This window comes from Pollachius pollachius, assembly GCF_949987615.1.
Source record: "Pollachius pollachius genome assembly, chromosome: 12".
NCBI classification, from domain to species: Eukaryota; Metazoa; Chordata; class Actinopteri; order Gadiformes; family Gadidae; genus Pollachius; species Pollachius pollachius.
In genome coordinates this window covers 16,852,206-16,922,664 of record NC_136945.1, presented here as the reverse complement: position 1 = coordinate 16,922,664, position 70,459 = coordinate 16,852,206, and the positions used below count along the sequence as shown (strand labels likewise).

Here is a 70,459-nt window from a genome sequence, read left to right as displayed (position 1 = left end):
TACTGTATGTCTCTTACACCTTCCCTTCCCCTCCTTATCCCTCTCTCCATGCCTGTTCTCCTCTCTCTCCCCTCCCCTTCTCTCTCTCTATTCCCTCCCTGTCTCTCGCCCCCTGGCCCTCTCTCTTTCCCTTTCCATCCCACTCTCTCTCCTTCTCTCTCTTTCTTCCCTTCCCATCTCTCTCCCCTTCTCCCCCTTTCTCATCCTTCTTTCTTTCTCACTCTCTTGCCCTCTCTCTTTTTCTTTCCCTCCTACTCTCTCCGGGCCCTTCTCTCTCTCCCTCTCTCTCCCTCTCTCTCTGTTCCTCCCAGTATGATAGGCCTGTGACTACCCAGCAGTGTGTGAGGAAGGAGCAGCCGTTTGGAAAGGCCTTGTTAGTGGGTGACAGCGCCTCCTTTGTGAGGCTGTTGTGCTTTTCGGGGAGAAGCTGGAAATCAACCCCACGCAGTTTCTCCCTCTCCCGCCTGGCCTACTGCTGTACGTCTTCAAGTGGCCTCACAGGGGGTTTCAGTTGTGCAGACATCTCTCTCTCTCTCTCTCTCTCTCTCTCTCTCTCTCTCGCTCAATCATTCTATCCCTCTCTTTTCCTTTCTCTTTCACTCTCTCTTGCCTTTTCCCTTTTCTCTTTCTCTTGCTCTCTCTCTCACACTCACTCTCTCATTCTCTTTCTCTTTCTCTCTTGCTCGTTCTCTCTTTTCTCTTTCATTGCTCTTGCTCTCACACTCGCTCTCACAATCCCTATTGCTCTCTCTCTCTCTTGCTCTCTGTCTCTTGCTCTCTCACTCGCTCTCTTATGTTCCTCTTGCTTCCTGCTCCTATCTGATCTGGCTCCTGTGCTCCGCCCTCCATTTTTCTCTGCCCTTATTATTCAGATCCAAAATGAGCCTTCTCAGCATTTAAGACCCCCCCCCCCCCTCCCCCCCCCCCCATAGTTATCCTAAAAAAGCAGATAACTATGAATTCTGTAAATTCATACTATTATGCAGCATTTTTAATGTGCATTGAGGGTGATTTATCTTTAAGCCACAATAATGATTCCCTTAGATATCCTCTTTTTTTAACATTCAGAGAGATTATTCCAGTTCACTGAATATTCCTCCTCACACGGTAACAATGTATACAAACTACAGTGTACAGCCCTTCCTATCTCAAACTTTTCTACAATGACACACTTTTTGCACTTGTCATCATGTAACACTTTTTGGTTGTTGACAAGTAGTCATCCTCTTAAGATAGTGTCTGTACAGCTAGTGTCTGGTAACAACACTGAATATCAATACTTAGAAAAGTTTGTTCATCTTTTCTGTTAGTCATTAATATAGATGAAATACAAGCCATAATGCCGAGACGGATGTGAACATTGGCCTTATCGATCGAGGAGGCCTTTGATGTTTCCTGATCAAAGTGTGAAAACACATTAATTGGAGGTGAGTGGTAGAGTCCGATCACAGTGAATGTAAATCAATAGAGGAACTGAGTGTTTCTGGAACAGGGATTACACAGTTGGTTTGCTGCTGCCCATTAGACCCCCCTCATAAAGACATTTAAATATACTCTTCCCACACTCACACTCCAGCAATCCCACTGTAAAAAGTACCATCACAAGTACTCATAAGTACTTGCTAGCTTTGCTGCTATTTCAGACCACTAGCTACATTGGCTACATATTAGCTGTAACATGATGTGCTGTAGAGTGTACATGCAGCAACCGAGGCCACAACTGCTTTCTCTCTTGCTTTCTTACTTTTATTCATGCATTATTTCCATCATTAAATAACTCCTTCTTTCTTGCTGTCTCTCTTTCTCCATTTATTTTCTCAATTTGTCTGATCTTGTTTTCCTGATTACTTGTTTTTTCTGCTTCGGGTCTGTTTATCTCTCCCACCCTGCCCGCGACCTAAGGTCCAGTGCATTCATCAACCTCTCCATCCCCAAAGTCTGCACCGTCTTCGGACGCAGTGCCTTCCGGTTCGCTGCAGCCTTTGAGTGGAACACCGTACGAAACACACTTAAACTCTCTACCTTCACCTCTCTCCGTCTTCAAACAAAATCTGCAACAAATCAAAGTTGACTCCTGCACTTGCTAAATAGGCCTTCTTGTCATGCCCTACTGACTGTTGTATTGTATTGTATTGTATTGTTCTAAGTGTAATTTATATAACCTTGTTTTCACTTTTAGCACTCCCCTACCACTTCCCCTTAAAGAGCTTCTAGCTCTTTTCTGGCTGCACTTGAAAACAAGAATTTTGTTCTTAATTTGCTTGCCTTGGTAAATAAAGGTTAATAAATAAATAAAGCTCCAGTGACCACCGTGTTGCCAAGGGCATGGCCTGCTGGTTGGGTGTAGAAATAAAGTCCTGTATTGATGGAGGCGTTGGGTTTCCAGGCTGGGCAGCCCCACTGTCTCACCTGCCAATCCCTGCTCCCCCTAGCCCATGTCTGAATTTAACAAATCTGTAACTGGACCAAGCTCACTTAGGCTCTTCATATGCTCGCCTGTGAGATTGATTCATTGGTCTGTATTTCCCAGCACATTGCGGCGGAAATATGATTGTATCCAGCCGAGTAAACCTGCAAATAAATAGTACTGCCTTTTGGCGTGTGCTCCCAAAGTTAATGGCAATCTGGTCGTTCACTTAAGAGAAACCATTTGGAATATAACAGTAAGCTAACTGCCTATAAGGTTAAATATCTAGAAACAAAGAGTGTGAAGAAGACGATCAGCTACCTGTGTCCCTTTAGGCTGAACTTCTAGTGGTCACATAGTAACGTAGTCTCATGTGTTTGCATTTCAGTTGCATTCTGAGACCGGAGTGATGATTAACGTGACCCAATAGGGTTTGTTTGTGGGTTTGGTTTAGTTTCAGCACTGATAGAATCAAATGTTTGATCGTATTCACTGTTGTATTTAAACCAGCAGCCATTCTGCATCCATCTTTAATTCATGATACCCTACAGTTTTTCCATTTGATTGTTTGTTGTGTAATCTGCAAAATTCTTCTGAGCACAACTTAGAAAACGTAAGTGCCTCCACTGTGTTGATGTGCATTACCTAATTGGCAAGGGAGGGAGGGAGAGAGAGAGAGAGAGAGAGAAGGCATAGATGCAGAGAGAGGCAGAGAGAGGCAGAAAGAGGCAGTGAGAGAGAGAGAGAGAGAGAGAGACAGAGAGCGAGAGAGAGAGAGAGAGAGAGAGACAGAGAGAGAGAGAGGGAGAAGGAGAGGGAAAGAGAGAGAAGGAGAGAGAGAGAGACAAGGAGATAGAGAGACAGAGAGAGAGAGAGAGGGAGAAGGAGAGGGAAAGAGAGAGAAGGAGAGAGAGAGAGAGAGAAGGAGATAGAGAGACAGAGAGAGAGAGAGAGGGAGAAGGAGAGGGAAAGAGAGAGAAGGAGAGAGAGAGAGAGAGAGACAGAGAGCGAGAGAGAGAGAGAGAGAGAGAGTGAGAGACTTCCTGTAAATAATCCAACTCAGACTTGTGTTTCCTTCGGCTGCTCTCTACCCACCGATCAGATGGTCACTGATAAGCGCCTGATGCCTTCTCAATTAGCGAGTAGCCCACACAAGCTGAGACATCTCGTGTGACATTGTACACTGTACACATGCATACACACAGAACCAAAACCACGGCGTAAAATAACTTCAGACGTACACTCGCTAATCCCACCCAGATGGCCCAAACACCCGACCCCTCGACACCCTCCGCATCGCCCCTGAGGTAATCCTCGGTACCTTCACACCGACGATGCATCTTGGTGAACGCGGTGCTCGGCACAGATGCTGACATTTGAAGAGGTGATGGGTCAGGCCGGAGAGGCAGAAGAGTACTTTACAGCAGACCCTAATTAATTATTTAGACGAGCCTGTCAGCCCAGAGAGGAATCATCCCTCAACCAGAGGTACAGTGCGAGGGTGAGTGGTGTCGTCGGGGGGGGTCAGTGCCGCCGGCCCCAGTAAAGTAAAACTAAAGTTTCCAGAGCCGTAGACAGTGGTACCTGAAGCCCTCATGTGCTGTAACCACTCCCGGAGCTAAGGCTGCACGCAGTGATGGTCTTCTTTCACCCGATGAGCACCACCTGACTCAGCTGGTGGAGTTTGGAGCTGCTGACCCTCAAATCCCCCAAGGACAGGGACACTGGGCAATTAAAATGTATCTGTAACACTTTACAGTAAGGGTATATTTATTCACCATGAAGTAAGAACAGCTAATGCAGCAATAAGCATTGTTTAATAGTGTTAGCTATGTAATGAGGGGTTAGGGTTAGGGTTAGTGGATTGGGTAATAATGTAAAAATGAATACCTTAGTGAACATAAACACCATTACCATTGATAGAATGATTACATGAGTAAATGATTAGGAGAGAATTTTTTATCTGTTACTTAACTGATAGTTAATGCTTATTACTTATTAACTAATGGTATTAGTGGTGAATTAGTGCACCCTTGTTGTAAATGATTACCAATGTATCAAATGATTTGTGGAAAATCCTCCAAACGAATCGTTCACCGAATCACTGAAAACCATCATCGCTTTTTCTAAATCATTCACAAAGAAAATGCATGACATTTATCAACAAACCCCAAGGTCATTACAGTATTCTGAATTCCTGCTCCTGAGGAGTCTCCTGAGTCAAAGTGTGACATGTTGTTTAACCTAGTTGTCACCAGATGTTGACAGAAAGACAAAAGGCGCGACTCTCCTCCAGCTCACATCTCCGACATGCATTCAGTATTCGTGACTAAATACGACAGAACGAGAGCGCTTGTAACGAGAACTGCACGCGAAACGGCCTTGGATGTGTTAGGGTAACTGTTATACGAACTGCAAAGTTGATCACTAAACGCTGTATCACCGTGATCCGTGCCCTATACAGTAATGCAGGGGAGCATCCCCACCGTTCGTCCATTAGCAACGCATTACGCAAACACGCTCTTATGGAACAATGTTTCCGAGTCCTCCCCGCGGTGCTCAGCAGCGTCAGCAGGCTCATGATGTAACAGCGGGGAAACAGGCTGATGGAGAGAGTCGCAGACGTGCTGCTCTCTCCACAGCTAATTAGAGGGCTGATGTATACGGCCACGCCTTCCTCGGCGCTCAGAGCTGACCCGCCGCCAACAGAAAATAACTGCATGCATATTTAAACACACAGGATGGACGGTGTGGGAAGCCCAAGGAAGAGGACTCTGAGGAGGAACTACCCGTTGCAGACATGGTAACCTAGTTAGGGTGGACTTTGCCACTAATTATTGATGTCGTCCCATCATGTAAGAGGAAGGCACATAGAGTATATAGGGGAAGACGTAACCAATGAGAGAATCTAAAGAACCGCTTTATGCACAATCCCTGCAGATATCAGGTCACCACTACTCCTTTTAAAAAATGGCCCCATGGGGTTTACAGTCCGGCTAATTTAGAATGACACGGCTGACAGGCTACCTGGTGACGGTGGCCGAGGCTGTCAGCCTCTCGGAACAGTAACTACCGGAAACCGATACCGAACCTAACACCCCTGAGCACAGCACGAACGAGTAGTCAACCACAGGGTTGAGTTCACACCGTGCGTCTCCTTCACCAGGCTGCAGGCGGCGGAGCATCCTGTCTGCCTGCCTAGACAGCTCAGGTAAACCGGGCCTCGGGTGACACCAGCCCTGGGCATCGCAGCCTACTGTATCCCAATGCACCGCAGTAAATGAGGATCCCTTTTGGAAAGTTGAGTTCCGGGGTTTGTGAATAGGAAGCACGGAGAGCGGTGGGAGGAACCCACGGGCGCCATGATGGGATTCCCTTTTGTGGACTCAACTAGGTCAATAAACAGTGCCACCTGCACGCCTCTCCACACGTTTACCAGTGGAATACCCAGAACCCCAGTATCTGAGAAGTATTCATTAGGCCCTAAGAAAAATCGAAATCAATACGTGGATTTCGTTTCAGCCATAGGTTTGGGTTACTCTACAGTAAGTGGGAGGAGTGCGGTCACAGTTCAAAGGTCACGATTCCACCTGATCCAGCTGGGAGCGGATGAAGAAGACGGATCCTAGCCTAGGACCCCTTTGGGTCAACGCCTCTCAGGTTTTCTCACGATCCCGCTGCCCGCCGCTGTGGGAACAAAGCGTTTACGCTCCAGAGGTGCTCGGCGTTCCAAAGGCAGTGCTCCGATGCGGATAAAGCGCTGGGAGTTCAATCCGATACCCTGATCAATGTTGTGCACACCTACTCTCTTCACGCCGTAAGCACCAAACTACGTCCACACAGGGGAGAAAGTAAACATTCAAAATGAATACCTTTTGGTTGACTTTACTTTTCAATTCTTGGGGTTTGTGTAGATTCGACAGCTGAGCCACAAGGAAAAAACAACTTTGGCTATGAGTTATGAAAATAACACTAGCTAATGCAGCGGTGATCCTCCTTGGGGTTTTGCTCTATCGTTAATGATCCCCACACTCTGAGCGAGTGACGGTGTGTGTGTGGCAGAAGATGGATGGTGAATACTAAGCACAGGGGCGGCTGGCCCTAATGAGAGCAGCGGCCCCTTGGGAGTGAGCACTGCGGTGTGACAGACCACATACCTGAGAGAGGCAGCGGCAAACGCTCTCCTGGGAGACCGCTATAAATAAATACACTGACTCGGGCGCTTAGGCAGACACATGAACACATGTGACGATGATCACGATGATGATGATGTTGATTGTGGGTCTCAACGTGTTTGTGTTTGACACGAGTCACACGTTAATCTTTTTCCTTCCTTGTGATCACAATTAGCTTTTTTTTTGGTTTACTGTGGCTATTTTTGGAACTTCTGGCGTCCGGTTAGATACAGCAGCACGTGCTTGTGATGCTTGTGAATGGGTTCTCTGTGAGAAACCTCGGTTAACATCAAAATGCATGGGATTTAACTGGTTTCTTAAAATAATTGCGTCAGAATCGCAAGGACAAGAATTGTGCATTTGACAAAGAGAGGCGTGTTTGGATCCGTTTTGAAATAGTGACGATGTGTTGCATTTATTTTTATTTGCATATATCAATCTGTATGTAGATACTGCTTCATAACATCAGACACCACATATATCAAACAACATAACGACGGCCTTTGAATGCACAATACGTTTTGCGTAAAAGCAATTTACATTCATATTATCATCTATTTTCAAATGTGCAATCTTAATTTGCATTTAATCTTTGCACTACAGATCCGAAGCTTATAATGCACGGTACTCTTGCCAACCAATAGCAACAGTTTATTTGTTTAACAAGTGTCAACACAAGATGAACAAATATATAAATATAGATATAGATAGATAGATAGATAGATAGATAGATAGATAGATAGATGGATAGATGGATAGATGGATAGATAGATAGATAGATAGATAGATAGATAGATAGATAGATAGATAGATAGATAGATAGATAGATAGATGGATGGATGGATGGATGGATGGATGGATGGATGGATGGATAGATAGATAGATAGATAGATAGATAGATAGATAGATAGATAGATAGATAGATAAGGAGCTTGACACTGGACCATCTGATAACCAGAGAGAGGGGTCAAGGATCTCCTCCTTGTGGACTTTGCATATATTAAGATTGATTACAACGTAGGCATGGCCTTTGCCAAGAACGAACCCTCATTCATTTGCTGTAATTACAATCGCCCCCTGCGCCTTGGGTAACGGCCTCTTGTTCTAAGTGAGTCTTCGTGGAACTAAGCACACCTTGAGATTAGAGTGATCCAATTTTGCCAACAACGCTCAGAAAAGCCCTGGGGAGAAGCTAAAGCTGCTACGCCTCCTCACGTAAGAATATCCGATGCCACCGTTTGCGCTCCAACCACCAAGATCGGAGGGTGATTTTTCATTAGATGGTACTCTGCGCTATTCCTACATCATAATAATGATAACTGGGAGCTTAAGAAGCTCTGCCCCAGCGAACGGCACACTCTCACTTCAGCCAATAGGAGCATTGGGACTGAATTGCCTGTGGCGTGTCGAGGGAGTGAGCCGTGTTGCTTTCAGGCGCCGTCCGGTACGTCTCCATGCGGCGGTCCTGAGGGGCCACCCCCCTGTTCACCTCCCCGTTGAGCCGGAGCACTGTGGTCTTCTTTCCTTCTGAGTCTTTACATTGAACCCAGCTGCCCCCTTCCATCTGGCTCCCTGGATGCACCTTGGCCCAGTATGCGCCCGACCCGAGCTGTGCTACAGGCTGTGTTGTTCAGCGTGGAATATTTGAAGGACTTTGTTGAAGGACCGCTAAATAGGCCAACCGGCGAGCGCGGACGTGTGCCAGAGCCAGCAGAGGTGAGAGGAGAGGGAAGGAGATGAGAGGAAAGGGGAGGAGAGGAGGATAGGATAGAGGAGAGGGGGGAGAGGAGAGGAGAGGCTAGAGGAGAAGGAAGGAGATGAGGGGAAAGGAGAGGGGAGGAGAGGAGGATAGGATAGAGGAGAGGGGGGGAGAGGAGAGGAGAGGCTAGAGGAGAAGGAAGGAGATGAGGGGAAAGGAGAGGGGAGGAGAGGAGGATAGGGGAGAGGGGGGAGAGGAGAGGAGACGGGGGGGGGGGGTGGTGTGGTGCTAGGGTTATTCAAGTCAAAGCTTTCTTATTGGGATATCTCTTTATCACAACTCACACTCTGAGAGGCTTGACAGTGCAGCACCCACATTGGACAGATAGTGGGAGGTTGGAAGTAAGTAATCATGGGGTGATGGGAGAACTGTCCAATGGAATCACAGTTTAGAGATGACTCCGCAGCTAATTACAATAATGCCTCCACAAATGGTATGAAACTTCTTAGATTATATTATTTATATTATATTATAATATAAACAGTTAAACGGCATTCGGAAAAGACGAAAGCTATTGGAAGTTTATGTTATGAACATGGCCTTAACTTTCCCTGCCTTTGTCCCATGCTTCAGTGCTACTTGAGTTCAACTTTATTGTCACGTGTTAACGATACAATAAAATACATGCTTTGACCCGCCATGACCTAACACAAAGGCCATATCTACATAGACGTTGTACACAATGCACTCCTATCTTTATATTATATACACAATATACAGGACACGATACATGAGCTATTATAATACTGCAATGTGGTGCATATGACTGCGTCAGCCATGCAGCGACCTGACTGTCTCTGGGTCGGGCTGGGTGTGATTTGATTCTCTGCTAACCTTCTTTGGACAGACAGAGTGAAAACAGAACAGGAGCGGGGCGGCTGGCGTCCTTAATGACATTATGGGCTTTATTTTTTGAAGCATGCAGTGTACATGCAGTGTAAATGTTATGAAGCTGTTGAAGTTCTGTTCCAAATGATTTCTTTCCGGCTGTCTTTACAGTCCCCTTTGTAGTAGACTGCAGCCCTGAACCGCACAGTGATCCGGCCTTCCAGAACACTCTCAATGGCACTGCAATAAGTTCACAAGAGCCTTGGCACTCATAGCAAAGCTCCTGAGACGCCTCGTAATGCAGAGCCTGTGCTGTGCCTTGTTGAAGATATAATTTGTGTTCAGACAAGATGTGAGGTTGTCTGAGACGTGGATGTACCAAGAAGTCTGGAATCAACAACAATTTCAAAAGATGACCCATTACTGGAAATAAGAATGGGATTTTCGAAAAAGTTTCTGAAAAAAGTTCTAAGTGACAATTATAATTTTTTTATTAGTGACATTTAGAGAGAGGATGTTCTCATGGCCCTGTATGGATTCATCTTCGACTTCCCTCCTGTAGGCCCTCTCCTGACGATCGCCCATAAGTCCCTGTGGTCTTCTGTAAATGTTATGATGCTGTTGTAATATTTGGCAGCACAGTCATGAGTAAACAGACTGTACAATAGGGGACTGAGAGAGCAGCCCTGGGGTGCACCGGTCCTTATGAAGAACTTATGAAGAGTATGTTTTACCTACTCTCATAGTCTGGGGCCTGCCTATATGAAAGCAAATAGCCAATTACAAATAGAGTTGCCTAGATCAAGACTGTTGACTGCTTTCATAAAATATCGACTGTATTCCTCCTCTCCATCATCTTCCCTTTCATTTCAATTAAACTATCGACCAATGTTGAGGTGAGGTTTGTGTGGTGTATATAGTCCAGGTTGTTTGGTCCCATTGCCTCAGCACTTGTCTGTGTGTGTGTGTGTCTGTGTGTGTGTGTTTGTGTGCATGTGTGTGTGTGTGTGTGTGTGTGTGTGTGTGTGCATGTGTGTTTGTGTATGTGGGGGTGTGGGCATGTGTGTGTGGTTGTGTTGGCATGTGTGTGTTTGGGCTTGTGTGTAGGTGCGTACGTGTGTGTGTGTGTATGTTTGTTTGTGTGTGTGTGTGTGTGTGCGAACAGGAGCTCTGTCCTCTGTAAACCGAGCAGTGATGTAAATTGAAAGGGTTAAAGATCTGTAGGGAACCTGACCCCCCTGCCTCTACATTAACTAGTTGGTGGTTTCAGAGGTGATCCTCAGGGCAGCATTCATTTGGTTGTAGGCAACTAAAGAGGTGCAGCAAAGGATCTAGCCTCAGCACCAGTGTTAGTCAAGGATTACAGATTGAGTGATTGCCTAATTTCTTGATTCATTCAGTGACTGTTGAAGGGTTTGACAGTGATTGTTTCATGCATTCATTGAAAGTGATCTAGTCTGTGCATTTAGTGTCTTCTATAGGTTTCAGATTTCAACCAAGGTAACTTTCCCTTATTTATATAGCCCTTTATATAGCACCAACCAACCAACCACAAACTTGTTTCCTGTTTCTTATGAAGCTAATCTACCAATAATAATCGACTTGGAGAAGGGATTTGAATGAGTGTATCTCTACAGTGTATTTCTAGTCACCAGTGAACACTGTGTTGATTAAGAACCTTTACCTTTTTCACAGCACTAGCCGGACTTTAGCTTAAGGCCTGTTTTGGAGACTATGTGGCCAGTGACAAGGATTTCTCATTTTCCTGAACGGACGAAGGCTTTGAGGACATGAACCGGGATAAGACTGCTCATTAGGCTCCTCTTCATCAAGCGTCTGTCTAGATCAAACCCTTGTATTAGGAGGAAAGCTATTCCACGGACACTTTGGCTTTGAGTGAATAACAGCGACAGCAGCTTGGCGGATTTGTCCCTTTAATCTTAGCCTTGATCTTCCTCTCTCGCTCTCTTCCTCTCACTTTCTCACTCTCTCCCTTACTCTCTATCACTCTGTTGTTGTCAGAGTCACGAAGTTCATGATGCAGAAACCAGGAATTGCTTTAGTTGAATAATAATAATGTCATTTAATATTGAGTTGAACTACAGTTTAATCGTTTAATAGTTTAATTTCCCTTGGTCCATGTAGGTAGGATACATGGTCATAAAGATATCTTTAAAAATAACCAAGATGTATAAAGGAATAACATAAGTGAGCTTTGGGACTAGACAGTCTATAAAAATAAGTCGAACAACATTATAACATATGTACAAACTGGATACGTTGGCCAAAGAACAGCCGCACTAAGCACTCATGCAGATATAGAACCATCCTCCAGAGTGGTCTTCAAAGTCCAGATATAGTAAAGACATATATACAAATATAGATTCCACTATGGGCTCGATTGTAGCTCACTACCAGCCAGGGACATATGTGATGTCTTATTCATAAGCACAGGGAATTTACCATTGTTTCTCACACACACAAGGAAGAAAAGGGGAGGGATATTTTACAGATCAGACTATCCCCTGCTAGAGCCGGCAGGGACCCAGAGTCCTGCCGGAGTGCCTTCCAGCAGGGCAGCTGGTTGCTGCGAGTTGCTTTGAGGGTGTACTCTAAACTCTCACAGAGGAGGAGTGTAGGAGTCACATTTCTAATAGTTTAGTCTTTGTGTAGCATTTGTGTAGCAATTGTGTAGCATCTACAGTAGCTGCTATCATTGCTTTACACGGGGAATGGGTTAGCCTAGCGATTGTAATACTTGCACTTGGTTCTATGAACATCTTTACTGTACCGACAGCGATATATTGTTTCACTTCTTATGACAAATGTACTTATTGTAACAAATGCACTTATTGTTAAGTCGCTTTGGATAAAAGTGTCTGCTAAATGCCCTAAATGTAAATGTAAATGTAGTCTCTTGGTGGTAATGTGTGTTTGTCTCTCAGCCGAAGGGTGCTGGATTCAAACCCTCATGTCCGAGGCCTTGTCAGAAGTCGCCCTTGAGCAAGAGCCTTAAACCCTCCCTGCTCTTTCATGATAGTGTGCATTCAAAAAGTCTCACAGTAAGTGAACGTTTTTGGGGTCAAAGCATCTTGCTAAATCACATACTTATTGAGTGAGCGGGTAATACACTTCAAACAGAGCGATAACAGAAAGGGCACACCAAAGCACACTTTGTGTGCGTGAGTGTGTCATGTGTCGGCAAGCCTGCTTTGGTTGCGTGTGTGTGTTTGTCTTCTCATATTGACTCCTGTGCAGCACCTTCAGAAGGGGGATGGGGAAGGTGGTCAAATGAAATTGTCCCCCTGATTGATTGAGTCAATAAGGAGAGGCTTTGTGGTGGCGGTTAAGCACGTTTACAAGAGACCAGCTCAGCCGCGATCAATAGGAGGGACTGTGTGTGTGTGTGTGTGTGTGTGTGTGTGTGTGTGTGTGTGTGTGTTTGTGCGTGTGTTTGATCAGGAGGTTGATTATAGGTTCTGACAAATAACTGATAGATCCTGCGGCTGTGAGGGTCGAACCAGGTGGCGACCACCGTCGACCAACGGCACCGCTGGATGTGTCGTAGGCGATAGAGGTCTCGATTACGGAGCCATCAGGGCAGCATCGGTCCACCTCGGTACTACGACTACTACTCAGGAGTAACTGACAAATTGCAGAGGAAGAAGCGTGGGCGTATGAGCAGCGAGTGAGCCTGTCTCCCCATGTATGGCAGCGTTCGCTGCCATACATGGGGAGTCAGGCTCACTCGCTGCTCATCCGCCCTTTATTCCCCTCTCATCCTCGCTCGTTTCCTTGGGCACGCGGGCCGGATGATCGGACAGCTTTTACCAGTGGGGGAGGTGGGTGGGTGTGGGCATGTGCTGCGTGACATCGCGAGTGTTTAATACGCAAGTGGGTCGGGGTTCAGATGCAGACACAGCTTTAACACATATTATTAGTGTGACTTTGTCTTCTATGCCGACCATGCCTTATCACTTATCCCCCCCCCCCCCACACACACACTTCCTCCTGTTTATCCTCTTCTTCATCCTAATCTTCCTCCTCCTCCTCCTCCTCCTTCTGCTCCAGCTTTTCCCCCTCTTCCTCTTCTTGTTGCTCCTCCTCTCCCCCTTCCCCTTTTCCCTTGCTCCTTCCCGTTCCTCCTTTTTTACTCCTCCTCCCCTCCGTTTCCCCTCTGTCCCTTCCTTCTCCTCCTTTTCAATCTCCTTCCCCTCCCCCCTCCTCCCGTTTCACCTCCGCCCCTTCATTCTCCTCCTCCTCCTCCTCCTCTTTTTACTCCCTCCCCTCCTCCTCCACCTCCTCCTCCTCCTACCACCTCCCCGCCTGTGCCTGAGACTGTCTGCTCTGTCCTCCGCCTCCTCCATCAGAGCACGGCTCCTGGCTTCTCTTGGATGGCATCCATGATGTACACACATCATTTAGGGCTTTGTTCCACTCGCAAATCACCGCGGCTGTCCTCTCTCTGTATACAGGCAGGAGACTGCTGGGCCATTCTGGGCTAACGACGTGTAACATGCTTCATTAACCGCTGACCACCCCGCTCTCGCCAGGCGGCAACACTGGGCTGCCATCGCCGTTCGCTGTTTAATGAACTGCCATTGGTTTATGCTTACAGTCAGCCCCTCACCGGCTGGGTGTTTACAACCATGCACGCATGGCACACCTTGTGCTTGCATGTATGGAATTTACTTATGAGGAGGATATGCAAAATCGCTTTGTTTAACTTTTGATGCACTGCGTATTTGTTTCATTAGTCAACCCTGCTATTGTTCGGTGCTCATTGTGCGATTTTCCTGCGAAATACGTTTGGTACCTAGAATGGAATTTTTAGAGAAGGAATGCGGCCCACAGATTAAAACATGATTCATCAAACATTGGTCTCCGTATCTGTTCTGTCAAACAAGCCCAAAGAGCAGCGTACGTCTGCCAAAGCATGTTATTTCTGCCTCAATTTGACAACCTACAAACTAGTTGTTTTCAGCCTTATGTAATCTCTCTTTAAGCCCTTGTGGTTCAAACATTCCTCCCTTGTTTCCATTGTGTGTAAACAGCAACGCTTTCATTGAGAACGTGACAATCCTTATGTTTGGAAGGGACAAATAAATATTTATGTGCGTGCGTGAGTTCTTGCGTGCGTGTGTTTGAGTCACCCCAATGGTTCTTGGGTATATCTCTTGCATGAAAAAAAAACATTGTGTGAGCCCACACATCTCTGGATCAATGAGCCTGTGTCCAGTACATGCGCAAATCCTATAATCCCAAACCCCGACTAGAAGACACACAGCCCGCATGCATGCGCTTTCCTTGCCATTGTTTGCCTTGTTGTCATACAACATGCTTTGACAACCAGCCTCAAAGCACATCCAGTGCTCTCACAGCACTGTACCGGCCAACAGCGTAACAACAACACACACACACACACACACACACACACACACACACACACACACACACACATCCCGTTAGGTTTATGGCGGATGGGGATGACAGCCAGCCGTCCTAATGCCACCCGTAACGAAGGGCTTGGCTTGTTGTGTATCGACCAACTGTGTGCACAGCCAGTGTTCACAACCAAAAGGTGAATCCCTTTAAAGTGTTGCCGCTCCTAAACGTATGAGTTAAACCTCTGTAGTGGCCTTTTGTCTGTGGTTGTAAATCTGTCAGGCCTCACCCTGAGAAGGAGGAGAAGGAATGCATCTAATGGACGGAGGCTTACCTGAAGCGCCGCAATTCTATTATATTACATATTCTATTCTATTCTATATTATATGATATATTATGCATATATATATGTTATATTATATTATTCAATTACATCATCTAGACATTTGGCCTCAAATGTCACTGAGGTGTGGCCAAGTGGTTGTTTGGCTGTGGAATTGCCTCTTAGCCTTTTATAGCCGCAATTATAGCACATAAACAAACTAAACAGTCATACAGGGAGAACACATTTCCCCTCTTCCACTCAAAAGCTCTCTGTGTCCATCGGTCCGCCACCTGACAGACGGACGGGGCTGGGTGATTGCCTCTCTCTGAATGTTTCAGGGACATCGCCTGAGTGCTGCTGACCATCACACAGTAAAGATCCCACGAGTCCTGCTGCAGCTTTAGGAACACAGTGGAGGTCAGCTATCAGCGAGGTGCTCACTGTGGCTCCTCATCATCAGAGGGCAGACACACGGACAAGCAGACAGACATGCAGAGCGACAGACAGACAGACATGCAGACAGAGGACAAGAAGACACAGAGGAAGACGTTTGCAAGGGCCACATGTTGGTTTCCAGTCCAACACTGCATGCATATTGAATATCTATTATTACATTACGTGACTGATGGTAAAGCCCTGACAACAGTGAAAAGTGTAACTGCACTGACTTTATTGTGACGATGTCTGTATGCGTTTTTGGCGGGGACATTATCCCATGAAGACCAGTCCCCTGAATGTTCTGATGATCGAGGAAGATGGAACCACCGTGAAAGTGCCGCAGCAGATCCTGCGGTTGTGAGGGTCAAACCAGGTGCGGACCACAGTCGACTAACAGCCCACATCGATGTGTCGTAGATAGAGGTCTCTGTTATGGAGCCATCAGGGCAGCATCGGTCCACCTCGGTACTATAACTACTGCTCAGGGGCTCTGCTGTGTCAGAGGAGAAATCTCAGAGTGCCGAAAAGTGGTTTCATCGCGCCCTTTTGCCCCAACGCTTTTCACACAGGCACTTTTCTCCACATCAAGTGGACGAAGTCCAGCAGAGAGGCGTGGGGTCATATGGGCGCAATGTGAGACCACTTTGATACGCAATCCTCCCCGCGCTTAACACATCGACGAGTCCTGCTCTCATGAATCTCCCGAACCAGAGAGAACAAAGTTTGAGACGCGAGTCGCCCGACCCGATGTGCTCATTGAAGCCGACCGGAGGATATTGTCTACGTTTGCCATGAGGGGAAACACAGCGCTCCTAGTGGCTGGACGCAACTGCTTAGCTACCTAGCTCGACGATAAAGTAAACATGTGAAAGAAAGCACATGATTGATGGTGAACCGCAAGGCCTGAGCAGGGGAATGGCTGAACTGTACTGTGCGCTGCCAGAACTCCACCTCTCTGTGTTGATATCCTGGTGAACGGGTGATGGGTTGCTATAGCGACAGTGAATGAGGGAAGGGGGGCGGGGGGGGGGGGATACTTGGGTAATTTTAGTTCCGATGCTTTCACAGTTTCACAGGTGCACATGAGAGGGTGGGACTGTGACAGACTGTCGTCTGTCTCACAGCTCTAATTATAGCACTTTTGAAAAGAAGCCGAGCAGAGACTATGCTAGGAGTTCATCTGAGTGTAGCTGTCCTCACAGGCTCGAAATGTGGCCAAGAATACCTAAAAACATGATATAATAACGGCACGCGCAACAAAGTATATAACCTAGAACTGTGTAGCTTACATCATCTGGCGTGGAGGTAACAGTGTATGGGTTAGCTGGTCATACATATTCACTCACTGTATTGTAAGACACTGGATAAAAGCGTCCACCGAATGGCGTGAATTGTAGGTATATTTCTAGCTCTAGTTGTACCAGATCTGATTGTACCAGCCCCTTCCAAAGCTTCAGGTTGGATGTTTGAATTCGTAATCCCTTCGGTGGCATTGAAAGGAGGAGACAAACTTAAATGGATCCTAGCATTCAAAATGATGGTTACGCAGGTAGGGTCGTGACCCTGTTGTGTGTTGGGGGGGGGGGGCTGTGGGAGTGTCCTCTCCTGTTCCAGAGGGTGGCCCCGAAGCGAGCGCCCCGGGCTAACCCTCTCTACGTGAGGATGACATCCAACCGTGTCCCGGGAGTCGAGTGACACGGCCTCAATGGTAAACACTGTCGTGACCGGGAGAGCGAGCTTGGCTGCCAGAGGGAGCGAGAGAGAGAGAGAGAGAGAGAGAGAGCGAGAGAGGGGGGGGGGGGGGGGGGGGGGGGTGGAGAGAGAGAGAGAGAGGGAGAGAGAGATAGAGAGAGAGAGAGAGAGAGAGAGAGAGAGAGAGAGAGAGAGAGAGAAAGAGAGAGAGAGAGTGAAAGAGAGAGAGAGACAGAGAGACAGAGAGACTGAGAGACTGAGAGTCTGAGAGACTGAGAGAGAGACAGAGAGCAGGAGAGAGACGCATTAGTAAACCTTAATTATCTGTCGGTGGACACCAGATAGGTAAAGGCATCTTCTCTGTTTTCTGCAACCGCAGGTATCAAGATTCAGGCCAAGGTTTTAGACACATGTAGACTAAACATGGCTGGACAAGTGAACAGGGCTCTGTTCCAGAATGTGAGGAGAAAAAATGTTAGTTCGATTTTATTTGTGTGTGGGCCATGAAATGTAAACAGATGTAAACTAGGCATAATCCCCAACTGATGATTTAGCCAAAAGAAAGAATGATGGAAGACACAAAATAAACACATAAGACAAACTGCAGGAAGATGTTTCTCATGCCATCTCTATTCAGACAATCAATCGTACAGATTCTCCAACCAAAAGTCTACCTGTTTTTATAATCAAAGTGGTTGAAGGTAAGATTCGGGAGTTCTAAAAGAGAGAACGGAAAAGAGCAGAAGGGAGCAAGATTTAGAAATGAAACAACCAAAAAACACCCCCTCCCTCTCTGCTCCCTCCCTCCCTACATATCTCTAACATAGCAGTGTTGCATTTCATGCACCTGGGACTAACTGGAAAGGGATATACCCTGAACCAATCAGGGAAGAGATGGCCCTGTTGGTCAGAAATAAGAGGGGGCGGCCTAAAATCTAAATTTGCTCATACCGAGGCCTGTGCATTCATCGAGAAACAGATATTCTCACTGCACAATTCACTCAATAGTAGCTGAACGGATTGCTGTGCCATTTCTAACAAATGACCCTCAAGGAATAGCTCACCTACAACCCCTTTAAATGTAGCCTTTGAGCCCTTCATTAGAGAAAGGTGGCAGGATGTTTTGGTTGACTTGTTATTCAACGGCAATAAGTGGGCCCGTAGCGCCGTGTACACAGTATGCTGCGTGTGAAAGCAGAGGGTACAGCAAGCCAACCGGTTCAGCCTTGTTCCACACAAACACCCACAGACCCTCCTGAGGATCAGAGACGACGGGCTTTATTACATTAGTGAGGATCCACCACGCATTCTGTCTGCTTCCTCCATCGCCTGGAGGAGGAAAGTCCTCTCTGCAGCCTACTGAGGGGTTTCCATGGCAGGCTGCCTGCCTCTTCTCACTCTCCTACACGAGGGCTGACACACTGGGAAGAGACGGCACACACACTCACATCACGCTCCAATAAGAGTTACATTCAGCTGTGGGCTGAACTCGTTTCTCCTAGTATATTGTTGGTCGGGTCGGTTGAGGCCTCTGAAGACAAGATGCTTGAATGTGTATTTTTCTACACGGAGACGGACAACGGATATGTTAGGACACTGGATGACCTGAATGAACTCCAAAATAAAGCTGGTGGCTAAAGCTGGGCCAAAAGGGTCCTCCCACTCACATATGGTAGCAGGGCTGATGGCAGAGGCAGGGTACCCAGATGTTTTTTTTACAAGGACTTGGCATGCAGGGAGACTGTAATGACATGTGTAGAAACTCTCTCGCTCTCTCTCTGTTTCTGGGTCGGTTGCTCACACTCTCTCTTACATACACAGATACAAACCCTACAGTATATCTATTTACATATCTATATATACATATATATATATATATATATATATATATATATATATATTGTCATATATGTTCTCTTTCCCCTATCTGTCTTATCCCTTCATATGCAAGGTTTGTTTTATATATACCTTTCACATTTTCTTCCCACATTATCCCAGCGAAGTAGCGATGAGCTGGGTCTGTCGGAGAAGTTGAAACTGAACTGCACCCACTGATCAACTACAAAAGCGTGAATACACCAGCGCTAGGGCCGACTGCATAACAACCCTGCCAAGGTCTCGCCTCTGAGAATCAACAACTGGCAATAGAGCTTTAGAAACCATTAAAACATCCACATTGCATCGCACAATTAGTGTGTCTTTTAAGTGCTGCGATGCACTGCCCGCGCCCATCATTAATGACTTGTGTAAGGGAAAATAAGATGGGACTATTATGCAGACTTAATGTGCCACACGCAGACATCCAGACATATGCGTACAGTAAACACACACACACACACACACACACACACACACACACACACACACACACACACTCCCCTTTTCCCACCCACAGAGGAAACTCTGTGGTTGCGTGAGCCGGGCAATCCATCACCTTGTCTCTTGCCAAAGCAGAGAGGCGCTGGGGCTGATTTGGAGGTCAGGAATAGCCCTGCAGTCCGGTCGGAGGGCTCTGACACGGGACAGAAATGGATGCAGCGCAAGGTGAAACTCTGCAGACGAGTTGGAAATAGCGCCGCCACTGTGTCATGAACACAGCTTTTTTCAAACAACAATAGAGGCCTGCATGAATAAACGATGATGCAAGGCAGCTGATACGTTTCACCCTTATATGAATATATTTCCAGGTCTTTTCGTCAGGAAAGTGTGTTGGCTGTAGAGTATGTGTGTGTGCTGCAGACTGCAGTGAGCCACACAGTGGGTCTATTATGTCACAGTTTGGTGCGGCGTGCCTCCGCTGGGTACCTGCTGTCCCGGCAGATCCCCCCCCCCCCCCCCCCCCCCCCCCCCACCTCCTTCTCTTCTTGACTATATTTTCCACTGCAAAAACCCCAAACACAGCTTCCTGTCTGTGTCTGTCCAGCCTTGGTGCCGCTGCTGCACCCACCCCCTCTGTCCTCCCTCTCTCCGGATGCCTTCTGGCAACACGCAGAGCGCTTCACGATAAGTTAGGACGAACACGGTGAGAGAGAGTATAGGCCTCAGGGTACACCACGGAAGTCTGAACCACCACCTTCCAGAAGAGCTGATGTTCCCTCGGGAGGAAGGGCTTATGGTCGCTATACGGCTCCCGTCTGTTGTCTAATTGCGTTCTTCTCTTCTCCATCGGGTGAACTTCACAGAAGTGTGCTATTAATAGTCCCATTGCAGTACATAAGAGAGCGACAGGCCCCACGAATCGCTCCGATGAAGAAGGCCGGTTGTTAGAGCTTTATGGAAAAACTAGGAAATCACGAGCACAACTATTGGGACGAGTTTTTCAGACAAACTTTAAAATCACGAATAATGAAGAAGACTTGGGAAGAAGTGGGATACAAAGACGCCATTTTCAGACGTGTCGGGCGCACAAGTGGAACCGGAGTTAACAATGTGCCACACGGATGAACAAACTTGCCCGAGTGAGTGGGCTCTTTAAGGAAGGCAGAGGAAAAGTTACCACAGATGCTGGCTTGAAAACGAAAACATGATCACAAACTTGACCGGGTGCCAATTTATCTGTCACGCCGTGTTCTCACCCAGCCCTTGTAAGAGCCATTTGTCATGTCTCAGGTCAGAGCCCTGACTCCTCGTTTACAAATCTCTTCTCTTCCATCCTCTCCTTGGGAAGTGTCTTTTTCTTTTTTCACTGAAATGTTCTCTCACTCTGAATTATTCAGCAGCTCCATCTTGCCATCTCACACCTAATAGATCCATCTGTAGGTGTCCTTCAGCCGGTTGTGCTGCCATTAAGCAGTACTGCTCACTGCTCTTTGTGATGTGCAGCGTTTTTCCCTCCTCTGAAACCGTGTTGTAGTGTCGTTATGAGTCACCTCATCCTAGAATCGTTTTTGTAACCATGGGGGGGGGGGGTTAGCTAAATGCTCTTAAAATGTTGTGTGTTGCTGGTGAGGATGTTGACGGGAGTGTTATTGGAGGCAATTACTGCGCCATGTCCAGAATTGATTAGAAAATCATAAACAGTCAGTGTCAATCATGTGGACCATCCCAAATTGCCCATTTAGTGAAAAAAACTAAATATATCCAAATGAATAACCATAACCATGACCATCAGCACCACCATCCTTAAAGCAAGAGGCAAAGGATCCTATAACAAAAGGAAAAAACATGTTGCAACACTCTTTTTTATCGGGAACATGGGAGTCCACACACGGTAAATTACAAGCCTCAATTTCGTTATTATTTCAACATGCCTCTTATTATTCAGTAGGCAGCAGAATTCACCTTGGACAAAAACTAGGTTACTCTTTTGGCAGTTCAGGCTTACAGGTGCTGCTGCACACACACACACACACACACACACACACACACACACACACACACACACACACACACACACGCACACACACATGCACACACATCCCTTTTCCAGGACATAGGGATAACATGTACTTCCGAAGGGTATTAAATATTCACTTTCCTGCCTCCTGGGCTCCAGGTTCGGTAGGCTGGGGGCTAATTAGGCGAAATGTGTGTTTGTGTGTGTGTGTGTGTTTGTGTGTGCGTGCGTGCGTGTGTGTGTCTTTATGTATGCAGGGCTGCAAATGTGTGTGTGGGTGCATGCTTGCATGTGTGCATGGCTAGAATTCTTAGAGTAGGAAGCTTGTAACTTTTCTTTAATTCAATTTCTATTTTCTCTCATAAGGTACTTTTTCATGGACTCTCAGAGTGCTGCATGGACGGTTGAGTTATAGAGTGAGAGACAGTGAGGAGAACCACAGGACATTATGGACAGAAACCCTATACTGCTACACAACACATATACTATTATTACCCTACGATCGACAGCATTACCGATCCAATCAGACGATCAAAGCTCTGTTATGAATCTCTGTAGCATTCACGCCTCTACGAAGGCACGCTGAAAATACGTGTCCTGTTCCCTATCACCTTCTCCCTGTTCTCCTATCCTTTTCCTTTCTCTCCTCCTCTCCATCCCATAACTCTCCTCTACTCACTTTCCTCTCCTTCCCTCTCTCCCCTATCCTCTGGTGGTGATTGTGGGGGAGTGGGGGGAGGTATTCCTGGAGAGGAGACTCTCGGGGGAGGAGCCACGGTCATGGTTCCGCTCTTTCAATCAAATCACACCTGGTGTCCCCACCAGCACTGTCCTCATTAACTCTTACCCAGCTTGACGTCCGTGTCACAGTGCATTAGTCATGATCCGGTTCACACTGAAGGAGTCAAAGCTCAGGAGCCTATGGTTTCCAGCTCCGTTGGCATATGAGTCGACCTCCATTGCTTTTTTAACGGTAACTTCCACTGCTCACTAACACCACAAACTCTTGATTGCACATCGGGGTCATGCTTTCACTTTGAAATTGACGTTTTGGGCTTGCGTCTCAGTGGTGCGGTTATCCTCTTCGGCTGTGGTGTGGTTCTAATGGGTTGTCTTTGAGAGTGCATCCGTCACCCCTGCCTCTGGAGATGGACTTTTGACAGTCCCTTTTAGCCCTCCTGCCCCTGAGCTGAACCAGTTATATCATCTCCGAAAACACCCAATCTCGTTTACTACCATCCTTCCTGTAACCTACTTCACACTCCAAACAGCCCTGCCCCCCCACTGGCTTGTCCCTCCCTCGAGGCCAAGGTAGGGCCTCCGTGAGCCAGTTGCCTGTCCGGATCAATTAAGGTCCGGGTCCTCACACTCTCTATTTGCCAGGGACCTTGTACTGGATTTCATGCTGGTTTGGAGAGAGGGGTAGCACGGCTGGCAGTCCCCCCGCTACACACTGGTTGTTACACACCAACCCACACTGTTGTGCGTAGCACATGACGCCATCAATGGCCAGCAGATTGGCAGTTGTCATCCAGCAATGTTCACTGTAGCTTCGCAAGTGTTTTATTATAGGACTTCCATTTATCATAGGACCTCAGAATGTGTGTATGAGTGGGTGGTTAAATAAGTGATGGGTGAGTGTGTGTGCATGCCTGGGTGTGTGCCTGTGTGTATGTGTGTGTGTAGGGAGGGGGGAGGTTACAGTCTGCTTCTCTGCTTATCATCACCTGCCTCCCTATAATTAACAGGAACAGATTCTTCATCCTTCTGGCATTATAAGAAAAATCTATTTTTTAATCCAAGTATATCCACTTTTTGTGTTTCAGATCCTGGCCATCATCTCCATCCTCTTCATCATCCTATCCACCATCGCCTTGTCTCTGAACACCCTCCCGGAGCTCCAGGAAACCGATGAGTTTGGCCAGGTCATCGACAACCCCCAGCTGGCCCACGTGGAGGCGGCGTGCATCGCCTGGTTCACCATGGAGTACCTGCTCCGCTTCCTCTCCTCGCCCAGCAAGTGGAAGTTCTTCAAGGGCCCGCTGAACGTCATCGACCTGCTGGCCATCCTGCCCTACTACGTCACCCTCTTCCTGACCGAGTCCAACAAGAGCGTGCTGCAGTTCCAGAATGTCCGGCGAGTGGTGCAGATCTTCCGCATCATGCGGATCCTGCGCATCCTGAAGTTGGCCCGGCACTCCACTGGCTTGCAGTCTCTGGGCTTCACCCTGAGGAGGAGCTACAACGAGCTGGGTCTGCTCATCCTCTTCCTGGCCATGGGCATCATGATTTTCTCCAGTCTCGTCTTCTTCGCCGAGAAGGATGAGGACGACACCAAGTTCAAAAGCATTCCGGCGTCTTTCTGGTGGGCCACCATCACTATGACCACCGTCGGTTACGGAGACATCTACCCCAAAACTCTCCTGGGGAAGATAGTGGGGGGTCTGTGTTGTATAGCAGGAGTACTGGTGATAGCCCTGCCCATTCCTATCATTGTAAATAACTTCTCAGAGTTTTATAAGGAACAGAAGAGGCAAGAGAAGGCCATCAAAAGGAGAGAGGCCTTGGAGAGAGCCAAGAGAAATGGCAGCATTGTCTCTATGAACATAAAAGAGGCTCTAGCCCAGAGCATGGAACTCATGGATGTAACGGTGGAGGACACAGGCAAGAAGATCCAGGAGAACCACGTATCTCTGAGCCACCAGAAAGAGACATCCAAGCCAACCCACTTGGATGCCAGCCTGGCCAGGACCCTGGAGACAAGCTTCCAGGAGAAAGCCAGGCCCTCCAGCCCACAGCGTCTAGATGCCCAGAAACTGGAGGAGATGTACAACAGCATGGCCAAGGGCCAGCCTCGGCCGGGCCCGGACAGCAACGACAAAGGGCTGTTGTCTAGGGTCCCGCACCACAGGACTGAGATGGAGATGGGCAGCATCCCCGCCGCAGCCAAGGGCAGACCAGCGGACCCTGTGATGGACATGAAGAGCATGTCCAGCGTAGACAGCTTCATCACCTGCGCCACGGACTTCCCGGAGAGCTCCCACTTTTCCCAGAGCCCCGTCGGACGGGTCAGCGCCCACCCCGGCCTGGAGACCACCATGGAGAACGAACTCCAGGTGTCCCAAGGCGCGGCGGTTCGGCGACACACGCCGGCCGCCGAGCGCGGCGCCCTCTCCTCAAAGGGCCGCTCTCTCAGAGCCAACCACAAAGGCCGGGAGGCGGGCACTCCGGCGTCCCCCTCGGCGGGGCTGGGCGGGGTGGGCGGGGGGGCTCTGTCGGACGGCTCCTCGGCGCGGAGCCCGGAGGTCTCCGTCTACGCCGCCGCCAGCAGCCGCACGCCCAGCAAGAGCCCCGAGAACCTGCCGAGGCTGGCGCCGCCACCGCCGTTGCCGCCGCCGTCCGCCGGCGTCTTCACGTTCCACGACGCCTCCATCAACCTGTTCATCGACGCCGACACCGACGACGAGGACCACCACCACCACCACACCGGCGGCGGCGGCGGCGGCCAGGGAACCGGAGCCCCCCATAGACTGAGCCCTAGGTTCGGCTTTCAGTCCAGCTGCCAGTGGAGGGGGGGCCACCAGGAGGGACCTCAGAGGAGGCTGTTGGGCCAACGTATGGCCCACGTGGAGGGGCTCCCGGGGGGACGCAGAGAGAGGCACGTGGCGGGGGAGCTAGAGTCACTTCAGGGGGAGAGGAGGATCTCCAACGCCTCCAAAGACAATTGAGGCAGGAGAGGACAGGGACGTGGGAGAAGCGTGAACAGTCTAAATAAAGCACAATGGGAAATAGGACCGAGGAATTACGACTCCCACTCAGACGTTTGGACTCACGAGGAAGGTCTGTTTGGGTTGTTTGTGGCTCTGCGCACAAACCTCAGACGAAGTCTACTGTATGTATTGTACAGACATACACGGAAGACTATATTAGAATACCCTGCACAACACAATAAAGGAATAAACAATTACCATTCTTTTTTTCAAACTGCTGGGAGCTTCTCTAGGATGTGTTTGGATCCCTGAAGAACAACAACAGGGTTGAAACCTAAAAGTGCAGACTAGGGGAAGATATTGTCTCCAGAAATAACAATATTTTTATGTAAATTCCGCTTACACCATGCCGTAGCTACGACAACTGGCATGTGTTGATATACTATACATTATCTATAGTTTTCCTTCTAATACTTCCTCAAAACTGGCCTAAGGATATTTATTCACTTACATATTTAATTAATTTAATTTTATTTGTTTGCGTGTGTGTGAGTGCGTGCATGGGTGTGAATGTGTGTGCGTTTGTGCGTGTACATGCGTGCGAGTGTGTGTGTGTGTGTGTGTGTGTGTGTGTGTGTGTGTGTGTGTGTGTGTGTGTGTGTGTGTGCACAAACAATGGACCATACCTAAAGTTCAGGCTTGTATTCATAGCTATGGCGTTGCTCTCTCCGCCCTCTAAATCCATAGGCATACTCTTTCCTCATGTTGAACTCCATATGGATACTAATATACGCTTAGAAAGAAATGACACTGTGAGCCTGTTTCCATGTGTTGTGTTCCCGTTCCGTGCACTAACATCAGAGGAAACTAGAATATGAGTATGTCGGCTAATGTACACATAAAGCTATTTGTTTTGAATCATTTCTTATTTTGTCCGTTTCCAACTTGCTTTTGTGAAGCTCAAATTGTGCGGATTCTCTATGGGTTCAAAATGCACGCTTGCGGTGGTGAAATGAGGAGGTTCCTCGACTGTGTGTGTTGTCATCACATCCCTCTCCTGTCAGGGGCCTCTCAAGTTCCTGTAGCCCACTGATGGACCATGGGCTTCATATGAAATTACGACAATTTCAATTCCTCCCATTGGAAACACAGGCTCTGAATTAAAACCACTTTTTTCTTTCCTCTGTTGAGTTTCCTGTACTGCATGAGTATTAATATTGTACATGCATCATTTTGGAAGGAAAACAAATCTAACAAATATATTACTACACTAGTTAACGGAAAGATCAAAATGTGCAATTATATTTTTAACATATTTTCTAAAGAAGTGAGTCCTAGCTCAATATATTATGCTAATCTTATAGTTTTGCATTTTCTTATTTTTTTTTATTTCTAATAGTGTAGCCTATAAAAAAGGATCTGATGAGCATCTTATATTGTTGGCTACTGGCCACTTTCAAATATAGAAACCAATGTGAGGGAACCAAATGTTTTATAGATTAATTTATATATTAAATAATATGTTTAGTAAGGATTACTTATACACTCATATAAAACTGCTGAGATGTTTAAATCTACATGATATGGTTCTCCCTCCTATAAAGCAATCCGTGTGGATGGATTAATCAGCGGAACATGTCTTGATGGGAAACCAATTAGCACCAGAACAAGGAGTCATTTTTAGCATCGACTACATTTAAAAACAGACCGAGAGACGTTTCACTAAGGTTTTCTGTAGACAGTGTGAGCTGGGTTGAGCCGTGGTGCACAGCGATCGGTGAACAGAAAACATTGTGCTATTTGTTTACACCTCTTCAACCACTAATTAAATTAGAAACAAGCTGTGGCTCACAGCAGGGGGGCCCGCTCCCCACACACCAAACATAGCCTTCGGGAAGAGTTCACGTCCAATATCAAACACAGTCGCCTAAGCTACCTCCTAGCACCATGTGTGTGTGTGTTTGTGTTTGTCTGCAAGCTAAATAAGCACATTCTCCAGGGTGACAGCCCCATATTTATGGACCATATGCGGTTCTGCATAGTGGTCATCTGGTCCTGCTCTTGTGACTTTTATGTTGTTGTTTTGCTTTTTTTTTCATGCACAAATTCGACAGTCCACCTATTTCCAGTTCTATATTTGTTAACCTTGAACAATAAAGGAAAAGCGAAAAGCTGTTTGTACCGCTGCCATCGTTCCACGTGTCACGAGGTGGACGCTCTGCGTGCCTTTTCTCCTAACACACACCTGCCCCACACCCCGAGTCTGGCCCTGGGGTTTCTGTTCAATCGATGACTGATGGAAAGGAAACGATGCCCGTAGCAAGTGAATAGAGCGGACCCGACGAACATTTATTCCATTTGAGAGCTCCTCTCTTGCATATTCGCACATGAGGCATTCACATGAAACATACCAGGGCCAACAACAAACAAACCGACCTGTGTAGACTGACACGGGGCACAATACAGTTTCCATGGTGACCGTTGAGATGCATGACTCAAATTGGCAACTAGAAAGTGCGACGATGTCAGGAGATAGAAATGGCCTCACGCTTGGACCTGTTTCCAAGGCAATTAAAAGCGTACATTCTTCCTTACATTCAATCAGAAAGTAACTTTCTCCTTTGATGCTACCATTCTTAGTTATTTCAAGGACAAAGTGTTGTAGATACAGGAACGTAACGAGAATTAAATCCCCCCCCCCCTCCCCCTGTTGTCAAGAGAGCTGCAAGCTATAATTATTATTAGAAATATTGAAATATTATTTCACTGCAGCAAGTATTCTTCCTCATCTCATCTCCTTCACCGAGCCAACATCGTAACACAAAGGTATGGACAGAGTCATACAAGACCAGTCTGTGAATAATTTAGTCAACTTAGTCACCAACATCTTTATTTTAGCGACATGGGCCGGCCCTCACTCATATTTTCCTGACAGATGGAAGAGTCTTGTTGTATCTGCCACTCTGTAAAAAAGCATTGTATTTCTTTCCAGTCGTCACCCTTTCGTCTGATATATAAAGAACACAAAGATAATTCTTTTCTTGTACCATTGGCTTCTCGCGGTCTATGAATAGCAGGGGCGGCCATGCAGAGGACACGTGAGAAGAAGGCTCTACCCTAGACATGCCTTTGTCAGATGCTGTCGCAGCGACCCACAAACGTCCCGGAGCCCCTCTGGGAAGCTACGGGACATCCAGTTCACTGGAAATTGTTGGCATGTTTGGGAAATTACTGCCAGGTGTGTTTGGTGTGTGTGTGTCAAACCAAGGGGAGTGGAGGTGTGTGTGTGTGTGTGTGTGTGTGTGTGTGTGTGTGTGTGTGTGTGTGTGTGTGTGTGTGTGTGTTTGTGAGAGTTTGTGTGTGTGTGTGTGTGTGTGCCTGTCCCATTGCGTAAGGCAGTTAACTACAATTGCTTTCTAATTGAGGTATTCATTTTTAATGTGGGCCTTTGTGCTTTGGACCCCTCCCATATAATTCCAGGGAACGATTTAATTCATTACGAATACTACTTTTTATTGTAGCATACAGATTTCCGGATTGTTGTCGACTCTTGTGCTTTCCTGATGTTCAATGCATGTAGCGCTACTAAAAAGCAAAGATGTGTTCTCCCATTACTGCCTGATAAAAAGCCATTCATTTAAAATCTGTACGATTTATTTTGTAAAATATAAGATTGCTTGATGCAAAAACATAAACAGATAATAAAGTCGACGCCACAGCCTGTGAACAAAATTACCGAGGCAACAGCGCTATCTAGTGGTACTCGATAATCGATACTGTGCTTGAAGCAGCGAAAATTGAATAATGCAATGCCACATGGGTAGGCCTATATGTTAACTAACCACATGGTAAAAACACGTGTAATGATACTGGATTAATCCAACTAATTGAGGCTAATAATAATATTACAAAGAGAGTAGGTCAAATGCTCAGATCCTTTTCAATCTACATTGTTGTTATTAGGTCGTTTAAAGGTGCACATGCATATTTGTTTTGTTTGAAACGTACTGTAATACACATCATTGCATAATAATTTTAATGCTACATGGATCTAAAAAATTCTGGTTCATTGGTTTGTTCGATTGTTTTTTGTTATTTCTAAGTGCTCAAATCACATAGCAAAAAATGAGCAGTGCCAACATTATCATAAGCAGTGGCCTTCCTGCGGCAACGTCAGTCACGTTCAGGTCGGGAAGAAGCAGAAAGGCATGACGAAGCCAATTTCAAGACTGCTATCGATGTGTTACAAAGGTGAAGATTTAAGACATCTAGGCCTATGTCTGACTGCACGAGTTTACACATACACACTCCACAGGGAGCTAAATATTCAAAATATCCTGGCTTTGTGGACCCGTGCCTGACCTTAAGGGTAGGCTAAGCCTCTTTATATCATATCAGGAAAACCTTTCTAGTCACGTTATGTGTGGCGAGTGAAGTGATTGCAATTCCATAGTGATTCTGTAAGCCTATTAGCCGTTAAGTTATTAGTTATTCAGACTTACATGGTCCTTTTATCATTATATAAAAATAAAAAGAACGTTATCTTCAAATCATTACTGAAAAAGTAATAACAACAAGAATGACGGAAAGAATTAATTAATAATAGCCTCTATATTTTTCTTCATACATGTTTAATTCCATACACTTATTTTGTACGAATATTAAAACATATTGATGGCTGGCAATAATATGCTGTCATTATAAAGTCACTGTAATAATATTTTGCGTGACGTGATGTCCTAATCCTTTTCAGTGTAGCCTAGTGACTGTTATGAACAATTAATACGCACGAGTTCAACCCTCTGGTAATCTGCCCAATACGTCTTTCCATTGGCGGGTCACCGTCCATCTAATCCCGCAAACACATGTTACATAAAACAGCTATCCAATCCAGAGTCGCGTTTATAAAAGCAGCTGATGATGGCCCAGGCTTGGCACTCTGCCATTGATGCTTTCGTGTTGCACGAGACCTTGTACTCGCATGATGTTTTTTTTACTGGACCTACTATGGATGCTGATTGAATTGTCCTACTCCATCGTGAGTGCCGTACTGCAGACCTTTCTCCGGCCGAGGTTGAAGTGCATCGACGGGGAGCTGTGCCTCATCACGGGTGCCGGGGGCGCGCTGGGTCGACTGTTCGCTCTGGAGTTTGCCAAAGAGGGCGCCAACCTCGTGCTCTGGGACTGCAACCAGGCCGCAAATGAGCAGACGGCCGCGCTGGCGCGGGAAAAGGGAGTCAAAGTATACACGCACACTGTTGATCTTTCCCGCCGTCAGGACATTTATGAGGCCGCGGAGAAAGTGAGGCTCGATGTTGGCGATGTCACGATATTGGTGAACAACGCCGGGGTCGTGGCGGGACGGCGGCTGCTCGAGTGCCCCGATGAACTTTTGGAGAGGACTCTGCTGGTGAACTGTCACGCTCTCTTTTGGGTAAGAGGACGACCTCGGATTTTATATGCACTTCTACATAAAACATAATATGCTGCTGATACCTTGATCGTGTGCTTAAGGGTGTGGCTAGGAACACGTGATGGTACAACGTAAGAAATTGAGAATTGTGAGTTATGCAACCGAGAGTTTGTGTACTTATTTGAGGGAGAGAGAGACAGAGACAGAGAGACACACACAGTGAGAGAGGTGAGTGAGAGAGAGACGCACATACTGAGAGTGAGACAGTTAGGGATGTGAGACGTGCTGGCGGGGGGAGGTGATTCCTTAAAGTCATGGTTATTTCCCCTTATAACAGATGACGAAGGCCTTCCTGCCTCAGATGAAAGCCCAGAACCACGGCCACATCGTAACCATCGCCAGTGCCCTTGGCCTGTTCAGCACTGCGTGTGTAGAGGTAAGACGATATCCGCACACTTATCCACAGAACTGGATAATATGAGGACAGGGCCAAATTAATAAACAACATCCCAAAATAGGAATACAAATTCATCTTCTTATGCTTTTTTTTCTCAGGACTACTGTGCCAGCAAATTTGGCGCCGTTGGGTTCACAGAGTCCCTGGCCCACGATCTCCATACGGAAAACCTGAATGGCATCAAAACCACCCTGGTCTGCCCATACATTGTAGACACAGGCATGTTCGAGGGCTGCGAGATCAGGTACACACATTTTTTTTTAAAGGTCCCATGACATGCCACCAGGTGTGAGTGTGATTAGCCGTTACGAGCGTGATGTCGGAAGAGGCAGGTTTTCATGACGGCTTGTAACGGCTAATCACACTCACACCTGGTGGTATATGTCCCCTTTAATTGAATATAGTGACATGTCTCGGAAACAACTTAACACAGATTCTGCCCAACTCCTCACAGGAAAGAGCTGCGGGGTCTGATCCCCCCACTGGACCCCCTCTACACCGTGAAGCAGTCCATGAACGCCATCCTGGCCGAGCAGCAGATGATATGCATTCCTCGCCTTATGTACATTCCATTGCTGACACGAGCGTAAGTACGACCGAGGTGGCTTTCTCACTCCCCCAAGCCGCGAGAGAACGTAAGCCGAAACGTGCAGTTACAAACTGTAAACTGCCCCAACTGGATTCAAGGACAGCTTACAACCAGCCACTGGCACGGCACTCTGACCCTGTGTTGTCGTTTTGTGGGGCAGTGTGCAAGCAGCACCCTTACACAACTCATAACACAGACATTGCAAAAAGCCTTACAAGGTGTACCAAGGAGACACCAGGGATTAGCACTTATTGTAAGCACTTATTGTATTTCGTACTTATTTGTAGCACTTAGTTGTGTAGCATCTTTTCCTAGCCATCTTGTTGTACGAGGGGAATGAGTTACCCTAGTGATTGTTAGTGCTTTGCACTTGGTTCTATGAACATCCTTACTGTACGGACCACGATATTTCACCTTCTGACAAATGTACTTATTGCAAGTCACTTTGGATAAAAGCGTCTGCTAAAGACCCTAAATGATTAGGATTATGCTATGCCAATAATTACAATCGTGTATAGTCCCAAACAGGTATACTCAGTCATGCTTAAGTCTTTTCATCCTTGTCTCTAGGCTGTTACCTTGGGAAGCCAATGTTGCCACGTACCGCTTCATGGGAGGGGACAGATGCATGATGCCCTTCATCAAGAACATGGAAATGAAAGCAGCCAAAGACCAGGTCGAAACCGCCTAGTGGCTTTCTGTTGAAGTCGCTCCAGCTACCGGAACGCCGTATACAAGAAACTAAATAGAAAGTGAAAGTCAAGTGTGTTTACATGAGAAATGTATGAATATTTCTGACAAAAAAACTGGATGTTTTAAATGATTTAATGTACTCGTCCCACCGAATACCTTTATTATAAACGGATACAATAACCATATTGGGAACAAGTTATTTTCCTACGTATAGAGACCAAATGTTTAAAGTGCTGGGATTTTCAGTAATAGATAAGCTGTACGTATTAAATACAAAAGAGTCGAAAGGCCAGGCTCTATACAAGTGCTTCTCTTTAATCACAATAACAGACAGTGCCAAAATGACGGACAAACACACAAATCTACAAGGGACATGCAGAAAAGAGGTGAGAAATTATATTTATGGAGATTTGAGTCTTCCAAAGTGTAAAGCAATCCAATGAAATCTGACAGGACACTCTTCAAATGGTTGTTTAAGAATACTGAATCAAACCTTTTAGATGATCTTGAACACACTTTATATATCAAAACATGGTACGAAAAATACCATGAATTAACTCTGCTCTGCAATTTCCACAGCACGCGCAGGCCCAACCAAACCAGAAAATTAATTTCCTGTTTTTTTTTTGCACTCCATTTTTTTTTAAAAGCTCATTAAAAAAAGACAAGAGGGAACATTGACCTCCAACAAGCCACACCCCAATAAATCCATACCATGTCAAACTCCACCAGTGTAGTACGAGGGGCCTTTAGTTGAAACGAGCCTTGGAGCCGTCTGCTCTGTGCGCAGTGTGTTCTGGTTTAGCCAACAAGCTGTGGTTCTAAACCAGCTGCACCGACGCTGCCAGCAGGTATCCCTGCAGGAACTGAAGGGCGTCTGCGTTCAGGCTGCTGCTCAGCATGGAGGGGACCTGGGAGAGAGGAGCGAGAGGTCAACACTCCAACCAGCCATCAGCCACCACCCCATCGTTTAACAGGGTCGTGGACTCCATCCTACCGGGTCTGAAACCGGGGTTTCCCCACAGAGAATTTGTTAGTTAAGGTGGTTTGCCTTCAGACCGGGGGAGGCTGCTGTCTGACCAGGAGGGGTCAGACAGCATTTTTATTATAAATAAAAATTATTTTTTATTTATTATTTTTGGGGGAGGTATGTTGCTTAGGCGGCCGCCTAAGCAGTAACGAGCTGTGGGAAACCCTGTGAAACCATACCCGGCCGGGGCAGGCGGTGGACAGCTTGTGGAGGGACTGGGCCAGCAGGATCTTGGGGTTGCCCATGGAGTCTCCGATGGGGTCGTGCTCCTTCTTGCCGGCGAAGGCCAGCTGGGAGAAGGCCGTCTGGTAGCCCGGGGTGTCCTCGATGTCGATGAAGTGCTCGTCGTCAGGCGTGCTGTCATCCTCCGGCAGCTCGAAGAACCCGATCAGGGCCTGGAGCAGAGGGGTCCTGGGGGGAAAGAACCGCAGACACACCGGTGACTAGGGCGGAACGATTAACCAAAGTCAAACCCACACGTAATAGAACACGATTGGTAAATCACAGCACAGTCTGCAATTAAATAAAAAAATTTTTTTTTTTGTTACCGTCACTGACTTGAGATCAGTAACAGTAAAGATAAGTATGATTCGTATTTATTTTTCTTTTATGATTCAATAATTAAATAACGATAGTATAATATCAAATCATGCATCAATTCATCTCTACACATAGGCCTGGCCTTAAGGAAAGCAGTTTATAGGTTGACTGCTTTTAATGTTGTGTTGGTCATACTATAGAATGATGTATTGCTTGTTTAGTGAATAATACAGAACATAAGGAACTTTAAAAAGAAAAGTCGCAATCGCAATATTGGTCGAAATAATCGCAATTTGATTATTTCCCCAAAACGTTCAGCCCTACCAGTGACTCACGGACCACGCTGGCTCCATGTCTCCAAGACCAGCTTAGCGAATCTTCCATTGTCCATATTATCCACGACGATATCATATTCTATCATCTTGTTTATGTAGGATGTATATGCTGTGTGTGACATCTTCAAGCTACTGTGACTTTGAATATCCCCTGGGGATCAATAAAGTATCCATCCATCTCTATCTATTTCCCGGTAGAAGTCGGCTAAATGCGGTTTGTGATGGTGTAGCCTTGACTACGTTACTTTGCAGCGTGCCGGGCGGTGTTTTGTTGGGTCCGTTTCTAACCAGAGCTTGGTGTATTCCGTGTCCATCATGGCGGGACATTCCGTGAGGATTTTTGTGATGCCCACGGCACAGATCTTCTTCTCCACTGGGCCAGACACCTTCTGTACGTCTGGAATGATGATCTTCTCCAGGACCATGCCAAACATCCTGAGACACAACAACAGGGTCAACCTCACACACCAATATAAAGTCGTTCTTTACGACATCCACATTAGGTTTATACTTTGCAGCATCGGTCCGTCTGTACTCACTTTGGCTGGATGCTGTCAAAGATCTCCTGCAGGGCGATAGCTCCGTATTTGACACCGAAGAGGTTGATAAACACCAAGAAACCTGGACAAGAGAATACAGGAACAGTCAAGCAGCACTCCATCACAGATTACCACCATGTTTCCAACTGCATTGAATAGTCCAAAATCTACACGGTATTGCTGACAGCAAAGTAGACTATTGTTTTTTTTTTAAATTACAATATGTAAAGGTTTATGGTCTGCTCTGCTATTTTACAAAAATCTAAAATATTTAAACAGGAGTTTCGGAAATTACTGCTTTCCTGATTTCTCAAGCCAGTTGATCAAAATTAATAGCCATAGCTTTGCATAACTTTTGTCGGGTTTATGCAAAAAAAACAACTTAAAGAAACGTTAGATGTGAGTGACCCTTCTAGTCATTGAATTGAGCATGAACACAGCTACAGTCTTACTTTTGATGAACTTGGTGGTTTTGGAGCTCTGTAGCCTTTGGAAGAGCAGAATAAAGATCTGTTTCCTGTATTGCATGATTGATTCTCTGACAAAAACAAAGGGACAAAATAAAAAGAAAGTTAGGGTCTCGTCATCACAATTGATTACATCAAGCCAAGCCTTCCAGCCATTCACCCTCTCACAATCCACTGATGGGGTTTTCTGGGGACGACTCACGGGGGCATGTGCTCGATGATGCTGTTGAGGAGGTAGAAGCCCTGGTGGTCGTTGGCCTTGGAGGCAATAAGCTTCTGGAAGACTCCGAGCAGTCCGGGCTAAAGGGACAGGGAGTGTTGCCATTCAATTCAATTTAAAGTGTTTATTGCCATATGCACAATAAGAAACATGTTCTCAGTCATACAATGAAATTCCTCCTTTGTTTTCCACAGACTGAATGCCAAGAAAGAAACATAAATAAAATAAATAAAAATATGCAATATACGATACACAAATAAAATAGAAAAAAGCTGCAACAGTATAGAATATACAATTTACAAGATAAATAGAAGAGCAGCAACTAGATGAAATAATACATTTAAGTTAAAATAAATGTTATGTTATGACCCAAACACCAAAATCAATCAAATCAGTCAAAGTTAAGAATAACCGATCATAAAATGTGAACCAACCAAGACATGAGTGGACCATCCGTTACGAGCTCGACCTACTATTTTATCGGCAGCAGAGCTGGCGATGGTGGGGGCGCCCTTCTGGAGGTAGGCCTGGAGAAGGCGAACCAGAGGGGGGATGTTCCCAGCTCGCTCCCACAGCGCGGGCTGCAGCAGGTGGGGGAACAGAGCCATGTAGGAGGAGGGGATTGAGTCTGAGTGGATCTCCAGGAGGAGGGACATCACCTGGAACACGTACGGAACAAATTCTGCGCGAGAGGGGACGGAAGAGACATCAATGCGACATTAATGCAGAAACTCAATAGTCTTGTTATAGGTGGAGCCCTGTCCATCAAAACAAGACATGCTTTACACCAGACAAAGGGTATCTTGGGTTGGGTTCCTAACATTCCGTTATTCATCGGATATCTGACATTTTTGATAGACAAGGAGATTAAAGCTAGGGTGGGTAATGTTTTTACTGTAATATTTGGCAAAACTGTCATAATAGCCAGTCAGCTATATGTAGGTGAAGTGCTCTGAGAATATCTGCCCATTACTTTGCTCTTCCCTGCCTGTGTGCCGCCCCCAAAAATTGCCACCGCTCATGTACACTTTGACCAATCACAGCGAGGCTCTGATTCTCCGTTCTTATTGGCTGTGGGACTGTCCGTTCACCTTGGCAACGACGTTGGTGCGTCCCTGCGTGAGCGTTCACGAGCCTTGCAGTCTGACAGTTTTGCACTACTACAGCGACAACAAATGAATAGCAATGTCTTCATCAACGCCCCCTAAATTTCCCATTCCCCGGATACCAACAACTAACACCGCTAAGACAGCGAAAAAAAGAGGAAAGACACTTGTTGAAAGGACAGCTACTAAAAGGGAGGCGGAGAGAGCTCGAAATAAAACCACAGTAAACATTGGCGTGGCTTATGAGCGATGGAGAGTTACGTGACCTGAGAAACTTAAAATCGGATGCTGAGATAGCTACATTTCTTATAGACGGGTAAGGAATAGTGATATCTCTCCATGGTATATTGTGAAGAATATGTAAAGTGTAGGCTGGCATGTTTTTTTACTAGGCAGAGCCACGATAACTGTTACATTACGGTTCTGTAATGTAACCGTTTCAATACGGTTCCGTAGGATGTCTTGCATCGGCCCATGGTTCTTTTCCGGTCCGTTTTATGTGTCAGTTATGGTCACACTAACCTGTCGGAATAACACAGAGATTGTGCTCACACGTCGCCTAGGCCTCAACGCAACTGTGGATAATGTCCGAGTCACGTTTGTGTAAAAGCTGACACAAATGCCAAGATAAGCACAGCGAGGGAAGTGTAGCATATGATATTCCATGTATTGTTATAACGTTGCTGCAAGCTAGCAGCAGCCTTGCACTAATGTTTAATTACCTCGGAATCTGACATGGTGTTTCGTCTTCCTATCAATGTAACTGAATTCACATGAACGCGCATAACTGCCGTTCGGAGGGAGGAGCTACAGCAGGTAGGGCGTGGCAGGGAGGGACCAGAGAGAACACAACGGAATCTCCACGGCTGTTTTCTCCAAAATTACCCCCCCCCTAGCTTTAACTGAAGTTGAGGTTACCAATGTCATTGGTTACCAGTAACCAATGAGTCATTGGTAACTGGTAATCAAAAGCGTCATTGCCAATGACGCTTTTGATAGACTCATTCAACAGAAGTTGAATGAGTCATTGGTAACATCAACTTCAGTTAGCCTCCTTGTCTATCAAAAGCGTCATTGCCAATGACGCTTAACGCGGGACAAAAACTAAACAAAGAAAGGCTAGTTCAGATGACCCACCCTGGACATCGTTCTGAAGGATCTCCGTGAACACGGGGAAAAGGGCCTCCTCAAAGCTGCCCACGGTGCTGGGGTTGGCCTTGCAGGTGATCCTGATGGAGAGGCACAGGGACTCAAACAGGTAGTGGTTGAAGTGGGGCTTGCTGGGGTTCTGAAGGCAGGAGGAAAGCAAAAACAAAAACTTTCGACTAGACAATCATGCAATCATTGATCCTTTTATAAAGAACTGTTTTATGTATTTTGTATGATTTTTACACTGTAATGTTTTTGATGCTCTGTATTGTTTAGCATACGTTTTATTATCCTTTGAACTCCCTGCCCAGGGACCACAGATGCAAATTAGCTATTCAGCTAACACTAGTATAGAGCCTGTTCTGTACATGGTCCCTGTTGACTCAACCAATAAACGAAACAAAACTAAACTATTGGAAGCGTCGGTGTGGATTACCTTGCTGACTAAGAGGAGTTTTTGTGTGAGCTGATCGATCAGGGTAGGGATATAGGGGACGATGGCGTCTTGCAGGAGGGAGAAGCTGCGCATGATGGCTTTGAAAATAAACCAAAGGGAAAAGTATGAGTTAAACACACAACAGACGGGGGTATTTGATAGGATTCATCCGTAGGTTTAGCACGTCCCTGTACTACCTTTCATGATGTATTCATTCTCTGAAGAGCCGGGCACCGAGAGGGCCTTGAACAGATTGTTGAGCAGCTGTGATGTGAATGGAGCCATCTCTCCGGGTGTGATGCTGCAAGACAAGGAGGGAGCTTCAGCCAAGAGATCTTAGAGCCATCACACACACACACACACACACACACACACACACACATATATATATATACACACACACACACATACATATATATACACACATACACACAAAAAAAAAAAAATTGCAGAGGTCTGGCCATTCTGACAATCAGGGAAGTGGGTTTAACTACAACAGAACCTCTACCTAACTACCTTCACGAGTGACATTGGTAATAAAGAGACCCACATTAAAATGTCCCGAATGGAAGCACCAGGTGAGCCGTTGGTGCTTACAGGGTGGTGTTGTTGGGGCCCCTCATGGTGAACAGCCGCTCCAGGGCGTGGGCGGCGTACGTGTGCTCCACCGCACTCTCGGCCTCCAGGTGAGCCATGAGCAGAGGAACCGCCTGGAGGAGCTGATCCTTGGGGAGCTGGGATGACGTGAACACGAGGACACACCGGTCATTCCACTTGTAGGGTTGAGCGCAGGGTGAATCGTTGTGGATGTAGGGGGATTATACCTGGCTTCTGAAGATCATGACGTATTTGATAGCGTCTGCTTTCAGCACCGGGAACTCATTTACTAGAATAGAAAAGGGAACAATGTGGTTGTTACCTTGCTCGTAAAAAGTTCTTCCTCGCTTTGTGTGACTTGGCTGCTGATTCTTCCACTAGACTTTGAGTGTACTCTTACCATTTGGTGATTTTAGGTCTGTGATGATGTGGTTGACAAAGAATTCTGTAAGATTCACCAGCTCATTGGCTTGTGTAATTCCATGCTGAAACAAAACATCCATTTTTAAAGCCATCTGCATTAACGGAATAGAAGAGACGCGGGTTTCTGAAATCAGCAGCACAGTGGACGAAAGGGCGAGCGTACCTTTTGCGTCTGAGCTTTAGACGCTAGCGACGTGACGAGGTAAATAGCAGCGTCTTTATGCTTCCAGTTCATGCCAGGGTTTTTGGCGTACTCTGCCAACATGGAGTTCACGTAGCCCGAAAAGATCGCTGTGACTGGAGTCTCGAAAAATTTACACAGACCCCGCACAAGGTCACAAGCAGCTCTGCGGCGGGTGTCGACGTCTGCAGAAGGACGGCAGGAGGGTCAGCCCACGAGGACGAGTGTATTTTGAACCATGTATACAGAAGTAACCAAGAATAAATAAAGTAAGAGGAAGTGACTGTTTACCGGATCCTTCGAGGTCCCTACGGATGTACTCCTCGGAGTTGTCTTCGAAGGCCTCCTCATCAGCACCTAGGAAGGGAGGAGAGTTCAGTCTGTCAGAACCTCAAAGGAGCGCAGTAGATATACAAGACCAAGCCCAACTATTGAACATGGTGGCACTGGTTTGAAATAGCATCATCAAGTTAAAAAGAAAACCCAGCTAGGCTGACTCACTTCTAAACTCCATGTTGGGCACGATGACCTTCTCGCAAATGCTTGTGAGGGTGTTCTGGTCCTCAAAGAGTTTCTTGTAGTGCGGCCTTTCACAAACGGAGGCCAAAAACTGGATGGCATTGCTCACGAGCTGTATGACACACAAAGCAGGATTAGCCATCGAAGCGTCACAAAAACTGTTTATACGCAGAACATCCCTGAAGAAGCAGCCGGAAGCCTCACCAGGTCATACTTGACCTCCTGGCCGGTGGACACCAGGAGGTTCCAGATCGCGGTGACGAAGCGGGGCAGGAACGGCTGGAACTCCTCGTCGTACTTCTGAGCGTACAGAGCGGCGTTGTCGCAGATCTGAGACTTCAACATCTCAAGGAGACCCGCCTCTTCCTCGTCCTGTACGGTCGTCAAGATAGAGGAACAAACTTGAGTTGTGTTCCTTGTTTAAAACAGTTTAAAAAAAACATCACACAAAAAAGAACTTACGTCGGTCTGTAATAGCTTGTTATCCAAAGTTAACAGATTGTGGAAATTGGACATCCAGGTCTCCATGTTGTCTTCAAAGAACTCTGGTAGATCCTGTACAAAGGACGGAGATTTTAAATTGATCAAACTTGCAGAACAAAATATATGCCTAATGACAGAAAAAAACGCTTACATATTTTACCTTTAGAGCAACAACAAGAACGTCAAAACAAGAACCAAACCCACCTGGAAGTTGAGACTGTAGAAGAGCTTGGAGATCAGTGTGAGAGAGGAGAAGAGGACCTTCAGGGCGTTGATGTCTTTGGCGTGAGTCTGACACAACTCAATGGTGGCCTGAAACGTGGGGGACACAAAACGGTGAGCATCAGCAGAATACACGCAGGGAATGAATCCAGACACAATAGTTTATATGGATCTCATCTTGTTATTACAACCACAAGCTCACACAAACCTTGAAGAGCTCCGTCAGAGGTGCAGCAAAAGTGTCAAGGACCAGTTTTATTTCCAGCCAAAGCTCATTGGACTTAAACTCATGACGATACCTAAAAAGACAAAAAGTTCTGAGTTAAAATACAAGACAGTACTGTTGATCTGACAGCGATATAATGTTTCTCTTTTTTCCGACAAATGTACATATTTAACGATGCTTTGGATAAAAGTGTCTTGTTATATTATTATATCTTACCTCTTGAAGAGGGAATGTGCGGTGCGGAGGACTCCGTTAATGATATGGAAATCACCGCTTTGGAAGCGGGTGACCATCTCCGTTAAAAGGTCAGGCCACTTCTGGGGAAAGTCTTCTCTTCCAATAATGCTGATGGCGTCGCTCAGCTGCAGTAAAGAAAAAAAACAATTAAGAGTATGGGCAAGGTTAATGGTCCCATGACATGCCACCAGGTGTGAGGGTGATTAGCCGTTACAAGACATTTTGGAAATCTGTCTCTTATGACATCACAAGTGTGCATGTCCACCAAGATGTGTGCTGGATAGATCAGTCTACCAGCCTACCCAGTGGACTGCAGCAAACGTTGCTCATCTATCCGTCAAAATTCTAGGTGGACACGCCCACTTGTACTGTCCTGAGAGACAGATTTTCAAAACATCTTGTAACAGCTAATCACACTCACACCTGGTGGCATGTCATGGGACCTTTAAACTTATTAAAGTGTACAAGGCTTAACTCTTAAAATTGAAAAGGTAAAATACAACAATAAACAGACCTGTTTCTGAATTTGTTCCGGGCTCCTCAGCATCAAGTTCACTATGTTGGCTTTGACTGTCGTCCGGTCCGGATCAGAGATTTTGTTTTGTTCATCTTCAACCTGAGGAGTGAGGATGAAACACTTAAAAACTCTTACTTTCTTTATTACATTTTAGACTAAGTCAACATCAAAACATCGTCAAGTAGATCTGTTGATTTCCACTCACTATGCGCCAGTTCCTCTTGATGTAATTCTTGAACGTAACCGCAGCACATACACGGATTACATTGTCCTGGGATTTCTCCAGTAAAGTAAGCAGCAATACAGGGTAATTCTGATTTCCTTCAACGGACTCAAGGAACTTTTCAGCTGTGGCATAAAATCACAAGGGGACAAAAACAGTTAACTTCAGACCATATCCTAAAATTAAAGAGGCCTTATTGATTAACAATCAACATGTACGATTATCATTAAGGGTCTCTCACCTGGTCGTCTTACTAATGGATCAGGATCAAGAGTTTTCCTGAGGAACTCCATCAGTGATTGAAGGTTTGCATCATTCAAATCCATGATGATATCTTCATTGCGAGAGAGAAAAGAGGATATTATGATCAGTATGTGTGCGCCGTACCGAGACCGCCCTGGACGCTTAACGTAGTAATACATCGTTGTAATCTGTGGGTCATCTACGGTGGGCCAGCTAGGCCTAAATGACCCACTAGTGATAACCAACTGATTACCATGATGCCGATGACCGCATCATATACGTATTGTTCATACATGTTCTACATCTTGATATCGGTGTCAAGGCGAAAACTAAAGTGTGCACTTGTAACAATCCCTTTTGGCTAGACTTCCGCAAAGCATCTTAGCACCCTTGTGCGCAGACTGGTTCCAGTTAGCTGCTTCAAGTTATAAGTTAGCTAGCATACTTATTTTCTTGTTGAACTAGTAGGATTTTGCTCTATCCCGTTCAAACACATAATTTAAGACAGTAGTTGATGTCCTTAAACTTGTAGTAAATGAAAAAATACAATGTGGCCTGATTTTGACACAAGCCGGATGCTAATGTTAGCGTAGCTTGCTAATTTACTTGGTTGTACTCCATGAAACACGTTTAGGTTCATAAAAGCGGTGTGAAATGGTTTCTTAAGTCCTTTAGTCCAGATTCGTGACTTTATTTAATCATAAATAAATCGATATGATCCCCTACCGTGACTTGCTGGACTGTGAGTCAGCGTGGGATTGAGATGTGGTTGTGATGCTCTCACTGCAGCCGGGCTCCGCACGCCGATTTCAAATACACAGCGAGAGGAACTGCGCGGTCAGCCAGGGCGCACGCGCATTCCTCATAGGGACTCCGCCAGACACGCCCCTAGCACGACACTACCTTTACCTATACGTAAATGATACATGTTTTATGTTTCATGTTTACTAAAAATATTAGATAGGCCTACTATACCATCGATATAATTTCAATTAGATAGTTCTACTCTGCCATAAATATTATCCGATTAGATAGGTCTAACTATACCATACCGATTAGATAGATCTAATCTGCCAGATATAATCCGATTCGTATGGCCGTATACTAGTGTTGTCATATTTGAGATGAATGAGGAGACCTGTATTTTCTTCTTCTTCTCTTGATTAGCAATGCATGCATATAAATATCTTAAAAAATGAAACGTGAAACTCAATGTTGTAATCTTTTTACTTTGAAGTCCTTATACAATTAGAAAGGAAGCTACTTTTCAACATAAAAGCCAAATGGCACATTTTCCAGAATGCCATACCATATTTTTGTTGGCATTTCACAAATAAACAATTCAACTAAGACCATCCGATTTCTTAACATGTGCAAACATTGACATTTCACCGAACTACAGTCATAACTATAAAGGCCCCGGAACGATGAAGCAAAACTGAACCGTTTAAACAAAAAGGGCATCGCCACAGCTCACATAAACACCAGCACAACAAGTCAACACAAAAAAAACACAGTTCGGAATAAACAACAACTAAAACTTTTAGTGAGCGTGACCCTCTTCTGTGTGACAGTGGGAGCAGAGGCTCAGTAAACAACAGTAAACAACAACAACAACAGCAGCAGCAGCAGCAGAAGCAAGGACGACAGGGGGTGGGTGGATAGGGGGCTAGGGGGTGCAGGCATACCGGACCGTGAGGCTGTCTCGCAGCATCAGGTCGCGGAGGCGCCACAGGGCGTCGGCCATGGTGTTGTGGGCTCCCTTGCTCTTCAGCCAATGGGACGGCAGCCTGGCCTCCTGCTCCTTCGTCAGACGCACGTCACTCTTCCGCGCTGCGAAGCAGAGTTCACGCCAAGCTCGTTTACAATGTATTATATCTATTTCGATTTTTTTATTTTACGATGCTTGTTGATTGTATTAATTCATTCATATGATACGCCTCGTAATTCAACAAAAATACCTTATTTTTGGGCCATGCGGCGATTTAAGATGTAAAATCCATACGTATTAGGTAATCAGACTTCTGTTATAATACGAAACATTTGTGACAATGCACAGATGTTTTCTGTGTTATGAATTTGAACTCAACACGGTGGACGATCAAGACTGAAGAGATGAACACAGAGAAACACACAAGATAGGAGACACTTTCATCTCAACAAATGAGGACTGTAAATAGCCTTAAAGATGTGTTATCTAGTCCTTGAACGGTGGCTTTCTCCAGCTGTCTCACCTGAGAGGGTCTGGTCCCACTTGCTGATGGTGGGGCATTCAGCAGAGAGCCCTTCTATGTACTTGAGGTAGGCCTCGGAGTGGAGCAGGCGCTGGGGCTTCGGCGGCGGGGCCACGAACATGGGCATGGAGGGCTGCTGCATGGTGTGCTGGCCCCCCTGGCCCTGGGAGGCCTGGTATGGTGGGGGGGCCGCCTGCCCTGACCCCATTCCCCCGGTCTGCAGGGGACAGATCGCCGTTTTTGTTCGCTCTTGAATAAGGAACAGAACATCGGTTCTGGCCATTTTAATAGGGGGAATAGACCGCAAACCCTGCTGTCTTAAGAACAGTTCAACAGATTCAAGGCAGTACAGCCTAGTGGTTAGGGTGTTGGACCCTCAAACCCCTGCAGGCATCATTAAGGAAGGTGCCTAATCCCTACCTTCTCGTTAAAGTTAAACTATGCCACTTTGTAAACAAGCAGTCCCTCAAATGCCTTGCACTTCCACTAAACCTCTGTTTTAGGTAACTAACCTGTTTTACACTTTCAGTGTTTTTACCAAATTCTGCAACAACAATTAGATATGAATTTATTGAAAATCTGTCGTTTAAAGGGAACGTATTATACCACCACGTGTGAGTGTGATTAGCCTTACAAGCCGTTTCGAAAATCTGCCCCATATGACATCACTAGTGGTGGTATAATATGTCCCCTTTAATAAAACTTTAAGCAGAGCAAGTCATCATTTGATTGCAGAAGCATGCACTGAAAAGTTGAATATTTCTCTCCGGATAAAATACTCTGCTAAATGACTAATAGTTATTAATGGGCATTATAAAAGGTGAACCAAGTCGGTATATATTAAAAAAGCTACCAGTCATAACAAACAGAACCTTTCCTCCTCTGACTTGAAGGGCAGTTACCTGAACTCCATGGGGTCCTTGGGGTCCTCCCATGGCATTCATACCTGCAGGGAAATCAAGCAGAAACACATCACTAGACAACAGAGCACTGTTGTATTATTTCAATTAGGTATAACTAAAGGTATAACAAGAAAATGTATGAAAAAATAACAATACAATATAAATACAATTTGAAAATGTAGGTGTTTTGGTACCTGTCTATAGAAAGACACAATTCTCCTGTATGGCAACACTGGTACTAGCGACTAGCAGTCAACAAATGTGTGTGTCCTTGGCTATTTCAGCGGCATCAAGGACCTCGGCTTATCGGTACAGGGAGCAGGTCAGAAGAGGACTGGCAGACAGGAAGGCACTGCATGGGGCGAGGTCAGGGGGCGAACGCTGCTCTTACCCCAGTACGCCGATAACCCGGGGTAGCCGTGCCCAAAGGGCAGAAGTAGGGGGAGGTAGACAGGCGCTCCCATGCTATGCGATGACATGGCACTCATGCCAAGCATGCCATTCAGGGCTGACATACCTTCTATGGGCAAGTGACACAACACAACACAACACACATGCATTGACACAAGTGCATGCACGTTAACACATTTATCTCATAAGCACCATGAAGACAAAATGAATGTGAATGGGTAACGGAGTCAATGAATGAAATGAGCTGACCGGGCGGAACATGAGACATCTAGAATCTAGTAAGCAAAACTAGCGGTACCCTCGCAGGGTTTTGAACAGCACGGCGTGCATGAAGGCCTACTGGTCGTGGGCTAGTTTTTGTGTCTAGGTTGTGTCACTGCCTGTACTTGGGGTACCTGCTCTGGGTACCCCTAGTGCCTGCTGTAACGCCGCCCTCTCACGCTCCTGCTGCTCGGCGACCTTCGCTGCTCGCTCTGCAAGACAACATGCGTACACACGTGTATCGGTTTTGAGGAAACACATTTGTTCCGACAATATTTGCACTCGCGGCATTGGCCCCTCCACCAGACAGCATATATTTGTACATGGATAGACAGGCATGGTCCATAAACATAATTCAAAAGGGTTTTTGTTTCTTCCTTTTATCTTTTGTTATTCTTTTCGGAGAGGCTAATTCGAATAAAGTGATGTCTAATTATTATATTAAAATGTATATTAATAACATTTAGCAGATGCTTTTAATCCAAAGTGATTTACAAGAAGTACATTTCTCAGAAGAAAGAAAAACATCAATATATCGCTGCCGCTGCCGTAAGGATTTCTATTTATATATATTTATATGTTTGTTAATCATTACTCTTCCCATTTGTGTGCGTCTGCAGTTCATTGAAAACGCACAGAAGACCCTCCTCCTCACCCTCATATTCAGCCTTCTTAGAGCCCTCCAGGTTCCTCCATTCGGTGCCCACCAGCCGGCTCAGCTCCCCGAAGGAGAAGTCCGGGTGCCGGGCCTTGATGACAGCCCGCATCTCGCTGCTGAACAGGATGTAGCCGCTCATGTTGATCTTCCTCTTGGAGCCCTCCTTCTTCGAGAGCCCCTTGATGGACTTTGGCGTTGACTGGAAAAAGTGCATGAGAAATGAGGGAGACACCTTCTGAGGACTGGGATGAGGGAAAGATCTGCAATCGCTAAGAAGGCAACAGTATGTCAATGGTCAGATGTTTCAAAGACAAAAGACGTGTCGACTCATGAGAGAGAGAGAGAGAGAGAGAGAGAGAGAGAGAGAGAGAGAGAGAGAGAGAGAGAGAGAGAGAGAGAGAGAGAGAGAGAATCAATGTGTTGGATGCAGCTCAACAATGAAACATGGTTCAACCCAAGAAAAAAATGTTTGAAAGGCAATTGGTGGCGCTGTTCTCTCGGACGAATATCTGAACAGCTGATTATACCCTGGTAGCCTGGTTATCTGAGTAACAGACCTGTGGAGGAGTGTAGGGCATGATGTCCATGTCACTGGACAGGGAGCCCTGCAGCTGGGGCAGGGATTGGTCGGCCAGGTCTAAGTCGTCCTCCCCCAGGTCCTCCAGCTCTTCGTCCGTCATGTCGGCGAACTTTGCCTCCAGCTCCTCGATCTTCTTGTCCAGCAGTGGGGAGGGCTCCTTCTGGGGCACGATGAGCTTCCTGCGGAGGACACATTATTCCTCAGGGGCCCATAAGTAGGACATTTCACGGTGAACCTGTGGTCTTCACTGCTGAAGGCAACATATGTTTACAGAAAGATTCACCAGGGCTAGCTTGAATGTATTTGGGCTGCTCCATTGGTAGAGGATGGCATTAAAGGTAGAGCAGGCAATGGAAAAACCAGCCAGAGTAAGCTAGATCTTTTGCATTTTCATACGAAGAAAGGGTTAAAAAAAAACAAACACTCCCTTCAGGCATATCTCCGAAGCTAGTCCTCCAAAACATGTGACTAGCTCGCTAGCTGTAGCAATAGGTGTGTGCAGCCTTGTGGAAGGCTCTTGTCAGGCCAATGAGTGCACGGGCAGAGTGCACACAGGGTAGGTAGATCGAGAGACAGGTAGGGCTTTTTCTTGTCTGAGCATTTGATTGATTGATTTCTGTCGGGATGTAAAGAGAATTTCAACCAATGTGACAAAAAAATGCTTCTAAAAAAAAATCGCCTACCCTAGATTTAACACAACCGGGGTCAGAGGTTGAACACCCACACACCCACATACGCAAGCATCCACTAAAACAACGACCCAAGAACCACCCAGAGGAGCGTCTGACCTGAAGTAGTAGGTCTCGTCCTCCACCACCTTGGCCGACAGCGGGAAGCGCTTCAGGCCCTTGAACTTCTTCATCTGCTTCTCCGTCTCGATGTAGCGGCTCTCGCACAGCAGCACGTCGTCCTCGGGCACCTCGGTGGGCCGGCAGGAAAGGTACTCCTTGAAGGAGGACACTGCACACTTCCCTTCAAAGCAACAACAACAGCAGCAAAACGTCATGGAAAACAACAGTGAGACAGGACTCGAGCGTCCCATCTATGGAATAGTCTGCCACCTGTAAGCAGGGAAGCTGTCGAGCTATTCAAAGCAAAGCTAAAGACGTCGCTCTACAGCCTTTCGCTTGGAACTCAGGGGTTCGTAAACGATGCTGATGCGATGCGAAGATCGATGCGTGTTTGTTCGTGCTTTTGTTCGTGAAATTACTGAACTAGCGTGTTGCGGTGACTGTGTGGATGCCTGGACTCTCCTTAGGGTTAATTTGCCAGCACCCCATCATCGATTTATTGGCAAAATAAAAACAGCCCTTTTGGGGGCTTGGGTCAGGGGGGGGGGGGGGTCATAGATATTTGGCCTGTTAAGCCCTTTGAGACTGTAATGGTGATTAAGGGCTATACAAATCAAATTGACTTGAACAGGTACTGGGTGACGCGAGGTGGACGGGGGCCGTGGGAGACTACCGATGACGCAGGTCAGGGGACAGGCCTCCTCCAGGTTGCTGAGGAACACCTCCTTCTTGTAGAACATCTTGGTGGGCTCGTGCTCCGTCTCCTCCGGGTGGATGAAGATGGGCCCGAAGAAGTACGCCGCGCCGTCCCGCACCCACATCTTCTCCACCCTATGGAGAGGACGGATGGGCGGAGGCAAATGTGACGTAGGCACAACAAGTGTAACCCTTCCTCTTAACCTCGGCAGCGGTCGCTTGTGTCTGACCCATGCTTTTTATTCATATCAAATGATTACTGTAGGCTTCACACTTCACGCTTATAGGGAGCAAAGAATTAAGGGTAGAGCTTAAATGTCTGTATACTAATATTATTCTCTCCTTTATTATTGTGTTAAATGTTCCTGATTGTGTTAAATCTTCTAAAATGTAAAGCACTTTGAGCTGCATTCTGTGTATGAAAGGTGCTACGCAAATAAAGTTGCATTATTATTATTATTATTACTAAAGGCAGATAGACAGAGCTGATTGGCTCTTGTTGAAAAGAGCCAATCCGCCAAGAGCTGCTTCCCTTGGTAGATCTTTCTCCACGCAGCGCGTAGCTTTCATCAGGTGAATGCAAACTTCCCAACTGTGGCCACAATGCATGCATACTGACCACGGGTCAACCAACGGTGTCCCACCCCACTCCCACAGACCAGTGTCAGACAGTGAAAGCCGCAGTGGGCGTACCTGCCCACATGGTGGCGCACCAGTCCGTGGGAGCCGATGTAGACGCAGTCGCCCACTTTGAGCCACATGTTGTTGTAGCAGAGCTGTTCGTAGTACTGGCAGCCAGGCTCCCCATTGGCCACGTCCACAGTGACGTCTTCCCTATCCTGCAGGCACACACACACACACACACACACACACACACACACACACACACACACACACACACACACACACACACACAGGAACACACACATACACAAACACACACACACACACAGGGACACACACACACACACACACACACACAGACACACACACAAACACAGGAAGAGGCACACACACACAGGGACACACACAAACACACACACACACAGACACACACACAAACACACACACAGACACAGGAAGAGGCACACACACACACGTGCACAAGAACACGCCCACAAACACACACACACAAGAACACGCCCACAAACACACACAAACACACACATTGTTAGTGTGGAAATGTCACAATTCCTTACACACGGACACCCACGTGTTTCAGACTGTTTTCAGGGACGTGCACGTCGTCCACGTCAGCCCATGGCGCGTCTCATCCGCCCTCGCCTTGTCAGCGTCGGCGTCCGTCGTCTTGCTCTCCTCCGTCACCTCCGGGGGCTTCTCGTCGCGCTTCGGCGCGAACATGGAGGCCACGCGCACGACCGGCAGAGGTATGTCTCTAGGTACGAAGCGCACGGCGTTCAGCGGCGACGTCCACATCTTGATCTTCTTGAAGGCCTTGGCCTTGGCCGAGTAGCGCGACTCGCACACGTAGACGTCCTCCGCCCTGAAGCCCTCCGGGTGGAGCTTGAAGTACTCCTGACCGGAGGGGGGGAGGGCAGACACATGGTGGTCACGAAACGGTAGGGCTGTGCAATTAATCGAATTTTGATCGCGACTTTGATTTATGGTTTAAACGATCTCCAAACTAATATAATCGAGTTGAAACGATTTTTTATTATTATTTTTACTTTTTATGTACTTTTATTTTATTCATTGAATGTTTTATAGAAATTGCAGCTGGAAATATATTTGTACAATATTTTCTATTTGAACATTTTCTATTTTAACATTTAGTATATTATTTTAAGGGGAAATGTTAAAGTTCTCATCTACAAAGTGTTTTTCTTGGAGAAAAATGCAGAATAAATACATCATCTTTTCAAACTCAAAAATAATCGTTTGAATAATCGTGATTCAATATTGACCAAAATAATCGTGATTATGATTTTTTCCATAATCTAGCAGATCGATGGGTGGAGGCGATCAAATAAGTGCAGCAAGGGTCGGTCTGGGGCATACCTTGACAAACATGACCACGCACTTGCCCAGGATCTTGCTGACGGGGGCTTTGTTGTAGAAGTCGCTCTTGAAGACCTCTTTCTCCAGGAACTTCCGGGTGGCGAGGTGAAAGGTCTCGTTGGGCCGGTAGAACCAGCAGCCGTACATCCACTGTTCACCTGCAATCACAACGTCATGAGGGGGGTCGAGTTTGAGCTGATACTGAATGCCACATTTAAGTGAGGGTGTCCAAGTTTACCAATTCACATGCACTATTGAAAGATTGTTTGTGTCAATTTTCTGCAAGCAACGTTTAGAAAATTGCTATTAAATACAAGCAAATGTTTTACAAAATAATGAGTATCCAATAAAACAAAAATGTATATACCATTTGGTGGCCGTTTTAAACAAGGTGCCTTACAACACCGTGTGTGTGTTCGTGCTCTAAACACGGGTGGTTGAATCTAGGGGAATCAAACCTCCTAACCCCGGGAGGAACAGACCGGACCGTGTTCAACCACAACGCAGACCGCTGTAGACTTGGTGGTCCAGTACCTGAACTATGATATCCACACTTCATACAAACGAGAATCACTGGGGGGGGGGGGGGGGGGGGGGGGGGCGGGGGGGGGCGCACATCGGTCCGACCCGGACACTGTGCCACGTCGCCAGGAGGGAACCCACCGGTGTGGTCCTGCCACAGGCGCTCGATGCAGATGATGTGAGGCTGCAGGCTGGTCTCGGACGACTCCACGTACACGTAGTCGCCCACGCGGTACAGGCTGTCCTTGAAGCTGCAGTCCTGGCTGTACGTGCGCTGCTGGCCCGACTGCCAGGACCCGCCGACGGGCTCCTCGCTCTTCTCTGCTTCTGGAGGATTCACAACAGGACTTAAAGCAGGGGACCGGCATTGAAGTCCCCATGACTCACTACGAAAGATGGGTCACGGTGCGTCTCTCGTGTCTTGTCACGTAAGGTGCAATAGTGGATCCTTTCAAGTTTGGATAGAGTCCAGTCAAAACGGCCAGCCCGGGGTTTAAACCAGCGCAACAGGGACAGTTAGGACTCAGAACCCTTTGCATAATACTAGACGCAAGAACCTGGGGACGGAACCATCGATCCACCCACTTTAAGAAGATCATTGAACCTGCTTTATTCCCGGAGTACCCTTCTGCAGAGCATTGCGAATCTGAACCCTGAGCAGACACATTTTAAACATCTGACATTTCGTCCAAACTAAGGCTGGGCGATCTCTTTATATTTAGGGCATTATGGGGCATTTCAAAGGATGATGATAAATATCATGATATATTTATGCATTCAAAATACCATTCTGAAGAGCCTAACTGAAGGTCTAACATTGAGGTATATGGAAGTTGCAATGTTGAAAGACTAGAGCTAGTGTTCCTTTCTCCCATGACGTTTCAAACCTCATATTTTGATCATATTAAGGGCCAATCTTCTGATCGATAATTCATTTAGACACTTAGACCTGGGCATCACGGAAGTAAATATCTTGATTTCATGACGATAAAACACGACTATGAACGGTTATGTTAAACGACGGCCCGGCCCGACACAATCCTACCCTTTTTCTCCTCCTCCCTCTTCAGCTTGTCCTCCTCAAACTCCTTGGGCAGCTTCCTCTTCTTCTCCTTCTCCACGTCGCCGTGCAGGTGCTTGGAGGTGTAGCTGAGCGCCGGCGACAGCAGGATCTCTCCGTTCTTGCACAGCTCGTCCCGGATGCGGATGAAGAACTGCTGCAGCTCCACGGCGTCCTCGAAGATCTCCGAGTCCGTCCTGGGGAGGGCAACGCGAGCACTGAGTTCATTTCAGGGTTTACTCCCCGGGAGCGGAGTCACCGTACCGCTCATCTCATGGGCTCGATACGTGCTCGCGGCGAGGTAGAGGCCAGTACTGTTCCCATGGAGAGGAGGAGGTTCGCCATACATTTGAGGGGGATAGTTGAGGGGTAACAAAGGGGGTGATGGGGCTTTAAACCCCACATTTTCCAAAGTGAGAATACAAATTGAGAATCCAAAGTGAGAATTCTTTCAAATACATTTGAGGTTGACCACCTGCAAACTTAACACAGAAAATTCTAGTTTGTTTAAGTTAGTATAACCTTACGCTAATGGTATAGTCGAATCCTAAAGTAATTCTAATCATACACTAAAGAAGGTATAGTAATACACTGAAGTAATTCTAATCATACACTAAAGAAGGTATAGTCATACACTAAAGTAATTCTAATCATACACTCAAGAAGGTATAGTCATACACTAAAGTAATTCTAATCATGCACTAAAGAAGGTTCAGTCAAACACCAAAGTTACCATAGTCCTAAAATAGGTGATTATTCAACACACAATTGACTGAGGGACGATTCAACAGGAGCGCGCCGCCTCTACCTGTGCATCCGACGGGCCTTCTCCAGCACCTCGAACATGTGGTCCTGGAACACGTCCAGCCTCTTGTAGCGGCCCCGGTCCACGTTGGCCCGGACGATCTCGAAGTTGAGCCGGGGCTTCTCGGGCCCGGCGGGGTCCAGCGCCGGGATCTCGGCCAGGGAGTCGCTGTAGCAGCGGCCCTCGTCGTCCTGGTGGCCCAGCACCGACACGAACAGGCTGCGGATCAGCTCCTGGATCAGCCGCGGCACGTCGGGCGCGCCCGAGTCCTCGCCCCCCTCCAGGTCCCGCCGGGTCTCCAGCAATACGCGGTGCAGCACGAGCGCGTCGCGGTAGATCAGCGACTCGGGCTCGTTGTAGGTGCAGGCGTTGTTGAACATGAGCACCAGGTCCTCCACCAGGGCGTCCACGTCCTGGTACTTGTTGGCCAGCATGTGGCTCTTGACCTTCTCCATGTCCACGGGCTTCTTGATGGCCAGGTAGTAGTCGGGCAGCTCGGCGCGCGACGGCAGCCGCAGGAAGATGGTGCTGAGGCGACGGCCGCGCTTGTCCGTGAAGTTCTTCACCGCCTCGTACAGCTCGCTCAGCTTCTGCTGCAGCGGCGTCAGGTACTTGGACTTCTTCAGGGTCAGGCTGTTCTTCCCTGGGGGGGGGGGGGGGCAACAAGGGGGGCGTCTGTGAGAGGGAGGCGGGACTTTGGGGATACACGCATGGGGATCAATGATTTGTCAATGTGTGAGAGATGGGTATCGTGAGTCGACCGCAGGTTCTCTGACGTACTTATCTTTAACTTAGGGGTGATCATCATGTCATCGTCGTCGATCGACGGGCCCAGATCTCTTCTGCGGTCCTTCAGGATCTTCTCCAGGACGTCGGCGTCGTTGTAGACCTGGATTTGAATGAACACACGGGTTTGACCGATTTCCATACAAAATCATTGGAGTAAATTTACATTAAATCCCACTAAGAGATTACGGATTAGAACACCTCCAAGAATTAAAGGAAAAAGCAATGCCCCATTGACTTCGCAAAGGCAACCCCTTGAGACCAAAGAACATACTGAACATCAAATCGAATTGTCAAGAGACTCCAGACCCATCTTTCATTGTCAAAAAAAAACAAGAACCACCTCAACAACAACCAACACAACCACAACAACAACCACAGCGGCCAGACCTGGGAGCCCTCCTCATTGTAGTGGCGTGCGTTGCGGAACATCAGCCTCATGTCCTCCATCAGGGCGTCCTCGCTGGTGTACTTGTCGTTGCGGATGTTGTGCTCCACCGTACGCAGGTCCATGGGCTCCAGGATCACCTTGGGGTGTGTGGGGGGAGAGGAAGAGTCAGTGTGTTGTGGAAACACAGTCGTGGTACCGTCCTGCAGAGGGTGCTATAGTGTAAAGTGAATTCTCCAATAGAGGAACTAAATCAAATAGTGTTTCATGTAAAAGATAAACCCCAAAACCTGACGTTAAACCACATAAAAGATAGAAACACACTAAAGTAACATCATTCTGTAACAAACGCAATTCACACAGAATTGATATATTTTCAGAATCGCGACGCACAACGTACCGTACGCTGAGCCCCCTGGGACACCCAGCCCTACCTTGTAGTAGTCGGGGTAGTCCTTCTTGGAGGGCTTGACCATGAAGAGGTCACACAGCCGGCGGCCCGTGGGCGGGTCCCGTGCCTCGGTCACCGCGATGAACAGCGTGCGCATGCGGTTCTTCTTGGTGTTCTTCTTGTACCTGCACGACCCAAAACGCCCGTTTGGTTTTCCTCCCATGAAAACGTTCTACCAGTCAGAGGTCACTGAATAACACACGGCCAACATGAGCTCGCTGGTGATCGATGACCAGGTGAAATGTCGCGCGGCGCAGCCTACATTTTCCTCTTTGAGCTGACGCTGTCGCAGAGGGACGAGGACATCATGCTGTCCCCTTCGTCGTCGTCTCGCCGCAGGAGCTCCTTCCTCTTCATCTGGACAGAGGAAGGCTGTCTCGTCACATGTGTTGAAACCCATGTCAATGCATCTTAATGTGTTGGGACTACATACAGTGCATTTAGAAGTGAATAGAAAGCCATTAAAAAAATGCATCACAACTGAACTGCGTTTTTACAATAAATTATCAACTGATGACCACAAGTCATTCATGTTAAAGGATTGACAACAAAAACGCGTTGTCGATCAAACCCATGCGTTTTGTCGTCCACGTTAGCTACGCCACGATACCCGCCGCGAGGAGGAGGAGGGCGGAGGAGGAGGGTGGCGGCAGACCTGCTGGATGTGCTGCAGCTTCAGGGCCCTCTTGTAGATGGAGGAGTGGGGCATGTTGAAGCGCTTGCCGTTCTCCAGCATGCGCGTCAGGTCGCTGTCCAGGTGCTCCAGGCTGTCGTACTCGTTGCTCTTCATCTTGTTCCTGTGGGGAAGCACTTCCGCTCACATTTTGGGAAGGAGGGAGGGGGGGCGGGTCGGGGCCAGTAGGGGGGGGGGGGGGGGGGGAATACTCTACTGTACAGCGAGTGTATGGGGATGTGAACACAGAAATAAAATAGAAACAAAAGAGAACAGGTGGTTGAAAAGGAAACCTAAAAGAAAATATGGATTCAAATGAGATAGGAGTCTGATTGTTGGAACGTGCCCGGGTTGGAGCGAAATAGAACGATCCGAAGGAAGCACAGGAATTACAATTTCCTGAATATTAATGACATCAATGTCGATGAGAGAAAAACAGTACAGGAAAACGACCATCCCTATTTTTCGGACCCGATGAATAGGACGTCAGTTGCTCATTAGAAACCTTGAAGCATTGGCTTCTCCTTAGTTATCATTCTCCTCATGAACCGGGCTCAGTGGCCCCCGTCACCCAGCTGGCCCACGGTACCTGATCTGGTGCAGGCAGATGGGCTGGCCGATCTGCTGGTAGTAGTCGGGGTAGTCCTTCCTGGAGGGCAGCTGCAGGAAGGGCTCCGAGATCAGCTGGCCCTGGCTGTTGCGGCCCCCCCGCACCGCTTCGTACAGCTGGAAGATGGGGTTGCTCATGTCCATGTTGGAGTGGATGCCCTCGGCCTCCGACTCCCCCTCGTCGTAGTGGACCGACCCTGAGGCAGGCGGAACATGCCGGAACGGAGACGTAAGGGAGTTAGAGACTGCAGTGGTCTAATTGTACACATCCAATATCCAATGCACCACAACTGTGTGCTGCAAGCAATTCGTTTTTTCGCACATGACATGCTTCTACGACTGCTACAGGTTCAATCATCTCCACACAGCCCAGAGAAGTACCAGACAGAATGCCTTCCTCGTCGCTTTCATACTGCAGGGCCATGGTGATCGCAGAGAGACGGTCACCCTGAGTGGACCGTCTGTTCCTGCCGGCGGTGGGAGAGAGGACAGAGCAAGACTTGCTTCAGCACACTGGGGGAGAAACTGGCAGACTAGGGGAGAGGACTAGGGGTGACTTTGGGAGTGTCTGGGTGACTTCCAAAGATGCAATGCCTTTTCCCTGTTTACCTGATGCGTATGCTGGACTTGGTGGGTTCCGCGTGGTCCATGTCTGCCTTCTTCTGCGCAAATAACTTTTTGATGGTGTTTGCATCCTTGAGAATAAGACAGTTTTATACAGGAGACGGATAGATACAGACACAGACTGACAGAGAAACAGATGGATAGATTGACAAGATACCTTAAAAACTTGTGATCCTGGCTCGTTGTAATTCTTGGCATTTTTGGTGAGTAAATCAATGTCTTTCGCCATGGCACTCACACTTCTGTAGTTACCCATCTAAAAAAACACATTATAATGTATGGTCATGGGTTGATATGTGCTGAACATTTGTTTGAGCATAGCCTTGATCCGGGACTCATAGAGAACATGTAAACACTGACCTGAATCTTTTGAGCGATGATCCTCAGATCAATTGGGTCTTTAATGATGGCGTAATAGTCTGGGTATTGCTGGGAAACACACAGAAGCCGGTGTCACAGCATTGCCGTCGGGGTGTACGACACATAACCCCATGGTCCTATCACAAAGCATGCTACTGGGGGGAGGCCCGTACCACTTTGGAGGGCAGCTTCTGGAACAGCTCGCTGACCCGGCGGCCCGTGGGCTCCGTGTGGGAGACCACCGCCTCCAGGAGGGTCTCCAAGTGCTCCTTCAGGCACGACGGGGTGCTCTGCACGCAGGGAACAGACGGCATTCATGGAGCGAGCTACTCCACACTGGCTTACTCACACATCCACAGTCACAGTTTTCCTATTCTTGTATTAATTGAGCTAATAGAAAACAACAACAGGGATAGTGTATCGGCTTGAGTTTGGTCGAGCCTCAAGTCTCCAGCCTTAAGAAAGACCCCTAAAGTGGGCAAAACATAGCCAGCTAATGCACAGGAAAGGAAGTTCAGCACTTTCAACTAAAATAAAAAACTTACTAGAAATTGGGAAAGCTGGTGAGGTTTAGAAGGGTAAATCGAGTTGGATAAAAGCGTCTGCTAAATGACACTAACGATACTAATCCTCACTATCAACAATGATGAAGCTGGTCTGCATGGTCTTCACCTCGTCCTCAGTCTGGCCTCCAGCAGTGTCCTGAGCATCGTAACCTTCCTCCTCATCATCCTCATAGTCCCCCCGCTGAACAAACTCATTCTTGGTGCGCATGTAGAGGTCCCACAGTTTACACGCAGCCCGATGCTCTGGGCTGTCTGCCTGCACAGACGTTAGAGCACATTCACTGGTTAACCATGCCACCGTTTACATCTTTAACCATTTATATATATAGCTAGATGTAGATATGATAACTATAGGAAACCTCACTAGGCATGTATTCACTATTGTTGCATTTTGCTTGTTTTGTGTTGCTTATCATGCACAACACACCTAAAAGCGGTGTTAAAGTCACAGTGTGTAAGATTGAACCTCCAAGTAAGTAGGCCAGACACCTTCAGAAGTGAATAAATGCAATAACAGTGGTCTGTCTACGGCAACTGTGTGACGCAAACTAGCGTAGCTCGGCTGGCTGGTTGGTGTGAGTGGGAGGGCTTTTGTGGATTGTTGATAGTACGATTCTTGTACAAACAAAGAGAGAAGAAAAGTCTGGGCAGCATTTTTTATTTGTAGAATATATAATAGGATTTGAATTTATTGATAACATTATTGAAATCAATATTTCAGCACTGACGAGGTTAATTTAAGATGTGAGCTAGTTTAAGTGTTACACAATGCTACTTTAATTGTCACCCAATATTTATGCTGGTCTAACTTTAAGCATGTATTGTTAGTTGTTAGCTTGTAATAGGTTTAAGCATTAATTCATTGTTAGTTGTTATCTTGTAATAGGTTTTAACATAAATATATTGTTATTTGTAACCTTTCAATAGGTTTAAGCATAAATATTTATCATACATATTAGGATTTAACATACACATATCATTAGTTGTTACCTTGTAATAAGTTTTAGCGTTGTTGAACAACAGTTGAAAATCACCGGTGATTTGCTCGACGTCGTCGTACTCCTCCATCTTCAGCTTTTGCTGGATCTTCATCATGTCTATGGGCTGGGACACCACGTGGTAGTAGTCGGGTTGGTTCCTTTCACACAGGGCCAACCCCACATTAAGTCTGGATCACAATACTCAAACAGAGCTCCGGAGAAAAGAAGGGCTCGTCGACATTACAAAGTCATCGTTGTTACCTTCTTTTAGGGGCTCTGATGAAGAGCTCACACAGCATCCGACCCTGGTCATCCTTGTAGTCTCTGACGGTGTTGTATAGTTCATGACACACAGCAATCTGCAAGGCAAGGGCCGTGTGGTAAAATGGATGGACATCATTCACTACTACCAATACCATTTGTCATTAGGCATAATTTGGTTGAACGAGGCGTTTTTAACTAGATATGTGAAAGTCACTTTACAGGATCAACCGTTGGAATGCTGGATATACGTCTCCTCTTTCTTCCCGCTGAAGACACCAACAATGGCGGTTGGCTGTCTTCAAAGTCTCCCCCGCTGACACTGCTGGAAGGTGACGAGGTCCTCTTCTTTTTCAAGGCCATGGCAGAAGCCCTGAGGACAAATCAAAGTGTCATGTCAGGATGAAAGACAATAGTGATACGTACGTTGGTTAAATAGCGCTAGATATCAGTTTGGGTGGTCATATTTGTATGATGACTTATTCCCGTAAGTCGTCGTGACATCAACACAGAGTGGCGGACGTCTTCCTGATAGAAGTGGGTTGAGCCTTGGCTGCATTTTTATCAATGTTGAGGGAGCAATTGAGACCACCTGTGGCTGTATAAGCAGTAGATCTTCTTTGTTGGTTGCATTGGGCTCACTTTTTATCTAGTGGGTATTGATAAAAACGGTTTTGAATCAATTAAATATATAGAGGGCCCTATGTTGAGTACCATTTTTTAAGGTCCCTAATATTTTAGTAGATGGCCTGTTCTTTACCTCCGAATGATTTGTTTGTTTAACGAAAATCACTGTAAAGTATTGTTGAATAAATGACACAGCAGTGGGGGGGCTCTACGTAAACGTTTGCCCCGAGGACCCATAGCGCGGTTACCGCGCCAGGGGTTTAAATGTTCACACCTGCCAACTCTCTAACTGTCCCTGCTCCTCACATCAGCACCACAGAAGCCGACCATCAGACGGATCACTACGTCGAGGTGCAAAATCCTCTCAACTCGTCTTTTTCGCTCTATTTGACCATTGCAAAGCAGTGCGAAAAGTGTTTCATACACTTACACAGCAGGAATGTTTCCCTTTTTCTTTGATACTCAGCTAACGCTGGCTAGGGTTAGCATGTGATGGTGAGACAAAGGTATCCCGATGAAGCGGATGATTCACAATATGACATCGCCGACACTGGATGGCTTTGCTCCCCGAGTGTGGACCTACCTTTACTGTGTGCGTTACAGCGCTCACAATATCAGTACCATTTGAAAGTTGAAAGCTTATAATATATCGATTAGGTGATAGGCTAGCGTGAAGCACCCGGTGATACAGCAACCACTTCCGTTTTGATGCATCAAACTTCCACAATAAAATACTTACTAAAATTGGGTAAACTGAGTTGTTGAAACAGGCACTGATTTTGATAACAAAAAGGCAGTACGGTTTTACTTTTAAATATAAAATATTATACGATTAAAGATGTGAGGCATTTTCTTATGCCACACGTTGGGATATGGAGGATGACAGCCAATCAGTGTTCATCTAATAACACAATTATCATTTAAACAAGTTGTGTCTCCTCTGTTTCTCATCACTTGTATCTTGATTAACTATTTATACGGGACAGGAAATATCTTGTTATTATCTATACGTGTTTGTGTGTGTGTGTGTGTGTGTGTGTGTGTGTGTGTGTGTGTGTGTGTGTGTGTGTGTGTGTGTGTATAGTTATATATACTTTTAAATTAAATCAACTTCACGTCAGGTTTTTTAAAAAAAAACATTAAAAAAAAACATGAAATGCTGCAGACTCCAACATCTTTGTAATGTAGTCATTAGAGCAAATTAGAATCAACCATGTCTGTTGTATGAGATGCAATATAAAGCCAGGCTCTGAACCTTTACATTTACAACACTAGAGGGCAGTAGGATGCAGCATAACTGCGCTTTTAATTTGCATCTCGTCGTCCACGAAGAAGAGTCGGCAGTCCTCCGCGGAAGTGCACGAACATGGTACGACCCATGTGTTGCTGTAGTCTTTCCATTCATATTCAAACCTTAAATATCATGGATTTAATTGCTTGTAAAAGTGACGTGATTGCGTTGTGAGATTGGATAATCGATCCGTGTGGGGTCCTACTCTAGTCAAGCTAAAGGCAACGTTTAAAGATGAATTTGCATGGCTAGCCTTAGCTCACGTTACCTAGTGTTCTAGGACTGCAAACATCTGTAGCTCCTGTAGTGTGTTAATCCTTTTATTTGCATAGGTCCTGGAAAACGGAACGCTGGATACCAGTATGACTAAGGAAAACCCATGGACTATACCTCCCAATGCTCCAGCATGCATGGAAAAACACTTGGACTGCGCGCAGTACAGGGCAGGTAATGAGATCTTAAAATGGCCAATAATGCACGTGTTGCTGCTTCTTTAATACATTTTTAAATGACCCGATTTTCTTTCGATTTTTTGGGATATGAGGAAGTTAACCGTTGTTTGGATTTGCTCTGGTTACAGCAAAAAGCTATGCTCCATTGAATGTGTCATATAAATTCGCTTCATTGTTATCCAGATTTTTTTTTCCATTTTTTTTCTTTCTAGATGGCACACTGCTTCTGGGGGCCTCCAGTCTAGCGGGCAGGTGCTGGTTGGGCTCGATATGGGTTTACAATGAGCCCGGAAAGGCCCCAAATGAAGGATTCTGCAAAGCTGGTGTACAGACAGAGGCTGGCATCACGGATCTTAAATGGGTGTCAGAAAAAGGTGTCCTAGTTGCATCTGATTCAGGTGAGTGGAGAAGAAGATTGCAAAATATATATAATAATAGCTTAGTACCCATTAACTATGATTTTGCTTTTCTTATGTACATTTGTGTGATCGCTTTGCAGGTGCGTTGGAGTTATGGGAGCTGTCAGAGGACGAGCATTTGTTGGTGAACCGCTTCAGTAAACATGATCATGACAACATCATCACCAGCGTGAGCCCCACGGTTGGTGCCAGCACTGCTGTCACTGGCAGCATGGACTGCCGGTTAGATTACATTTTCTAACTCATCTAGTTGCCCATAATAAGCAGTCTAAAATGTAAATGTCACCTTTCTGAGTTTTAGTATTATACTGACTTCATGAGTGTGTATTCCTTTCCTGTAGAATCAAGATCTGGGATCTTGCTCAAGAGACGGTGGTCACCACGTACAATGGTAAGAAGACAACTTCTTGGAATGGGTGTGATTCTTGAAGAAATTATTATGTTTTTGCAAAAGTATCCTAAATGTGGAATATTTAAGTCATTGTTTTACACATTGCAAAGCCTATTTTATTTAGTATTTAATGTTCTTAATGGCAATTTATTGTAAGTTCTATTGTGTCATTTTGTCATGAATAATTACTATGAAGTAATTGATTCCTTGTTACAGCTCACACAAAGCCAGTCAGCTGTGTGGCCTGCAGTCCACTAGAGGACGCTCTCTTCCTCTCCTGTGGCCAGGTACGAAATTATTGTCCCTAATTGGCATGCAAATACTATCACACACTATTATTACCCAACAATTATTACAAAGGTGGCACCAACACGTATGCAAGACAAAACAAAAAGCTGTGGCCTAAGGGTTCAACAAACGATGTGAATATAATTGGTTTATGAGCCTATGAATCTCGTTTTGGAGCGTTTGAGTGCTGCTTAACCCATTTGTGCCGGCTGCTGCGCGGCGCAACACTGTATCTAGTAGATACAATGTTGCGCCGCACAGCAGCCGGCACAAATGAGTTCAATGATGTCACTACACGCATTATATTTATCATGTATTTTATTACCGTGGTATCTTTAATAAGCAATGGATACCCAGGGGGATTTCTGTCGGTAGACTGCTAACCTTTAGTCTTCATGCAGGATGGCCGCCTCCTGGTGTGGGACACAAGGAAGCCAGACAAGCCAGCCTTGCGAATAGGTGAGTTGCAGCTAAGGATACCTGTATTTTCTATATTTAACCACCGCCTCGTAGCGGGCCTAGCAGCCCCTTATTTAAACCTTAGTTATTATTATATATTAGTTATTATATATTTATTTTATTCTAATAATTCATGTCCAGTATTGTAGTTTATTTGTTTATTTAGGCTTAGATCTCTCACTTGTGTTTCTTTTATACTTTTACTTTCCGTTTATATTGCACTGTGGAAGGAGCCTGAGACTTATGAATTTCATTGCCAGCAACTGCATCTGAAATTGTTGTGTGTGTGTGTGTGTATGAAAATAAACCATCTTCAATCTTACCCGGTGGCTGATTATTGATACCGGCGCCTCATCCCATTGCCTTGCTTTTCTGTGTCAGATCTGGAGGCCCCTGGCTGCTGTCCCACTTCCGTGGCCTGGCACCCTAATCAAATGAGCACTATTGCTTATGGTAAGGCAGTGGATGATTGTCTTTGGTCCTTTCCCGGATGAAATCCGCTGGGTGATGGTTGACCCGTGTGTTGACGACAGCTTGCGCTCCTCTCTCTTAGGTGACGAGTTGGGTCGAGTGGCGCTGAAGGATTTACAGGGATCCCAGCCCACCCTGACGAAGGCCATCCACAACCGCAGAGTCACCGGTCTAGCCTTCTCCACACACAGGTAAAGAACGACACACGAGTGCTGCGCTCGGTCAAGGCACTCTCATATTCAATTGCGAAAAACATAAAAGCTTACTAAAATAAACGTATGCTTTTCTTGCTACAACAGTACCCCCTTGCTAGCATCCGTCAGTGATGACTGTTCCGTTGCTGTGATGAACGCTGAACTTGCAGAACAGTAAGTGGCTGTAGTTCTTACTCTACACCTTTTTTTTTTTTTTAAGTATAATACTAGCAAAACGACGCCCTCACCGACGCATTATCGTCGCCCCCCACAGGTTGAGAGACAGGCGGCACCAGGACTTTGTGAGGGGGGTCTGTTGGCTCCACGGCGGCTCTGACTCTCTGACCACCGTCGGCTGGGACCACCAGGTGCTTCATCACACGGTGGGGGCGGCGGCCGAGGCTCAGACCAGCGCCCCCTAGAGGCCGGCCGAGGTCCAACCAACCATGACGTCTATTGACTTCTGAAATACCGTCACTTTGAAAAAGAAAAAACGTGTTTTTCTACACTTATTTCGTTGGATTGGGAGATCAATTCCAATGCGTTTTCAAAGTTTTGCTTATTTGTTTGGAATGGCGCCTTATCATTGTTTAATGCTGTGGGGCCTTGGCCTGAAAGTATTCAAATACTGTAGTTTCTGCAATTTCTATCAACTTTTTGACTGTATAATATGACTTGGCACTTGAATTCAATCTGTAATATTGAAGTACATACAAAACTAAGAATTTTATTGTCTTTATTTTGTATTTGGGTTCATCCAATAAATAAAACTTTACTTAGAGAATATATTATAGGAGTTAATGCATGCTATTGCATGCTTAACTGGCTGATATGGTTACCTGGTAACCTGCTGATTAAGCGACGTTGCAACACTCCTGTCCTCTGCTTATTAGAACTGAGCTGAATGGGGCTTTTACAGTGAAGCCAGCAGGTTTCTCCTTTGAAGTTGAAGTTTAAATCAACAGTACACTGGCAGGACCTGACTTGAATGAATTACAGCAGCAAACACTTGACTTTTAGAAGGCGAGCTGTTTCCTTTAACCCTTACTGGTTCAGCCGAGTTGATCGGATGATCAACTCGGCTGAATCAGGAGTGCAAGCGGGCAGTTAGGGTCATCACAATCCCATAAAGGTTGCATATAATCCCATAAAGCAATTTTTTCATTGTTAAGCCTCTTGTACACAGATTTAGACCACTTACTTGGTACTATAGTATACTATGATGGCTTGGTGGCAACAGCTAATATGTGATACTATACTAATTGTTAGTACCCAACTTGATGTTTCAATTAACATTTTTTACACAAAAATAATAAAATTGCATATTTGAGGAGAAATTGAGAAGCAACAGAAATATTGGCGAGAAGATGGGGTTGGGCATTTGCTCAAGGATGCCTACAGGATTTAACCCAGTTCCAATAGACTGGAGTGTTATGGTGTAACGCATTTGCCTCTACATAATGTATGGTAAGTTACCAGATGAGAAAGTAACCCAAAGAGGAGAATATCTCAGGCTTACTAGCTTAATTAGCACTTCTAAGGTTGCAATGAGCAATCTGATTGACAATTTAAATGTTTTATTCATTTTAAGAGTTTTATTTACAGACTTTGTTATGTTGGTTAGTATTTGGTCCATTCTTTCAATATATATATTTACAGTTCAGACAGTTGCTGCTACAATAAGCATTCAAATAGATATACTACACTTGTATATCTGCTCTCAATATTGGCATGTGCAACACAATCAGAAGCTTTTCTGATTTCTTCATCATTACACAAACTGATAAACATCAATTTGATGTACGTTTGAAAACATTGGTAGATACAAAACAAGAGCTTATTTTACTTCTGTAGAACGTATAACTTTTGCACATCATATCTTAACATAATGATATCTTATTAAATGAATCAATCCTGTCCCTCATCTAAAAAATTGGTTATAAAGTCCCGTGGACTAAATAATCATTAATTTGTTATGCAACATTAATGATTTACAAACTAATTATGTAACAACTGCATTGACCTTTGAAGCCTGAAAGAATATAGCAGTACTTATCCATCATGCAGCATTCCATATTATAAATACTATGGAACATATCAACATTTTCAATCAAGATCTTGTTAAAATAACATCAACCAAAAGCAAAAGAAAGGTTGTGGTAACAAGGTAATAATGAACTTTGGTACTGATAAAAATGCAACAACCAGTGGCCACTGATGCCAGTCAAATTTGGTCCACACATTCTTTTTAGTCTTTAAAGAATGTGTTGCATATTTATAGAGCTTGTGCAGGCTCCCCTTTACTCACAACGGTAATGGGTTGCTTGGTTCCAGGTCGCACTGTGATCGTCATACCATGTTGCTTTGACTTTGTCTCGCTGCTGAAAGAAAAAAGAAAGGAAAACACAATGATTATTATAAGTTATTGAAATCATTCATATTATATATATATATATATCAACCCCAACTTCTTGATGTAAACTCGTCATTGCAAAACAAAGGAACCTTACCTTGAGGCTGAGGTGTTGTCCTGTTGTTTTTTGGCCACTTTAGTTTCCAACTCCCGCATGTCCAGCTTTGCGTTTTTCGTAGGGAGCATATAGTTCTTGTTATTCTGTGGCGTGGTTCTGGGAGTAAACGGGATTATTGTGTCCTCGTCAGACATGGGGGAACCCCATTCGTCGTTGCTAGACTCCATCTCTCTCTTTGGGCTAATTTTGCTGTCCATCTCCTTCATCTTTTTCTGCAAAATGCTTAAGAGCGTGGCCTGGCTCTCTGAGACATCGGGCAGCGGCTTCTGGACGGGCAGCCGAGGCAAGGTCTGGTACACCAGTGGTTTCACATCTGGGGCCGGAGCCGGACACGGAGGCGGGGACAGAGCGGGGGCCGCGGGTTTAGGTTTGGGAGGAGGAGCCGGGGTTGGAACCTGGGAAGGAGCCGGTGCAGCTAGTTTGGGTGGAGGAGCTGGAGCTACATAGACAGGTTTTATTATTGGTACTGGTGCCTTCTTTTTCGGAGGATCGGGTGGAGGAAAGTCCGGAGGTAAATCCATAATGTCATTGAAATTAAAGTTGGAAAACTCCGGTGGCGGAGGGAGCAATGTCATGGGTGTTTCTGGTGGATTGGCCTCACTCTTTCTGTAGTCGGGTGACGGGCTGGCTTGCTTGACCTCTTGCTTCTCAGAGGCTAGTCTGCCGAACAACGGGGATGTCCCCGCCGTTGACGACCCGCCAAAAGCTGGAGTGCTGGGTGCCGCTGGACTCCTGACCGATGGAGGGGCGGGGTGGAGTGGTTGGGTTTGTTGTGTTGACGTGGGCCCTGCAGCGCTGTACGTTGACCTTGAGTCCTCTTCTAGTCCATTCTCATGGGTCGTTGAGGAAATTGAGTTTGACCTTGGTGTGACAACAAAGGAGTTGGGAGAAGAGTGTCTGTGCTTAAAACTAGTCTTGGGTGATCTGTGTTTCTCCCTTTCCTTTGCTGCTTGCAACAGGGCGAAGGGAGAAGTTGAGGACCCACTTGTTTCAGGTCCCTTTAAGTTCCGCAGTTTGCGATCTATTAGGGGGCTGTAATTGCCCCTCTGACTGACTTTTAAGAGACCTTGAGTTGAAAGTTCTTTGCTCAACTTTGTTGATACTGGAGGAAGAGACGGCGCAAGGTCCTTTTCCTGTAGGCTTGAAATATCAGGTTTAGCCTCAGGCTTAGGTTGCGACTGTGCTGTCTTTGCTGCAATGTTAGCTTGAGGGTTCATCTTGGGTTCTTTGTCCAGCTGGGTTTCAGCAGGGGCAGCACCACGGCTTGGTTTGGTTGGTGGGGTAGGTGAGGCTTTTCCATCTACCTGGACAGCAACGGGACTAGAGGGTTGTAAGAGCAAGATCTGCTTTGGTCTTGGGTCAAAGTCCCCCTGCCCACTGAGAATGGAGGTTTTGGGAGCATTGTACAGCTTAGCATTATTCTGGGGATTGAAACTGGAGGGGGTGTTCATCTGGTGGGAGGCAGCAGGAGGATATGGCTCGATGAAGGCGTCGGTCCCAGCGATCGAAGACAACCTAATGGGCGTTAGGGGCGGTGCTTTCTTTGGCTTTTCAGAAGGGGGTTTGGGTGGTGCAAATTTTGGGCAATCTGGGAGCTCTGGAACCACGCTTGGTGGTGGTGTAGAGATTGGGGTGGAGGCACTGGAGTAAGTTGACGGAGGCTTCGGAGTAGTCATGGGTGGGGGTCTTAGCAAGGTGAGGTCCTGTAATGCTGGTGGCTCTGAAGGAGGTTTTGGAGGAGTCATTGGAGGGGGTCTTAGCAAGGTGAGGTCCTGTAATGCTGGTGGCTCTGAAGGAGGTTTTGGAGGAGTCATTGGTGGGGGTCTTAGCAAGGTGAGGTCCTGTAATGCTGGTGGCTCTGAAGGAGGTTTTGGAGGAGTCATTGGTGGGGGTCTTAGCAAGGTGAGGTCCTGTAATGCTGGTGGCTCTGAAGGAGGTTTTGGAGGAGTCATTGGAGGGGGTCTTAGCAAGGTGAGATCCTGTAATGCTGGTGGCTCTGAAGGAGGTTTAGGAGGAGGCATAGTAGGCCGCTGAATCATTGCCCTGGTAGGGCTGTCTAGTTCCCCCATGAAATCAGGTGGAGGGAGGATAAACTGTGTGGGTGGGGGTGGGGGCGCCACAGAAGGCGGAGGGGGAACAAAAATGTTCCCCTCAACAGGATCGTTCAAAGATATAGCCGATCCAATGGACAGTCGATCCCCTTCTGCAAAACAAGACAGAAAACATTGTAGTTGTATAGCCTAGGACTATAAGCGCTGCATGCAATAAGCTTGTCGAAACAAACATGAAGGCAGAGTGTGTTTGTGATGCATTTTTATTTTAAATGCCAACTTTAATGCACATTTTAATGTCAACATTAAATAGAGGAGTTAATTATGAGCATCCACACAATGTCTTTATTGCGAAGACATAAATGATGGAAACTGTTAGCATGCAGCGATCACAAAGATGGGTGCATGACATCCTATTATATTATTTTAATAACATGCATTCACTCCACTACTTTGTTAATCCATTTGTGGGCCAGCTCGGACACAATTGAAATATACATTAAATTGGGAAAGAGTCTGAGGAAACATTTTTCTGCACTATATTTCAACTCTATATGGAAGCAATCTCTGTGACGGTGCTGAAGTGTGATTGGTCAACCAGGTTAATCCTCACCTTTCATATCACCCTTTAGTCCGTTGAACGTAGAGAAGATAGGGACCGTTGGGGTCGGAACCGCAACCCCATAAACACTTTCAGACGAGGACTTTTGGGGAAGAAATAATGGACAATTAGCCTCCGGGATATAGTTTAAACAAACACAGGAGAAGTCAGCCACAAGAGGTTCTGCTCTACCGGCTGCTAGAACATATTGTGAACAAACCAGTTCTTTGTGACAAGCCTTTGTGACAAGCCGAGACTGTGATACCAAACATTCTTGGAAATAGTTCAGCATTTCTAAGTCTCGTAGACGTATAAGATTGTATCAGTTGTTGAATCCTTGAACCCACTGTCTGTCATCCGATTGGATGTTTCAGCTTCTTATACGGATTTCAGTTATGCAAAAGTTATATTACTTCGTAATCGCTTATTACTTTTTCCTTGTGACAAGATGCAAGTTCACCCTTACAAAAAAATGTAACGCTGTTATTACAAAGCTATAGCCTCTCATTTTGCAGTTGAGGTAATTGTAATAGCATAACGTTTAATCATCAGCCTTAGTCACACCTTTTCGAACAAGGAAAGGGAAGGGAGGAAACACCTTGTATTAGCGTCACAGGGAGTGTTGAACACATATGACTACGTTCAAGTAATAAAATGATATGCTGTCATTTAAGAGACATCTGCGTGTCTGTGTGTGTGTGTGCGTGCGTTCATGGGTGTGTGAAGGAGGGAGAAACAGACGGAGAATGAATAAGAGTAGGAGTTTGTGTTCTAGTCACCACTATATATAAACACAGACATTGTTGACTCAATAGAGGTACAACAGAATAAACATGTCCTTCTAAAGGGCAGTTTAAACAGAATATTCAAGCTAAGCTTCCTCTCACAATTAGAGATTTGATGCGATAATCTGGAAATGACGACGACCTGTTATCGATCACTAAAGATCATGATAGTAGGCATTTTCACATGTCCTGTCCTTACTATCAACTATTTGATAAGAAGCTAAAAAAGTCAAGGCTAACATATGTTTTCCGAGTCAACAATGACAATCAGTACTAAATGCAGTACATTTGCCCTGCATTAGACTGAAAGTGGTTAAGAGATAAACTATCTATCTGTAGTCTTTAATAATGGGATCTGAATCACAAAAAACTCAAACAACATTAAGTACTCAATGCAGGACTTGAGTCATTTTGCATAACAAGCATTGCCTTTGTTTTGATTGGCAGAGACTGGAAGTTGTTGAAAGCTGGCTTTCAAAAATGGAAAAAAACTGGGGAAGGGTAGAGTTGTTCAATTCATAAATCATTCATTTATTGTTCACCAGATTTGTTCTCCCTATCAGTGCAAATCTAAGAACGATTCTGGTTGCTTAGCTGCCCTGTCGATTAGGATATATAATTCAAACAGACCCAACCCCTCATCAGGTCGTCCACGATGGTGTGATCCCTGTTATTATAGCTCAGTAACAACACAATTCCTGTCTAATACAGACGGTACGGCAGTTTGCACTGATTTGCAGGCAACACAACAGAAACTGCGGCGGCTGCATACTTTTTCATTTGCGAAAAAACCAAAAGGTCAATCACATTTACTTGAAGGTGACAACTGTGACGTGCTAATCCATATCTGCCACGCCTCAGACGGAATTGCTGTCAATCATACGATGCGACGGTCCTAGCGACGAAATGCACGTTTCACAAGGGAGCGGAGGGCGAGTCGTCACACACGCCATATCAAACCCAGTTTGATTTCTTTTATGGATTTCTCGACAGTGACTCAGGTCTGGCCATGGTTGCGAGGAGCACTAAACCCTGCTCTGTTGTTCTGGGTGTGGCGGGCACGACGCATGCCACAAAGGCAGCACACAGAGTTCTCCCCGCGTGTGGGGCGTGTGCGACAACAACACAGAAGGAGGGAACGGCCAGAGGTTTACAGCCCAATGGCCGAAACCATTTAAACGAGTCTGCGTGGAAACAGTGATTCATGGTCGCATACACCTTGAGTCCCGTGGAGAAATCGAAGGCATGTGTCACGACAATCATTTAGAAAGAGAATTTAGAGAGAGAATGCCCTATTGGCTTTTGCATGGCAAGGGGAAAGGTTAACATGAGGGTTACGGTTAAGTGTTGAAGGAAGTAGTA

The 70,459-nt window shown here is 46.1% G+C and overlaps 6 protein-coding genes across 7 annotated transcripts in view; 3 read left to right on the top strand and 3 right to left on the bottom strand.

Annotated features, from left to right (window-relative positions):
• LOC307083378 (potassium voltage-gated channel subfamily B member 1-like) overlaps positions 1–25,073 on the top strand; it is a gene marked incomplete at both ends in the record, with an annotated part of 29,137 nt that extends 4,064 nt beyond the window's left edge. The window contains one exon of the mRNA XM_079747243.1: positions 23,172–25,073. Within this exon, the coding sequence (XP_079603369.1) occupies positions 23,172–25,073 (1,902 nt within the window). The remainder of the gene's footprint in view (positions 1–23,171) is intronic.
• Positions 25,074–30,003: 4,930 nt separating this feature from the next.
• Positions 30,004–32,205, top strand: LOC307083722 (retinol dehydrogenase 10-B-like; the record flags this gene model as incomplete). Its single annotated transcript, XM_079747674.1, has 5 exons — positions 30,004–30,489; positions 30,806–30,904; positions 31,024–31,169; positions 31,380–31,511; positions 32,085–32,205. 5 exons carry the CDS (start codon positions 30,004–30,006, stop codon positions 32,203–32,205), a joined length of 984 nt encoding a protein of 327 aa, XP_079603800.1.
• A 311-nt stretch (positions 32,206–32,516) lies between these two features.
• Positions 32,517–42,719, bottom strand: cse1l (CSE1 chromosome segregation 1-like (yeast)). Its single transcript, XM_079747332.1, has 25 exons — positions 42,627–42,719; positions 41,899–41,991; positions 41,640–41,782; positions 41,432–41,533; positions 40,897–41,042; positions 40,663–40,753; positions 40,437–40,544; positions 40,212–40,304; positions 39,954–40,121; positions 39,732–39,861; positions 39,522–39,587; positions 39,213–39,415; positions 39,027–39,111; positions 38,854–38,915; positions 38,627–38,763; positions 38,227–38,330; positions 38,030–38,127; positions 37,582–37,732; positions 35,812–36,020; positions 35,321–35,418; positions 35,104–35,189; positions 34,652–34,733; positions 34,401–34,547; positions 33,417–33,648; positions 32,517–33,118 (listed from the first exon to the last, which is right to left on the bottom strand). The coding sequence occupies exons 2-25, from the start codon at positions 41,981–41,983 to the stop codon at positions 33,029–33,031; spliced, it is 2,916 nt and encodes a 971-aa protein (XP_079603458.1). The 5' UTR covers positions 41,984–41,991; positions 42,627–42,719; the 3' UTR covers positions 32,517–33,028.
• A 537-nt stretch (positions 42,720–43,256) lies between these two features.
• On the bottom strand, positions 43,257–59,800 carry LOC307084082 (protein polybromo-1-like). The gene is given in 30 exon segments (XM_079748240.1): positions 43,257–43,733; positions 44,135–44,351; positions 45,037–45,080; positions 45,843–45,920; positions 46,364–46,565; positions 46,924–47,125; positions 47,735–47,918; positions 48,411–48,568; positions 49,127–49,654; positions 49,656–49,969; positions 50,453–50,610; positions 51,116–51,301; positions 52,020–52,231; positions 52,843–53,482; positions 53,620–53,728; positions 54,016–54,153; positions 54,448–54,589; positions 54,727–54,821; positions 55,120–55,261; positions 55,727–55,943; positions 56,128–56,213; positions 56,356–56,441; positions 56,528–56,626; positions 56,731–56,799; positions 56,904–57,020; positions 57,403–57,552; positions 58,287–58,434; positions 58,538–58,635; positions 58,760–58,910; positions 59,595–59,800. Coding segments are annotated over 29 exon segments (5,124 nt in total). The 5' UTR covers positions 58,901–58,910; positions 59,595–59,800; the 3' UTR covers positions 43,257–43,569.
• A 715-nt stretch (positions 59,801–60,515) lies between these two features.
• wdr77 (WD repeat domain 77) lies at positions 60,516–63,841 on the top strand. Its single transcript, XM_079748404.1, has 11 exons — positions 60,516–60,533; positions 60,788–60,902; positions 61,120–61,305; positions 61,407–61,548; positions 61,668–61,717; positions 61,934–62,004; positions 62,407–62,464; positions 62,846–62,917; positions 63,018–63,126; positions 63,235–63,303; positions 63,404–63,841. Exons 1-11 carry the CDS (start codon positions 60,531–60,533, stop codon positions 63,549–63,551), a joined length of 1,023 nt encoding a protein of 340 aa, XP_079604530.1. The 5' UTR covers positions 60,516–60,530; the 3' UTR covers positions 63,552–63,841.
• An 868-nt stretch (positions 63,842–64,709) lies between these two features.
• LOC307083515 (uncharacterized protein) overlaps positions 64,710–70,459 on the bottom strand; it is an 8,135-nt gene continuing 2,385 nt past the window's right edge. The window contains exons 3-5 of one of the 2 annotated variants that reach the window (XM_079747424.1): positions 68,325–68,415; positions 65,640–67,863; positions 64,710–65,510 (exon numbers count right to left, since the gene is read on the bottom strand). In XM_079747424.1, coding sequence (XP_079603550.1) covers positions 65,405–65,510; positions 65,640–67,863; positions 68,325–68,415 — 2,421 coding nt within the window. In that variant the 3' untranslated portion in view covers positions 64,710–65,404. The remainder of the gene's footprint in view (positions 65,511–65,639; positions 67,864–68,324; positions 68,416–70,459) is intronic. The other variant, XM_079747425.1, reaches the window with a different exon arrangement.

Excerpts from the sequence above, each read along its gene's own strand:
- wdr77 (XM_079748404.1), top strand. Across the intron at positions 62,005-62,406 it reads TCTTCCTCTCCTGTGGCCAG|GATGGCCGCCTCCTGGTGTG; the intron begins GTACGAAATTAT and ends GTCTTCATGCAG. Across the intron at positions 63,304-63,403 it reads AACGCTGAACTTGCAGAACA|GTTGAGAGACAGGCGGCACC; the intron begins GTAAGTGGCTGT and ends CGCCCCCCACAG.
- cse1l (XM_079747332.1), bottom strand. The coding sequence starts at position 41,983 with ATGGATTTGAATGATGCAAACCTTCAATCACTGATGGAGTTCCTCAGG. Across the intron at positions 39,416-39,521 it reads TAGGGACCTCGAAGGATCCG|ACGTCGACACCCGCCGCAGA; the intron begins GTAAACAGTCAC and ends GTCCTTCTGCAG. Across the intron at positions 38,331-38,626 it reads GGCCCCAACAACACCACCCT|CATCACACCCGGAGAGATGG; the intron begins GTAAGCACCAAC and ends CTTGTCTTGCAG.